Source organism: Salmo trutta, chromosome 4 (genome assembly GCF_901001165.1).
Source record: "Salmo trutta chromosome 4, fSalTru1.1, whole genome shotgun sequence".
NCBI lineage: Eukaryota > Metazoa > Chordata > Actinopteri > Salmoniformes > Salmonidae > Salmo > Salmo trutta.
The window spans coordinates 59,631,760-59,703,848 of NC_042960.1; the positions used below are offsets into that span (position 1 = coordinate 59,631,760).

General features: G+C 43.2%; 2 protein-coding genes and 1 long non-coding RNA gene across 4 annotated transcripts in view; 1 reads left to right on the forward strand and 2 right to left on the reverse strand.

Moving 5' to 3' along the window:
* LOC115193059 (acyl-coenzyme A thioesterase 1-like) overlaps positions 1-1,238 on the reverse strand; it is a 5,038-nt gene extending 3,800 nt beyond the window's left edge. The window contains exons 1-2 of the mRNA XM_029752042.1: positions 1,204-1,238; positions 874-1,064 (exon numbers count right to left, since the gene is read on the reverse strand). Of these exons, the coding sequence (XP_029607902.1) occupies positions 874-1,064; positions 1,204-1,238 (226 nt within the window). The remainder of the gene's footprint in view (positions 1-873; positions 1,065-1,203) is intronic.
* Positions 1,239-3,482: 2,244 nt separating this feature from the next.
* On the reverse strand, positions 3,483-7,967 carry LOC115192745 (bile acid-CoA:amino acid N-acyltransferase). 2 transcript variants are annotated; one of them, XM_029751561.1, is made up of 11 exons: positions 7,592-7,967; positions 7,248-7,444; positions 7,024-7,123; positions 6,733-6,923; positions 6,425-6,594; positions 5,403-5,522; positions 5,204-5,286; positions 5,002-5,095; positions 4,775-4,855; positions 4,501-4,642; positions 3,483-4,070 (listed from the first exon to the last, which is right to left on the reverse strand). In XM_029751561.1, the coding sequence occupies exons 2-11, from the start codon at positions 7,441-7,443 to the stop codon at positions 3,940-3,942; spliced, it is 1,308 nt and encodes a 435-aa protein (XP_029607421.1). In that variant the 5' UTR covers position 7,444; positions 7,592-7,967; the 3' UTR covers positions 3,483-3,939. The 2 variants fall into 2 exon arrangements, with proteins under 2 accessions (XP_029607421.1, XP_029607420.1); XM_029751560.1 differs by lacking the exon at positions 7,592-7,967 and having other exon boundaries at positions 7,248-7,570.
* A 987-nt stretch (positions 7,968-8,954) lies between these two features.
* Positions 8,955-11,739, forward strand: LOC115192748 (uncharacterized). The gene is made up of 3 exons (XR_003877988.1): positions 8,955-9,990; positions 10,267-10,824; positions 11,692-11,739. It is a non-coding gene; the product is annotated as an uncharacterized LOC115192748 (long non-coding RNA).
* Positions 11,740-72,089: the final 60,350 nt, after the last annotated feature.

Below are 72,089 nucleotides of genomic sequence, written 5' to 3' on the forward strand. Positions count from 1 at the left end.
TCGTGAGTAATTTAGTAAATTCACCGGAAGTTTTCGGTGGGTATGCTAGTTCTGAACATCACATGCTAATGTAAAAAGCTGGTTTTTGATATAAATATGAACTTGATTGAACAAAACATGCATGTATTGTATAACATAATGTCCTAGGAGTGTCATCTGATGAAGATCATCAAAGGTTAGTGCTGCATTTAGCTGTGGTTTTGGTTTTTGGAACATTATATGCTAGCTTGAAAAATGGGTGTGTGATTATTTCTGGCTGGGTACTCTCCTGACATAATCTAATGTTTTGCTTTCGTTGTAAAGCCTTTTTGAAATCGGACAATGTGGTTAGATAAAGGAGAGTCTTGTCTTTAAAATGGTGTAAAATAGTCATATGTTTGAAAAATTTAAGTTTTGGGATTTTTGAGGTGTTTGTAATTCGCGCCACGCTCTATCATTGGATATTGGTGAGGCGTTCCGCTAGCGGAACATCTGTCCCTAACAGCTTTTAAGGGAGAAGGAACAGTTTGTTGACATCATCACTTTACATCTTTATTACTAGACAGGAAGATATGTTTAGAGAGGAGGAGAATCCACCTAAATTGTGGTATATATCCTACCACTGGTGGAACCATGTCTTTGTCTTATGTAGCTGTATAACCAAATGGGTGAATAAACATGGTTTAAGCTTTACTAATCATTTTCCAAGGTTAATTTAAAACCTAACAATAGTAAATCCTTGATGTATTGTTGTACGTGTCTAGAACCTAGTTTAAGCATCCAAAACATATATAGTGCACTCCCCTTGTAGTGAGTGCAGTTACAGTGAACAGCCACCTATACAAATTGTCCTGCACGGATGTAATCACTCAGTATACTAGGCATGTAGTTTACCTGGTGGCAGGAACAGGGTACCTGTGACCCCTCCCTCTGTGATGTCGACCCTGCGGACTCCGGGGGCCATGTACCAGCGCTCTGTGACGACACTCACCAGGGCCACCTGCTCTCTGAAACCCTGACTCATGTGTCCGCTGTACACAGAGATGTGCACCACCATGGGAGTGTGGACTTCTTTGATCCTGAATCTAAGGGTCAGAAAGTACCAACAGAACAGCTGGTATCATCATTACATATGGTGGCAGCAGTGGGATACTGAGAGGTTCAAAAGCACACAATCTCCAAAAATGAAACTTTAATAAAATCGGATGGGGTTCAAGTGCTTACCTGAGTCCAGTTCTACTGCCAGGTATTGGTCTCATGCTCGCCAACAAACCCATTGGATCAACACCCTCATATGTGCCCCCAAAACTTTCATCTTTGGCAACTATAAACAAAAAAAACAATGTCCAATGTTTTGGTAACTACATGCACATAAAGTAGCACAGAGATGAATTTGCGATCAAAATGTGTCTACTTTAGCCAAACATTTTTCACTTACACTGAGCAGTCTGTCAAAATCTAAGTAGTCACATACTTTTTTACCTCATTCAAGTACTTGATGATAAGAGATCATTAACCTTGCCATACTATATCAATCTCAGACCAGTGGTGTAAAGTACTTAAGTAAAAATACTTCGTTTTTTGGGGTATCTGTACTTTACCTTTTCAAAAAGAAAATTATGTATTTTTTACTTTTTTTATACATTTTCCAACACCCAAAAGTACTCCTTACATTTTAAATGCTTAGCAGGACAGGAAAATGGTCCAATTCACAAACTAATCAAGAGAACATCCCTGGTCATCCCTACTGCCTCTGATCTGGTGCTCACGAAACACAAATGCTTAGTTTGTAAATTATGTCTGAGCGTTAGAGCGTGCCCCTGGCTATCCGTAAATGTAAAAAAAAATGGTGCCTTCTGGCTTGCTTAATACAAGGAATTTCAAATGATTTATACTTTTACTTTTCATACTTAAGTATATTTTAGCAATTGCATTTACTTAAGTACATTTAAAAGCAAATACTTCTAGACTTTTACTCAAGTAATATTTTACTTAACTGATTTGCCTAGTTAAATAAAAGAAAAAATTAATTACAGACACAAATACATCTCCTACAATGTTTGTTTTTCTATATTGTTAAGTAGATGAATAATGGATAAATTACATTATTACAGAATGTTTCCCATTGGAATTTAGAGGTGTTTCTTTAGAAATTGGTTAAAGATGTGATGAAATAATATTCCTCACCTGTGACCCTTCCCTGAGCATCACTGACATAGTGCCCAAACGCCTCCCAGTAGTCTGTGTCTTCAGACTGATGTAAAGAATGTAGTGTGACCTCCTGTGTTGGTGGTAAGTTCCCCACAACCACATGGAACTTCTCATCAAAGAGGGCTCTCCATGGTTTTACAGTCAACACAGGAACAGAATTCATGTCACAGATTGTTGTAATGGAAATGTCCTCTAAAACAAATGCATTGACCCTCTCGTAATAGAAACTAAGAGAAGATGAACCTTTGTTTGTCTGAACTAGCTGAACCCTATATTACAGAAATGTTCTGGTGATAAGGATAAAAAATTATATTTACAGAAATGTTCTTGGAAGATTTTGCCCTTACAAGGACTGCCCGTGCGTATTAATGAACTATGACTTAATGTATTAGATCACTGTCCTTGATATCCCACATACTTTGTCATCAACAAAGAACCAGATATCACCAGTTTAACATCTAACTCCAGACAAAATATTGCATGAAACAGCCTTTATCATGGGTCTCCTTGACATTGAAATCAATTAATAACATTCAACAATGAACATGTCAGAGCGTACATTTCTCTAAACTTTACAAACAATATTTATCAGACCTCAAAACAAAATTTCAAAAAGTGCTTTAGAGCCTTTAGTCCATACAGCTATGGACATCGAGCAAGAACTGTTTATTGGAAATCGGAGCAAACAGGCTAATGCTAACACATTTCTTAAAGGCCCAGTGAAATTGTGAAAAGGATGATAATGTCCTTTTAGTGTAAGAACGGTATAAAAAGACTGTCTGAAATTTCAGCCTGCTTTGGTGGGTTGGAGTTTTGGCCTCCCTGCTAGGCAGGATGGACAGGTCAAATGGACTTTCCAATTTCAGAATGGAACATGCTGTAAAGCTGTAACTGTAATTTCAAATAAAAGTCTCAAATATTAGGAAAATGTCTATATATTTCAGTTGTTTCAAAAACTTTGCTCTGCTATTACCATTTATTACTGTAGGTGTTGGGCTGAACGAGAATTCTGTTTACAATGCTCTGCTTGGAGGGGGGGCAACTGTAGGGCGAGTGCGTGACCTGAGTTAGTGCCCGAGACATGATCATTTTGTACATTTACATTACAATAGTGTCGCTTGAGAATCGATACCTCTCGAGAACCTCTTGATATTTTGTGAATGAGAATAGCGCCTGTTTCCTTTTGACCATTTTAATATAAAACAATCACAGTAAGGTACTTAACTGTTATCCAGAAATGATTTGATATTCAGATAAAAACTGACCATGAAAAAAAGGAATGGGGTGAGTTCTTACATTTTCAAACGCTTTCCTTTATTCAAGGATAACAATTTGACAGGCATTTTATACAAACTATTAGTAATAGCGCCTTTGTAAAAGTAGAAATACACTGTAGTAAAAGTTATCAGGTTTAGATGCAATATTGCTTGTGACAGCAGTAAAACTGGAAAGAAAGCAGTGATAAGGTCTATTTAATTGAAATGAAAGACTGTATGAAACATTTGTAAGAATGCACTAACTCTGAGAGATCTTCGTAATCCTTGAACGTTATGGCTCGTGTAGATCACCAAAACCAGGAGAAAAGGAATGACACGACATTTGGATTAGGACATCGGCTCGTTGAGTTATGTGGTTTAATCCCACGCACACTTGTGTCAACATAATTATTTTTCCTTACATCTCTGATGAGAATTAAGATAAGTCATAATTACTAAAATTTTAATAAAATGTCTGTCTCTCTGGCAGATTTCACAGATTTAACGGTGAGGTCACATCTGTGCTTCGATATAGGTGCTCCTCCAGAAAAGAAAGGATCTTCTTCCAGGAGTCTTCCTGTGCGTGACCGTGTGGCGCTGTCTCTCCTCCCCAAAGAACCACCACTGCAATCAAATCAGGAGGGGAAGCATCAAACAAAAAGAGAACAAGTGTGATTATTCCACTGCTTCACACAACCCATTTCTATATGTTTGCTAGAAACAGCCATGGAAACAGCCATTACTTTTAAATTGCTATTCAGACTGACAGTATGTAATGTACTTGATTTAAATTGTATTTACTGCCTCAGACAAATTACTCCCCGTTAATGTTTTACATCTCCAGGCAAAACAAACAGAATATGTGACGAGAGTTCTTCACATATTACCAGACAAATGAGTCATTGCAACCATATCACTGTGATAATGTGTGTTGTACTGTCGATTAGCAGTGGAAAATTACACATCCCCAAAACAGCAAATAAGATACTGTCAAACTGTCTCTGATAATAACAAGGACACAAACACACCACACACACAACCAACGTTAAATTACACTTTTGTTTTGTCCCAGCCACAATGAAGTTGCTGGCACGGATATGAGGACTATACGGCAGTTCAATCAGGTGACCAGCTCCAGGGTAGGACAGAGTTGTCAGCAGGTGACTGTTCCCTGCTTTCTCCATCATCTGCTTCATCTGAGGAGGCACAAGAACTCTGTCAGTTCTACATCAGTGTTGGGTGTCAAAAACATAATGTAAAAAATTACAGTAGAACCACTTAATAGATATTTCTGCAGCAATCCAAGCATTGTTAAAACATGTACTCACGTCCTCTGCTGACTCAGTGGCAGGCCAGTTTTGGTCATCTTCACCCACAATCATTAGAACAGGACATTTCAGCTGCCCCACCTAACCAGGACACAACAGTAAACCATGGGGATAGACAATGCTACATTCCTTATAAAGTCAAACAGACAAGGGAGAACAGCTATAAAGTGAGTACAATGAGGGTATAGGTTAAAATCAGGGTAAAATCCAGTTTGAGTTAAACCCACATCCACTTTCTTGGTTGGATCAGTTGGAATGGGTAGGAGCAGATCCCGCCAGATCACTCGATTCTCCTCATCATAGCGAGTGTTACGGACGTTTCTAGGAAATTAAACACATAGACGAGTAAGTTATATTGAATTATTATTAGAGGATCAAAGTGGAAGCACAAATGTATACACATCTTTAAACACGTGATAATACACATACTTCTTAATCTCGCCGAAGACATCAGAGAGTGAGCCTTTCACCGGCTGGACATGACTGCCACTCACACATACCAAACACCTGGGCTGAGAGAGGACCAACAGTTTAAGACACCGAAATACAAACACACACAGACAAAAACACAAATATATACACACATCTCCACTATTATTCTGCCAGTGCGGTATGAGCATTCTCCTACCTGAATCACAGTGGAGTACACGGCCATCCCCAAAGCCACTGAGGTCCCAAAGGACAGGCCCAGTATCGCTATCCTGTCCCCACACACCTGAGGGTGCTGTTTTAGAATGGTGAACGCAGCCTAGAGTGAAAAATAGAACATTTCATTTGAACTACAACTGTGGTTAATGTGTCCGCCCTGAGAATGGAATGTTGGGAGTTCGATCCCCGGCCAAGTCATACCAAAGACTGTAAAAATGGGACCCGATGCGTCCCGGCTTGGCCCTCAGCATTAAGCAGATAGATTGGGGATAAGGCCCTGCGATAGACTAGCGTCCCGTCAAGGGGGTGTATCATGCTACAGAAACAGATGTGGTAGGCTCCTGCCCCATGAGTCATTCCGGCTCACACAAACCAAGGCTCGTGCAAGGCTACTTACTAAGACTGTCGTACAAAACTTGATTTTAAATTGTTACCACAGCAGTCATATTTTGCCACAGGATATTCTGTTTCTTTATTACTGTAGTAATAACTTTATTAAATATTAATGTAAGTACAATAAAAGTGGGAGAAGGTTACATTTTAGTAATTTAGCAGACGCTCTTATCCAGAACGACTTACGAGTGCATACATTTCTCATGCTTTTTTTATTGTAGGAAATAGGTCTAGTTGTCCAGTCACGTTCTCTTTAAGGTTCATACTTCAACATACATAACCCAATGACACATTTTACAACACACTATTAAGATAAGAACAAAATCCAGTGTCAGTTCCTACAAATAACAGTTGAATGTGTAGGTTGCGCAAGGGATTGGTTGCACAGACAAGGTGAACGAACCTTTGGATGAGCTTTGTGGGTTTAATTACCTACAGCTTATAGCTTCCTTCCTGAATAAGAACATATCATATACAGAGCATATCACCTTGTGAAAGTAAAATATATGTTATATATCAGTTGATCACTGTCATTTGAGGCACCTATGACACTAAATATGACAGTGCAGATCAGCCAAAATGCAGTGGTCTAGTAACATATAGTGGTACCTCAAAGTATTCGTTCCCCACATGAGAGGTTGAGCCTCCAGAGGTCCGGGGTGTCATGTACTCCAGGGCCAGAGAGACAAAGCCATGCGACGACAGGAGGGCAGAGCGATACTCCACCAGACCGCCACCCCCACCCCACAGGTCCAACAGGGCAGGGAAGGGCCCGGGTCCTTCCAACACAACATGGTCTGTTCAGACCTGGGCTATATGCACTCCTCCTATAATAATCATATCTAAATCATATCTTTGGATGATTTTAATTGTAATTATTGAAAGTGATGTGTATGTTGCTAATAACTATGACATGCCTGGTGGCAGGAATAGGGTCCCTGTGACCCCTCCCTCTGTGATGTCGACCCTGCGGACTCCGGGGGCCATGTACCAGCGCTCTGTGACAACACTCGCCAGGGCCACCTGCTCTCTGAAGCCCTGACTCATGTGTCCGCTGTACACAGAGATGTGCACTACCATGGGAGTGTGGACCTCCTTCTTCCTCAACCTAAAATTACAAGACATTGTTTATAATTCAACTGGTGACCTTTGATTACAAAATTACAACTTTATCAATGTATTATTTTTAGGGTGGAGTTTAAGTTTACCTGAGTCCAATTCTACTGCCAGGTACTGGTCTCATGCTCCACAACAGTCCCATGGGTTCCACGCCATCATATGTCCCTCCTAAACTTGAATCATTGGCAACTGTAAAGATATTTGGGTAGTTTATGTGAGAGGTTTTTAAATATGAATTGAACTCTTCAAATTATTGATAACTGTACAAACAAACTTCAATGAAAATGTGTGACATTAAATACAAGTAGCCTACCATTTACAAATCCTGTAGCATCACTAACATAGTGGCCAAAGGCCTCCCAGTAGTCGCCATCATCTGAGTGGATCAGCGCATGCAAGGTGATATCTTGAATTTGCGACAAATTTTGGACGATTAAACTGAACTTTTCATCGATTAGTCCCCTGCACGGATGAAGCAAAAGCATGGGCGTCTCTGCTTTTTCCGTCATCCTGTCAAAATTGCATAGAAATTTCCTCTCAACAAAGCGACACCGACATATAACGTTAGTAAATTGCTTAAATTGTGAAATGAGATAACAAAGTTAAGGAGGATCGAAGTTCATGTTGACAGACTGAGCGTCATAGGTTAGTGTTTACCTTACAGTAGGCTACTGTGTAACAACCAATTCAGTAGCATCACACAGCAGTTTTTATCGCCCGCACAAAAGAAAGTGGTCTAGTATACCATATTCTGGAAGTCTTAATTAATAACGTTAATGTCGCCAGCTTCTACAAAACGTAGCATATAACGTTACGCAGTTTTACCAACTTGCCCGTGTTGTTGTCCTAACAACTGCTGTAGGAAACGGCCATTGCAATTAGGTGTCGAGGTCTACTGTATTGGGTTGGCAAATTGTGCCTTACAAGATTTGCATTGCGTTTCTTATGCTTCAAAAATCAAAATTCCTATGGGCTAAGTTTCTCTCATGAGTCAAATTGAAAACAGTGGAAGTCCGGGAGTGACAGGACTGGGGCAGAGCGAGACAACGCAGTGGGGATTTTTTAAAGGTGGAACATGGTTTGCCAAATTAAAGGAGGCTCGACATATTGTAGAGGAAGTTAGGTAGGCTAATATGCTACAGGTTTTTTGGTAGAACACTTTATTTGAACGAAGTTTTGTAACCTATGTCTAATAATTGCTACAAAACATTGTATAGCTTTTTTTATAATATTTTTATAGCAACGAACTGGAGGGCTGAACTATTTAGTTGCATGCCAAAATTACATTCTGAACTGAAGATCATGATTTGGTGATTATCGGAATCAGGTGTGTTAGCTGTGGCTGCGGCAAAACTGTGACACTAATCAGGCCCTCAAGGACTGGAATTGCCCACCCCTATATGTGTTTTTGGCCAGAAGAAAGATGTTTGAAATAATTTGGAAACCTTAATTGTCCATCTTGAGGAGTGGGACATTTCCATGCGAGAGAGATATACAGTACCAATCAAAAGTTTGGCCACACCTACTCATTCCAGGGTTTTTCTTTATTTTGACTATTTTCTACATTGTAGAAGAATAGTGAAGACATCAAAACTATGAAATAACACATATGGAATCATGTAGTAACCCCAAAAAAGTGTTAAACAAATCAACATATATTTGATATTTGAGATTCTTCAATGTAGCCACCCATTGCCTTGATGACAGCTTTGCACACTCTTGGCATTCTCGAAACCAGCTTCATGAGGTTTTCACCTGGAATGCTTTTCCAACAGTCTTGAAGGAGTTCCCACATATGCTGACCACTTGTTTGCTGCTTTTCCTTCACTTTGCGATCCAACTCATCCCAAACCATTTAAATTAGGTTGAGGTCGGGAGATTGTGGAGGCCAGGTCATCTGATGCAATACACCATCACTCTCCTTCCCTTGTCATATCCCCCTGTATGACGCATGACTGGCACAGCGGTCTAAGGCTCTGCATCTCAGTGCTGGAGGCATCACTACAGACCCTGGTTCGATCCTGGCTGTATCACAACCGGCCATGATCGGGAGTCCCATAGAGCGGCGCACAACTGGCCCAGCGTCGTCCATGTTAGTGGAGGGTTTGACCTGGGTAGCCTGTTATTGTAAATAAGAATTTGTTCTTAACTGACTTGCCTAGTTAAATAAAGGTTAAATAAAATAAATAAATGTACCCATAATTCTTGTTTCCATGTAAAGCTTGTTCGCAATAAACACAGCCATTGAAAGAGAGAGGGAGAGGGACAGAGAGAGGAGAGCTCTCATGTAGGCAAATTACATGACATGAGGAGAGATGGAAAAGATGACAATACTGTTTCCTCTATTTTACAGCTTCAAAGGGCTCTCAGTAGTGTGACAATTAACATCTTAAAAATATAGGAAGACGCTAAATAAATAATGCTAAACAAGTAAGATTCATCCCATCAAAACAGAAGGCACAATGTATAGGCTTCAGAGTGAATTGGAGAAGGCCTAAACCACTTAAAACGTAGCTCCACTGTAAACGAGCTAATGGCTCTTTGTACAGTCAACTGGATTCAGTTCATGAGGTTGAGTCAAAGATATTTCAGATAGACATAAAAAAGATGAATGAAAATGCTCTTCAAACCACACATGGTTTACCATGTAACTTTTTAAAGGATACCATGCTGAAAAAGGGAAAACTTGAGAGAGGATGGATTCACCATATCCAATATTGAAGTTTAACAGCCAAGCTGCTTCATGGCCTTTATTTTAGGGTCCATAAGGAGGAAGCAGGAAGGACGGTCAAAAAGAAGATGTGGTAGAAGTGTTGACACAAGTATAGAAATGGAGAACGAGAGAGATGCAGAAGGAGGAAGGTACATAGTTTGTTCGAATGTACCAGTGCAAAGAGAAAAAGAGAGTGCAGATCAAGAGTTGAATACATAGCATTACAGTATATCAGGAACTACATCTCGAGACAGCTGGACCAACCAGACATTACAGAAGCTGAGCCCCAGAATCTACACGATGAGGAACCTACTGATATTCACCATTCTCTACTTCATGACAGGTAATAAGCGTGTTATAGCACTCTATAACAATGTAATAACACCTAGTTAGTCTTATAATAACTTTTACTCTAGAGTATGGACTACCAATTTGTTTTGGATTAATATGATGCCACCTCTGTTTTAAAATGTCTCATCTCAATATTGATATCTGCATTATTGAGGAAAGTGTTTACTTCCTAAGACTGTGATATGGGGTAGTTTTATCTACCTTAGTTGAATGCAGTGACTGTATAAGACCGCTTGCTAAATGACATAAATGTAAATGTCAATCTCAGGTTGTGTGAGCTGCCTTGAAGTGGAAGGATACTCACAACTTGCTGTAGGACTAAGGTGGAGCTAGAAGTAAAGGAAGGTGAGAGACTTTCACTTTAATTTAACAAAATAATTTTGACAGTCTAATTCCCTGTGTGATGAGAATAACTAGTCACGGCGGTCAGTCAACTAAGGGTGAAAGGAAAGACTGAGGTTATTAATAAAGGCTGAGGTTGTTTCCATTGACAAATAACTGCTGTAGGAGATCATTCACAGTGATTGCTTATCTGGGAGGAAACGCTACCATCAGCTGCAGGTATCCAAATGACCATAAGGACAGAATTAAGTATTTCTGCAAACAAGATGGTCACTTCATCTGTAAATACAATATAGATTTACAATCTAGAAAAGAATCGAACGAACAAGGTGATTTTTTTTTGTGTCTGACAAGAGAAGAGAGAGAGTCTTCACTATGACCATCACCAATCTGACTGGGGAGTATACAGGGATATTCTGGTGTGGTGGGAAAACTACTTCCTGCATCGCCCTGTTCACTGAAGTACAACTTAAAGGTATTAATGGTAAGTGTAAGGATTGCAAGTTTTTTTTTCTTCAATTTATTTACATTTTAGTCAACAGAGAAATAAGGCCTACTAGTATATTGGTCACAAAGCTGATATTTTTACTTTGGGTTAGATGGACTGTTTATTTGTGTGTTGCTTTGAATATGCAGAGTATTCTATAGAATAGCCTTCCATAGTACAAATACAGTCAGCACTTCCTGTTTTGTTGCTTACTTTCCTTCTCAAATTGTCTTTCCTTGTGTCCTCTTTCTTTGCCTCCATCTTCAATCGCATTGGAGGAGATTATCCGCCCCTCTGACCTTTTCCTCCAATGTATTTTTAGAAGGAGGCTAAGAGAGAAGACACAAGTAATCAAGGAAAGACACGTTGGGAAAGACCCCTTTATTTTTGACACTTCTTGTGGTGAATCGTTTCTGGGCATGCTCAGTCATGAGATTGTGGTCTATGAAGGGGTTGGGGGTTTTGCCAGTTCCTTTTTACACTTCAATTGTAGTCTTTGCTCTGTGACGTCAACCATAGTCTGTACCATGCCCAGCTGCCTATTGGTAATTTCAACCAATTAACTGTCTTATGTTTTCATAATCAAAGATCTGTGGTGCTACTGTATTGTGCCATAATTTATGTTTTCTTGTCATAAGAGACTGTCTCTGTGAACAGATTATGTTTAATGTTAAGTGGTTAGATCATTTGATCACTGCCGATATGAAACATTTAATCAAGCACAATTTGCATGTGAAGATCATCAACATCATGCATTGCACCTTTATAATAGTAGTCTATTGTATGTGGGCCCACTCTTTGTGTGGCTGTAATTGTGGAATGCAGTTAAAACATGTCCAATCTTTTTGTGCCTCTAACCATTAGCGCCACCCAAGACCACCACCGCAGTGACCACCACCGCAGTGACCACCACACGCAGTGACTACCACCGCAGTGACCACCACCGCAGCAGTGACCACCACCGCAGTGACTACCACCGCAGTGACCACCACCGCAGTGACCACCATACTGAACACCATGTCTCCTGCGTCTTCATACATGTCACCATCAACACTAAATGGTAAAGACAATGTAATTTTGATAAGTTCATTTGGTTCTAGGGCAGGTAGCTTAGCAGTTAAGAGCATTGGGCCAGCATGAATCCCCAAGCCAACCACATGAAAAATCTGCTGATGTGCCCTTGAGCACAGCACTTAACCCTAATTGCTCCTGTAAATTGCTCTGGATTAGAGCGTGCCAAATGACAAAAATGTTAAACAATTTTCTCTTCTTAACAGCTTGCCAATACATACAGTAGGAGTCTTTTGAAGAATAGTTTAACTTTGAGTCTCAAAGTTTGTTCCGCTGCTTACTAAGTTAAACTGAAAGGACTGTACTGTATGTAAGCAGCACAGAAGAGCTGATTTCATGGGGTCTACTATCTCGCTCTGTGTGTGTGTGTGTTCCAGCCAGCTCTGTGGTCATCATTGTGTCTGTGAGTCTTGCTGTGATGGTGTTTGCTGTCATCCTGGTCATCGTCTACATCAGTAAATGCAACAGAGAGAAAGGTGAGAAACAAACTTTTTTTATATATATACACACACACGGTCTCGTACAGCTAACCTTGTGGGGACACACAATTTAGTCCCATTCAAAATCCTATTTTCCCTAACCCTAAACCTAACCCTAACACGTACTCTTACCCTTACCCTAACCTTAACCCTAACCTCAACCCAAAAACCTAACCTTAACCCTAAACCTAACCCAAGCTACTAACTCTAACTCTTAACATAATTCTAACCCTGTCACTAATTCTAACCTTAACCTTAAACCACCTAGAATTAGCATTTGACCTCGTGGGGATAAAGAAAATGTCCACAGGAGCTGTCTCCTCAACACACAGGGTAAGAGCAGAAGGAGGAATAATATAAATGTTAGTGTGTGTGTGTGTGTGTGTGTGTGTGTGTGTGTGTGTGTGTGTGTGTGTGTGTGTGTGTGTGTGTGTGTGTGTGTGTGTGTGTGTGTGTGTGTGTGTGTGTGTGTGTGTGAGAGAGAGAGAGAGTTTATGTAAGTGTGTGTCAAACTATGTTCTCTCTTTCAGCATGTACTCCTCATCATCTTCTTTCTTTCTCTGCTCATCCTCTTCCTCCTTTCCCTCCTCCTCCTCTTCTTCCTTCTCTCCAGGGTGGCCATGGTGATATAAAACTGCACCCCCTATAGCTAGACTCAGGTCCGGTGACCACAACCAACTTACCCACAAACCCATCTGACTCACTCCACTACGCCAGTGTCAACTTCCACAAGAACCCCGGCAGCCCCAACGAAGCCACCGCTGCCATCGCTAAAGAGGGCACTTCTTCCACTGAATACGCCACTGTGAACTTTGGTCGAAGCCTGCCTACTCACCCTGACCAATGAATGACATGACAAAAATAGACCTCTAGCCTACTTCTACTGCTTCTCAATCCTAAGTGAATACAATACAATATAATCAAATACAATACAATAAAATGCAATACAATGGAATAAAATAAAATAAAATACAATAAAAAAATAATACAATATAATACACTACAGTTGTCACGTCCTGACCAGTAAAAGGGGTTGTTTGTTATTGTAGTTTGTTCAGGGCGTGGCAGGGGGTGTTTGTTTAGTGTGTTTCGGGGTTTTTGGTTTATGTTCTATGTTTTCTATTTCTAGGCAGCTGGTTGTCGTTGCCTCTAATTGGAGGCCATATTTAAGTGGGTTAGTTTTCTCTTGTGTTTGTGGGTGGTTGTTTCCTGTTTAGTCTGTGTACCTGATGGGACTGTTTCGTCGTTTGTGTATTTATTTTGTTTATAGTGTCTTTCTTTAAATAAATAAGAAGATGAGCACTTTACCCGCTGCTTTTTGGTCTACCTACAACGACGCTTATGACAGAACCACCCACCATAAGAGGACCAAGCAGCGGAGGAAGGAGCAACAGAGGAGCTATTTAGAGTCGTGGACTTGGGAAGAAATAATGGATGGAAAAGGACCATGGCACCAGGTTGGGGAGTACCGGCGCCCAAAGGAGGAGCTGGAGGCAGCAAAGGCTGAGCGTCGGAGGTACGAGGCATTATATCCTCCATTTCAGGAGGTGAGGAGGCAGCCCCCCAAATTTTTTGGGTGGGGGCACACGGGGAGTTGGAATAAGTCAGGCAATAGGCCTGAACCAACCCCTCGTGCTTATTATGGAGAGCGTTTGGCATTGAGAGCACCGTGCTATACGGAAGTGCGCACGGTCTCGCCCATCCACACGCACAGTCCGGTACGGTTGATTCCAGCCCCCCGCAAGTGCTGTGCTAGAGTGGGCATCCAGCCAGGGAGAAGTGCGCCGGCACAACACATCTGGCCACCAGTGCGTCTCCTAGGCCCAGGCTACCCTGCGCCTGCTCTACGCACGGCAGCCATCATGGCTCAGCACAGCCCAGTTCGCCCTGTGACAGCACTCCACCCGTGCAGGGCTACAGTTACAATCCAGCCAGGACGGGTTGTGCAGGCTGTGCGCTCCAGACCTCCAGTACGTATTCAAGACCCAGTGTATCCTGTTCCTGCTCCTCGCACTAGCCCTGTGGTGCTTGTTACTGTTCTGGCACCTCCAAAGCCAGCCCCACGCATCAGGCCTTTAGTGCACCTGCCCAGTCCAGTACGTCCTGTTCCTGCTCCTTGCACTAGCCCTGTGGTGCGTGTCACTAGTCTGGCATGTCCTGTTCCTGCTCCTAGCACTAGCCCTGAGGTGCGTGTTAATAGTCTGGCGCCTCCAAAGCCAGCCCCACGCACCAGGCCTTTAGTGCACCTGCCCAGTCCAGTACGTCCTGTTCCTGCTCCTTGCACTAGCCCTGTGGTGCGTGTCACTAGTCTGGCATGTCCTGTTCCTGCTCCTAGCACTAGCCCTGTGGTGCGTGTCACTAGTCTGGCGTCTCCAAAGCCAGCCCCACGTATCAGGCCTTCAGTGCGCAGTCCCCGTCCAGAGCTTCCGGCGACCGTTCCCCGTCCAGAGCTTCCGGCGACAGTTCCCCGTCCAGAGCTTCCGGCGACAGTTCCCCGTCCAGAGCTTCTGGCGACAGTTCCCAGTCCAGAGCTTCCGGCGACAGTTCCCCGTCCTGAACTTCCGGCGACAGTTCCCTGTCCAGTGCTTCCGGCGACGAACTACAGTCCGGAACCGACAGAGACGGCCCACAGTCCGGAGCCGGCAGACACGGCCCACAGTCCGGAGCCGGCAGAGACGGCCCACAGTCCGGAGCCGGCAGAGACGGCCCGCAGTCCGGAGCCTGCAGAGACGAACCGTAGTCCGGAGCCCGCAGAGACGGCCCACAGTCCGAAGCCCGCAGAGATGCTCCTCAGCCCTGAGCCCGCAGAGACGCTCCTCAGCCCTGAGCCTGCAGAGACGATCCTCAGCCCTGATCCTGCAGAGACACTCCTCAGCCCTGATCCTGCAGAGACGCTCCTCAGCCCTGATCCTGCAGAGACACTCCTCAGCCCTGAGCCTGCAGAGACGCACCTCAGCCCGAGGTCTCCAGCGACGCACCTTAGCCCAGAGCCTTCAGCAGTGGTCAACAGCCATGAGCCTTCAAGGGGGGTGGGCAGGTTAGGATGGGGACTAAAGCCGGAGCCTGAGCCACCTCCGTAGTTGGAGGATTGGGGAGGGGGGTTGTAGCACGGGAGCCGTCGGTGACGGTAGCCACCCTCCCTCCCTTTAAGTTTGGGGTTATTTTTGTGGGGGTTTTGTGTTTTGGTGCATCCGGGGTCTGCACCTTTGGGGGGGGGGGGTACTGTCACATCCTGACCAGTAAAAGGGGTTGTTTGTTATTGTAGTTTGGCCAGGGCGTGGCAGGGGGTGTTTGTTTAGTGTTTTTCGGGGTTTTTGGTTTATATTCTATGTTTTCTATTTCTATGTGGTTTTTCTAGTTTTTCTATTTCTATGTTGGTGTTTTGAAACAACCTCCAATTATAGACAGCTGGGTGTCGCTGCCTCTAATTGGAGGCCATATTTAAGTGGGTTAGTTTTCTCTTGTGTTTGTGGGTGGTTGTTTCCTGATTAGTCTGTGTACCTGATGGGACTGTTTCGTCGTTTGTTTGTTTATTTTGTTTATAGTGTCTTTCTTTAAATAAATAAGAAGATGAGCACTTTACCCGCTGCATTTTGGTCTACCTACAACGACGCTTATGACAACAATATAATACAATATAACACAATACAATATAATACAAGAAAATATAATTTAATATAATACAATATAATACAATATAATTTTTGCGTTTGTGTTGTGCCGTGAGGTGTTGCTTTATCTGTTTTTTTAAACTAGCGTTGCTGTTTATTTGAGCAATATGAGATGAAATGGAGTTCCATGCAATAATGGCTCTATATAACATTTTACACTTTATTGAATTTGTTCTGGATTTGGGGACTGTGTAAAGACCCCTGTTGGCATGTCTGGTGTGGTAAGTGTGTATGTGTTAGAGCTGTGAGTAAGTATACTATGCAAACAATTTGGGATTTTCAACACATTCATGTTATTTATAAATAGAAGAAGTCATGCAGTCAGTCTCTCATCAACTCTTAGCCAAGAGAGACAAGCATGCATAGTATTTATATCAGCCCTCTGATTACAATGAAGAGCAAGACGTGCCTCTCTGTTCTGGGCCAGCTGCAGCTTAACTAGGTCTTTCCTTGCAGCACTGGACCACATGACTGGACAATAATCAAGATTAGACAAAACTAGAGACTGCAGAACTTGCTTTTTGGAGTGTGGTGTCAAAAAAGCAGAGCATTTCTTTATTACAGACAGACCTCTCCCCATCTTTAGCTGTGATTGCTGATGCATATATGGTTGAATCATCAGCATACATGGACACACATGCTTTGGTTAATGCCAGTGGCAGGTCATTGGTAAATATATAAACGAGTAGAGGGCCTAGAGAGCTGCCCTGTGGTACACCACAATTTACATGTTTGACATTAGAGAAGCTTCCATTAAAGAACCCTTTGAGTTATATTAGATAGATAGCTCTGAATCCATGATATGGCAGTTGAAAATCCATAACACATGCGTTTTTTTAACAACAGGTTATGGTGAATAATATCAAAGGCTGCACTGAAATCTAACAGTACAGCTCCCACAAACTTCTTATTATCAATTTCTTTCAAACAATCATCAGTCATTTGTGTAGGTGCAGTGCATGTTGAGTGCCCTTCTCTATAAGCATGCTGAAAGTCTGTTGTTACTTTGTTTACAGAGAAATAGCATTATATTTGGTTAAATAAATAAAAAATCCAACAATTTTGTAAGAGCTGGCAGCAAGCTTATAGATCTGCTGTTAGAACCAGTAAAGGCCGCTTTGCTACTCTTGGGTAGCGGAATTACTTTGGCTTCCCTCCAGGCCTGAGGACAAAGACTTTCCTCTAGGCTCAGATGAAAGATATGACAGATAGGAGTGGCTATAAAGTCAGCTACCATCCTCAGTAGCTTTCCATCTAAGTTGTCAATGCCAGGAGATTTGTCATTATTGATTGATAACAATAATTTTTCCATCGCTCCGACACTAATTTTACAAAATTAAAACTTGCAATGCTTTTCTTTCATTATTTGTTTTTTTATGCATGAATACGATGGCTCGCTGTTTGTTGTTGGCATTTCCTGTCTGAGTTTGCCCACTTTGCCAATGAAGTAATCATTAAAATAATACAATATAATACAATTAAATAAAATACAATATAATCATTGCACTTCACAGTCATGTTAATGAATAACTTAAATGTGTCTTCTGCCTCTCCAGTCTAATGTCTTGAAATGTAATATTTAAATATTTGAAATATACAAACTTTGTGCTGCACTGAAGTACTCAGACACAATCCCCAGATAAATAACAGTTTGTGCACAAATCACAATGAAACATCATCTTCCCAGCTGTCAGTTTAAAGCACACAGGCTCATTCCTGCTGAAGATTGTTCTATCACCACTGCTGGCAATGGATTCTGCTGTTGAAAGTATTTTTCTGTTTTCAGAGTGGGGTCATATTACTGAATAAACAGCAGAGGGCGGTGTAAGCTCATTTTCTGCTATGGGTTTCTCAGTGGCATGTTTTGGTGTTATTAAATCAGTATTGCTTTAAACTGGGTAAGAAGGGATAGGGAGAGCAGATAATTGTGAGAGCTTCAGCATAATTTTGTGGCATAATTGCTTGTCGGTGGGAATATCCTCTAATAGATACACAGCCTAAAACTCCCACATTTCAATACTATCAGTTTTTGATTGGGACCCTAAAACAGTGATTGTGTGTGTGTGTGTGTGTGTCTGTTTATTTATTTTTGATATTTTTTTATTTAACCTTTATTTAACTAAGCAAGTCAGTTAAGGACTAATTATTTTTACAATGACAGCCTACCCTGTGTCTGTCAAATCAAATCCAATTGTATGTCATATGCTGAATACAACTGGTGTAGACTTTACCGTAAAATGCTTGATTACGAGCTGTTCCCAACAATGCATAGTTTCAAAATAAAATAGTAACACAAGAGGAATACAATTAAACCCACAAGAATGGAGCTATATACAGGGAGTACCAGTATCAGATCTATGTGGAGCTATATACAGGGAGTACCAGTATCAGATCTATGTGGAGCTATATACAGGAAGTACCAGTACCAGATCAATGTGGAGCTATATACAGGAAGTACCAGTACCAGATCAATGTGGAGCTATATACAGGGAGTACCAGTACCAGATCAATGTGGAGCTATATACAGGGAGTACCAGTACTAGATCAACGTGGAGCTATATACAGGGAGTACCTGTACCAGATCAATGTGGAGCTATATACAGGGAGTACCAGTACTAGATCAACATGGAGCTATATACAGGGAGTACCACTACCAGATCAATGTGGAGCTATATACAGGGAATACGAGTACCAGATCAATGTGGAGCTATATACAGGGAGTACCAGTACCAGATCAATGTGGAGCTATATACAGGGAGTACCTGTACCAGATCAATGTGGCGCTATATACAGGGAGTACCAGTACCAGATCACTGTAGAGCTATATACAGGGAGTATCTGTACCAGATCAATGTGGAGCTATATACAGGGAGTACCAGTACCAGATCCCTGTGGAGCTATATACAGGGAGTACCAGTACCAGATCAATGTGGAGCTATATACACAGAGTACCAGTACCAGATCACTGTGGAGCTCTATACAGGGAGTACCAGCACCAGATCTATGTGGAGCTATATACAGGGAGTACCAATACCATATCAATATGGAGCTATATACAGGGAGTACCAGTACCTTATCAATGTGGAGCTATATACAGGGAGAACCAGTACCAGATCAATGTGGAGCTATATACAGGGAGAACCAGTACCAGAACAATGTGGAGCAATATACAGGGAGTACCAGTACCAGATCAACGTGGAGCTATATACAGGGAGTACCAGTACCAGATCAATGTGGAGCTATATACAGGGAGTACCTGTACCAGATCAATGTGGAGCTATATACAGGGATTACCAGTACCAGATCAATGTGGAGCTATATACAGCGAGTACCAGTACCAGATCAATGTGGAGCTATATACAGGGAGTACCAGTACCAGATCAATGTGGAGCTATATACAGCGAGTACCAGTACCAGATCAATGTGGAGCTATATACAGGGAGTACCAGTACCAGATCAATGTGGAGCTATATACAGGGAGTACCAGTACCAGATCAATGAGGAGCTATATATAAGGAGTACCAGTACTAAATCAATGTGGAGCTATGTACAGGGAGTACCAGTACCAGATCAATGTGGAGCTATATACAGGGTGTACCAGTACCAGATCAATGTGGAGCTATATACAGGGAGTACCAGTACCAGATCAATGAGCAGCTATATACAGGGAATACCAGTACCAGATCAATGTGGAGCTAAATACAGGGAATACGAGTACCAGATCAATGTGGAGCTATATACAGGGAGTACCAGTACTAGATCAATGTGGAGCTATACACAGGGAGTACCAGTACCAGATCAATGTGGAGCTATATACAGGGAGTACCAGTACCAGATCAATGTGGAGCTATATACAGGGAGTACCAGTACCAGATCAATGTGGAGCTATATACAGGGAGTACCTGTACCAGATCAATGTGGAGCAATATACAGGGCGTACCAGTACCAGATCAATGTAGAGCTATATACAGGGAGTACCAGTACCAGATCAATGTGGAGCTATACACAGGGAGTACCTGTACCAGATCAATGTGGAGCTATATACAGGGACTACCAGTACCAGATCAATGTAGAGCAGGGAGTATCAGTACCAGATCAATGTGGAGCTATATACAGGGAGTACCAGTACCAGATCAATGTTGAGCTATATATATTGAGTACCTGTACCAGATCAATGTGGAGCTATATACAGGGAGTACCAGTACCAGATGAATGTGGAGCTATATAGAGGGAGTATCAGTACCAGATCAATGTGGAGCTATATACAGGGAGTACCAGTACCAGATCTATGTGGAGCTATATACAGGGAGTACCAGTACCAGATCAATGTAGAGCTATATAGAGGGAGTATCAGTACCAGATCAATGTGGAGCTATATACAGGGAGTACCAGTACCAGATCTATGTGGAGCTATATACAGGGAGTACCAGTACCAGATCTATGTGGAGCTATATACAGGGAGTACCAGTACCAGATCAATGTGGAGCTATAGACAGGGAATACGAGTACCAGATCTATGTGGAGCTATATAGAGGGATTACCAGTACCAGATCTATGTGGAGCTATATACAGGGAGTACCAGTACCAGATCTATGTGGAGCTATATACAGGGAGTACCAGTACCAGACCAATGTGGAGCTATATACAGGGAGTACCAGTACCAGATCTATGTGGAGCTATATACAGGGAGTACCAGTACCAGATCAATGTGGAGCTATATACAGGGAGTACCAGTACCAGATCAATGTGGAACTATATACAGGGAGTACCAGCACCAGATCTATGTGGAGCTATATACAGGGAGTACCAGTACTAGATCAATGTGGAGCTATATACAGGGAGTACCAATACCAGATCAATGTGGAGCTATATACAGGGAGTACCAGTACCAGATCAATGTGGAGCTATATACAGGGAGTACCAGTACTAGATCTATGTGGAGCTATATACAGGGAGTACTTCCGGTCTGGTCCGGAGCGAGCAGTCGCACTTCGCTTCGCTCCACAAGTAATATTACACTTCTTTACATTACAACGGTTTGGTTTGTTTGATCTGAGCAATTTTTTTCTTAGCTATCAAAGATAATTGTGTAGTTTAGAGTAATTAGAGTAATTATTGAGGCCAGCTAATTTTTCGTCCTCCTAACGTAGTCAACACTGCTAGCTGCTAGCTGCTAGCTAGTCAACACCGCTAGCTAGCCAACCGTTACCGACTAGCAGCGCTGTAGATACTAATACATTACAATGGAACGATTTGACTAGTGCAGTGTTAGCTAGCTAGCTACATAGCTGTCTTTGTCATAGCTTGATAATTGTGTAGTTTAGTAATTATCGAGGTTAGCTAGGTTAGCTAGCCAGCTATTTCCGTCCCCCGTGACGCCATTGTTCCATACCTAGCCAACTATTACCGACGAGCAGCATTGTAGAAACTAAATACATTACAAAGGAACGTCTTGATTAGTGTTATGTTATGTTAGCTAGCTACAAAGTTGCTTTTGTATAATAGCCAACCTCTACCGACTAGCAGCACTGTAGAAACTATTACATTACAACGGAACGACTTGATTAGTGTAGTGTTGTGTTAGTTAGCTAGCATTTTCGTCATTTTAGTCAATAAGATTTTCGCAACGTAAGCTTAACTTTCTGAACATTCGAGACGTGTAGTCCTCTTGTCATCTGGATTACTGCAACTCGCTGTTGGCTGGGCTCCCTGCTTGTGCCATTAAACCACTACAACTCATCCAGAACGCCGCAGCCCGTCTGGTGTTCAACCTTCCCAAGTTCTCTCACGTCACCCCGCTCCTCCGCTCTCTCCACTGGCTTCCAGTTGAAGCTCGCATCCGCTACAAGTCCATGGTGCTTGCCTACGGAGCTGTGAGGGGAACGGCACCTCTGTACCTTCAGGCTCTGATCAGGCCCTACACCCAAACAAGGGCACTGCGTTCATCCACCTCTGGCCTGCTCGCCTCCCTACCTCTGAGGAAGCACAGTTCCCGCTCAGCCCAGTCAAAACTGTTCGCTGCTCTGGCACCCCAATGGTGGAACAAGCTCCCTCACGACGCCAGGACAGCGGAGTCAATCACCACCTTCCGGAGACACCTGAAACCCCACCTCTTTAAGGAATACCTGGGATAGGATAAAGTAATCCTTCTAACCCCCCCCCCAAAAGATTTAGATGCACTATTGTAAAGTGGTTGTTCCACTGGATATCATAAGGTGAATGCACCAATTTGTAAGTCGCTCTGGATAAGAGCGTCTGCTAAATGACTTAAATGTAAATGTAAATGAGTACCAGTACCAGATCAATGTGGAGCTATATACAGGGAGTACCAGTACTAGTTCAATGGGGAACTATATACAGGGAGTACCAGTACCAGATCTATGTGGAGCTATATACAGGGAGTACCAGTATCAGATCACTGTGGAGCTATATACAGGGAGTACCAGTACTAGATCAATGTGCAGAGGTACGAGGTATTTGAGGTAGATACTGTATGCATATGAAGGCAGAGTAAAGTGACTAGGCATCAGAAGAGATAATAATAAGAGTAAAATAAGGACAGAGTAGCAGCAGCATATGATGACTGTGAAAGTGGGTGTGCATGTGTAATGTGTATGTATGTGTGTTTGTGTTGTGTCGGTATGCGTGTGTGTGTTATGTGTGTTTGTGCGTATGTAGTGAATGTGTGTGGGTTTTGTGTGGGAGTGTCAATGTAGTGTGTGCGGGTGAGTGTGTACATGGTGTGTATATATAGTCTAGTGAGTGTGTATATGGTGTGTATATATAGTCTTGTGAGTGTGTATATGGTGTGTATATATAGTCTTGTGAGTGTGAGTAGGGTCAGTGCAAGATAGCGATAGTTCGGCTACCATTAATTGACTATTTAGCAGTCTTATCGCTTGGGGGTAGAAGCTGTCTCAGAGCCTGTTGGTCCGAGAGCCGATGCTCCGGTACCGTTTGCCTGTTGGTAGCAGAGTGAACAGTCTATTGGTCAAGGGCTGTTCATTTGTCATACCAAACGTCGATGCATCCAGTCAAGATGCTCTCGATGGTTTAATTGTATAACTTTTTGAGGATCCGAGAGCCCATGCCAAATATTTTCAGCCTCCTGAGTGGGAAGATGCGCTGCCATACCCTCTTTAGGACTGTACAGATGTGTGTAGACCATGTTAAGTCCTTAGTGATGTAGACACCAAGAAACCTGAAGTTCTCAAACCGCTCCACAACAGCCTTGTTGATGGGGGCGTGCTCTCCCCTCTTTTTCCTACAGTCCATGATCTGCTCCTTGGTCTTAATGAAGTTGAGGGAGAAGTTGTTATCCTGGCACCACACTGCTAAATCTTTGACCTCATCCCTGTAAGCTGACTCGTTGCCGTTGGTGATCAGGCTTACCATCGTTGTGTTGTCAGCAAACTTGATGATGGTGTTGGAGTCGTGCGTGGCTACGCATCCGTGGGTAAAACAAAGACATTCTGAATAGTGGGGACATTAGGGATAATGTTAGGGTTAAGGATAGGATAAGGTTAAGGGTTAGAATTAGGGTTAGGGGTTAGGGGTTAACTTTAAGGTTAGGAGTTAGGGTTAGGGGTTTGGGTTAGGGTTAAGTTAAAGGTTAGGGGTTAGGGAAAATAGGAGTTTGAAAGGGAATCAACTGTTTGGTCCCCACAAGGATAGTAAAACAAATGTGTGTGTGTGTGCGTGCGTGCGTGTGTGCTCATTGCTGTAAAGTGTGTTGTTATTGCTTGGGTGTCCAATTAGGGCTTGTGTGCACAAACAAGCGTAAGACATAAGATCATCTATTTGTTCTCTTTTGCTTTGAAATTATATCAATAATCCATTGAGCTCAATTCCTAATCTAATCTCAGAACAAAACACTGGCATTTAAAAAGTTAATCTCTTTACCAGAGAAATCCATACATATCCTGCTGTACACTGTCTGTACAGAAAAGACACTTGGAGGGGCTGGAGATATTCCACACAGAATGCCAATATGTGGAGGGGCTGGAGTCCATACATTATCCTTCTGTACACTGTCTGTAAAGCACATACAATTGGAGGGTCTGGAGACAGTCCACACAGAATGCCAATATACAGCCTATGTTGCTGATGTGGACATTCCAGGTGATAGGGTAAGCTAGCACAATGGAAAAGAATCACAAATATGGAGCAGAGACAACAAGGGATGAGATAATCCACGTTTCGGGAGGGCGCCCCCCTCCTCGCATCTGACATTCCGATGCAAAGCACACTGTTATTCCAGGCTGGTAGACAGGGCGAGAAAAGTGACGCCAACGGGAAGAGCTCTGGACTGGATCAACCAGATGGGCGCGTGTGGAGCCGGTGATGTCATTATGGATGGGGTTGAAGGTGGGAGGCACATTGACGGTGTGTGTGGATATAAGACCATAGTTATGTCTTGCACTCGAGTGCCATGCAAATGGAGACTAGTACTACTTTTGCCTCAAGGGGATTCTGTACTGTGTGGATGTGTTAATCATTTCTTATACATCATCCCCTTGCTTGTGCCCTGTGTTTTGTGCCAACTGACTGGGAAGTGGACGGCACAGCAGATGTCAACATGCCCAAAGCAGTGTCACCAAGTTTTGTGTCCAGTGGTCCGTTCTATGGGCTTGAACATGAACAGTTCCATAGACCTACAGTATTTTCTCAAGATGTTCCCGACATCTCAACAACCCCATGTCCCTCAGGGTGCTCTCCATGTGTATGCATTCCCCAGCATATATGCCCTTAACATTTGGGTCAAAGTCAGCAGGACTCCGAATGAGCTAAGCGTCGTTAAACCAGAACCATGTGAGGTCTGTCAATGGAGTGGAATCAGACACGGTGATCTCAGCGTCTATACCCTGATGCCTAGACCCAGACCCAGTCAGTCAGTCTCCACCTGCAGTTTCTGGAAGTCTTTATCGCTTAAGAAGACGTCCTCCCCCTGATCCTTTCCATACGCCTGACTCCTGTAAAACCCATGTGCATACCTTAAACAACAGACGCAAATTCCTCCACAGGCTTGGTTGCTTAGAGAGAGACCGAGAGAGAGGGTCTTCATTCTCTCCTGTTTTTAAACTGTTCTGAATTCGAAAGTTCTGACATATTTTTTCTTCGACTTCGTTTGATTTGCTTTATTGTATTAAGAGTTGGAAGGGTTGGTTGATGACTTTATGATCACATATTATGAAAGAGCTGGCCTTCCTCAATCACTTAAAAAGGCTTTATTTTTTATTTATTTTTTATTTCACCTTTATTTAACCAGGTAGGCCAGTTGAGAACAAGTACTCATTTACAACTGCGACCTGGCCAAGATAAAGCAAAGCAGTGCGACAAAAACAACAACACAGAGTTACACATGGGATAAACAAAAGTAGAGTCAATAACACCATAGAACAATCTATATACAGTGTGTGCAAATGGCATGAGGAGGTAAGGCAATAAATAGGCCATAGTAGCGAAGTAATTACAATTTAGCAAATGAACACTGGAGTGATAGATGTGCAGATGATGATGTGCAAGTAGAAATACTGGTGTGCAAAAGAGCAAAAAAAAGTAAATTAAAAACAATATGGGGATGAGGTAGGTAGTTGGATGGGCTATTTACAGATGGGCTGTGTACAGCTGCAGCTTTCGGTAAGCTGCTCAGATAGCTGATGCTTAAAGTTAGTGAAGGAGATATGTCTCCAACTTCAGCGATTTTTGCAATTCGTTCCAGTCATTGGCAGCAGAGAACTGGAAGGAAAGGCGGCCAAAGGAGGTCTTGGCTTTGGGGATGACCAATGAAATATACCTGCTGGAGCGCGTGCTTCGGGTGGGTGTTGTTATGGTGACCAGTAAGCTGAGATAAGGCGGAGCTTTACCTAGCAAATACTTATAGATGACCTGGAGCCAGTGGGTCTGGCTACGAATATGTAGCGAATGCCAGCCGACGAGAGCATACAGCTCGCAGTGGTGGGTGGTATATGGGGCTTTGGTGACAAAATTGATTGCACTGTGATAGACTGCATCCAGTTTGCTGAGTAGAGTGTTGGAGGCTATTTTGTAAATGACATCGCCGAAATCGAGGATTGGTAGGATAGTCAGTTTTACGAGGGTATGTTTGGCAGCATGAGTGAAGAAGGCTTTGTTGCGAAATAGGTAGCCGATTCTAGATTTAATTTTGGATTGAAGATGCTTAATATGAGTCTGGAAGGAGAGTTTACAGTCTAGCCAGACACCTAGGTTTTTGTAGTTGTCCACATATTCTAAGTCAGAACCATCCAGAGTAGTGATGCTACTCCGGTGGGCGGATGCGGGCAGCGATCAGTTGAAAAGCATGCATTTAGTTTTACTAGCATTTAAGAGCAGTTGGAGGCCACGGAAGGAGTGTTGTATGGCATTGAAGCTCATTTGGAGGTTTGTTAACACAGTGTCCAAAGAAGGGCCAGATGTATACAGAATGGTGTCATCTGCGTAGAGGTGGATCAAGGAATCACCCGCAGCAAGAGCGACGTTGTTGATATATATAGAGAAAAGAGTTGGCCCGAGTATTGAACCCTGTGTTACCCCCATAGAGACTACCAGAGTTCCGGACAACAGGTCCTCCGATTTGACACACTGAACTCTATCTGAGAAGTACTTGGTGAACCAGGCGAGGCAGTTATTTGAGAAACCAAGGCTGTTGAGTCTGCCGATAAGAATACAGGGATTGACAGAGTCAAAAGTCTTGGCCAGGTTGATGAAGACAGCTGCACAGTACTGTCTTTTATCGATGGAGGTTATGATATCGTTTAGTACCTTGAGCGTGGCTGAGGTGCACCCGTGACCAGCTCGGATACCGGATTGCACAGCGGAGAAGGTACGGTGGGACTCGAAATGGTCAGTGATCTGTTTGTTAACTTGGCTTTCGAAGACCTTAAAAAGGCAAGGCAGGATGGATATAGGTATGTAACAGTTTGGGTCTAGAGTGTCACCCCCCTTGAAGAGGGAATGACCGCGGCAGCTTTCCAATCTTTAGGAATCTCTGACGATACAAAACAGAGGTTGAACAGACTAGTAATAGGGGTTGCAACAATGGCGGCGGATAATTTCAGAAAGAGAGGGTCCAGATTGGCTAGCCCTGCTGATTTGTACGGGTCCAGGTTTTGCAGCTCTTTCAGAACATCTGCTATCCTGATTTGGGTGAAGGAGAAGCAGGAGGGGCTTAGTGCAAGTAGACGCGGGGGGTGTGGAGCTGTTGGCCAGGGTTGAGGTAGCCAGGAAGAAAGCATGGCCTCGATTATTGTGGATTTATCGGTGGTGACAGTGTTTCTTAGCCTCAGTGCAATGGGCAGCTAGGAGGAGGTGCTCTTATTCTCCATGGACTTTACAGTGTCCCGAAACCTTTTGGAGTTAGAGCTACAGGATGCAAATTTCTGTTTGAAAAAGCTAGCTTTTAAATAAAGAATGAGATAAAAACTGTTCAAATGTATTATATATATATATATATATATACACTGCTCAAAAAAATAAAGGGAACACTTAAACAACACAATGTAACTCCAAGTCAATCACACTTCTGTGAAATCAAACTGTCCACTTAGGAAGCAACACTGTTGACAATAAATTTAACATGCTGTTGTGCAAATGGAATAGACAACAGGTGTAAATTATAGGCAATTAGCAAGACACCCCCAATAAAGGATTGGTTCTGCAGGTGGGGACCACAGACCACTTCTCAGTTCCTATGCTTCCTGGCTGATGTTTTGGTCACTTTTGAATGCTGGCAGTGCTTTCACTCTAGTGGTAGCATGCGACGGAGTCTACAACCCACACAAGTGGCTCAAGTAGTGCAGCTCATCCAGGATGGCACATCAATGCGAGCTGTGGCAAGAAGGTTTGCTGTGTCTGTCAGCGTAGTGTCCAGAGCATGGAGGCGCTACCAGGAGACAGGCCAGTACATCAGGAGACGTGGAGGAGGCCGTAGGAAGGCAACAACCCAGCAGCAGTACCGCTACCTCCGCCTTTGTGCAAGGAGGAGCAGGAGAAGCACTGCCAGAGCCCTGCAAAATGACCTCCAGCAGGCCACAAATGTACATGTGTCTGCTCAAACGGTCAGAAACAGACTCCATGAGGGTAGTATGAGGGCCCGACATCCACAGGTGGGGGTTGTGCTTACAGCCCAACACCGTGCAGGACGTTTGGCATTTGCCAGAGAACACCAAGATTGGCAAATTTGCCACTGGCGCCCTATGCTCTTCACAGATGAAAGCAGGTTCACACTGAGCACGTGACAGACGTGACAGAGTCTGGAGACGCCATGGAGAACGTTCTGCTGCCTGCAACATCCTCCAGCATGACCGGTTTGGCGGTGGGTCAGTCATGGTGTGGGGTGGCATTTCTTTGGGGGGCCGCACAGCCCTCCATGTGCTCGCCAGAGGTAGCCTGACTGCCATTAGGTACCGAGATGAGATCCTCAGACCCCTTGTGAGACCATATGCTGGTGCGGTTGGCCCTGGGTTCCTCCTAATGCAAGACAATGCTAGACCTCATGTGTCTGGAGTGTGTCAGCAGTTCCTGCAAGAGGAAGGCATTGATGCTATGGACTGGCCCGCCCGTTCCCCAGACCTGAATCCAATTGAGCACATCTGGGACATCATGTCTTGCTCCTTCCACCAACGCCACGTTGCACCACAGACTGTCCAGGAGTTGGCGGATGCTTTAGTCCAGGTCTGGGAGGAGATCCCTCAGGAGACCATCCGCCACCTCATCAGGAGCATGCCCACGCATTGTTGGGAGGTCATACAGGCACGTGGAGGCCACACACACTACTGAGCCTCATTTTGACTTGTTTTAAGGACATTACATCAAATTTGGATCAGCCTGTAGTGTGGTTTTCCACTTTAATTTTGAGTGAGACTCCAAATCCAGACCTCCATGGGTTGATAAATTGGATTTCCATTGTTTATTTTTGTGTGATTTTGTTGTCAGCACATTCAACTATGTAAAGAAAAAAGTATTTAATAAGATTATTTCAGTCATTCAGATCTAGGATGTGTTATTTTAGTGTTCCCTTTATTTTTTTGAGCAGTATATATTTTAAACTGCATTTCCAGAGCAAGTTAAAACCATAAATATATTGACAGCTTAAAACCGACGCTCATCTAGCGTAACAGACATTGCCCTGACAAACATTTGGGCACACCTATTTAAAATGGGAGGTGACCTAATGCTGTAGAGGTCTGAGCACAGGAGGTTGGTGGCACCTTAACTGGGGAGGACGGGCTCGTGGTAATGGCTGGCTCGGAATAGGTGGAATGGTATCAAATACATCCAACACATGGTTTCCATGTGTTCTCTCTGTTCTCCCCTTATTAACAGCCTCCTGTGGGTCTGAGGTGGTGGACAAGTTAACTTAGAACTGTTGAAGTTTGCAAGTGACTGAAGGAATAAATACATACACAAAGTAAGTGATACATGCCATCAGCATACAAACCTATAGAAATGAGATAGCTAGTCTATATGGTGCCATAGAGAGCCCTCTATTTTACAAAATCAGAAGGCTCTTGTGCCATACACTTGTAGAATAATGGAAAATGGGATGCTAGTTTCATGGTGTCACACCCCTGCAAACCAATGGAAAAAGCAGGCAGGTCAAAACTACCCCCAGTCCGGGCTGTGTAAACTCAATGACCCCTCTTTGTTTAATGGCCCCCCACCCACCACGCAACACACCCACTCACCTTTGACCCCTAAAGAGGCCCCATTTGTTGTGGCATTAGCCGAGTGAGCGCACAACGACAAACTGGCCTGTCTCAGTGTCCTCCGGTGATGTGACACACCATCTGTCCCCGGAGGGCCGTTTGACCCTTTAGGAGGACACCACTGTCTGTGGCCCACTGTTCTCAGGTCAGTTTTAGGGACAGTATCAACAGGGTCTTGATAGATCACTGTGGACAGGGGGATCAGGTGAGAGGGAGGGTACACCTCTGACTGAGAGAGGGATTAGAGCGAGAGAGTGAGAGAAAGAGAGAGAAAGAGAGAGAGAAGACAAATTTAGTCAGAGCAAGATATATTGTTATATATTATTTCTCATACGCGCCGCCACACACTGTTTTCCTATGCCGATAAAAAAGGAAAACAAGTATAAAAAATATATCCACTCACTACTTACTGTAAGTCGCTCTGGAAAAGAGCATCTGCTAAATGACGCAAATGTAAATGTAAAGCATTCCTGGATTGAAATATAAACTGAAATACGTGTGGGATGGATGAGATATAGAGAGAAAAAAGCTGCAGAAGGTTGACTGAAAGAAAATAGAAAGACGGAAATGAAGTGGAATGAAAAAACCTGAGGAAAACACCCCCTCACAGCATAGCCCAGTGGACTCTGGGTAAGAGTCTGAGGGCGATAATGGATGCCTGGCACTTGGCAGGGCATCAGATGCCCATTAGCGCTCGATCCACACTGGCATACTGGCATTCCTTGGCAGGGATGGTCCGTATCTGGACCCTGTTGTACTGACTAAGAGAAGAGAGGGTTGAGGCATTTGGCCATAGTTCTCTTAGCTGTAATGAAATAGGCTCAATCATATTAAACATTAAAGGGACAGTTCACCCAAATTTCTAGATGACATATTGGTTTCTTTACCCTATAAGCAGTCTACGAACAAGGTATGACAGCAATCTATGCTTTGGTTTTATTTAGCTAACATTTTAGCATTCAAGTCATGGAACCGATATTAGCATTTTTTGTGCATCATGTTCAAATAATCTATAAGTGATGATTTGAACACGAAGTATGGAAAATGCTAATATTGGTCCAATGACTTGAATGGGATTTGAGCCACAATTGCTAAAATGTTAGCATGTGGAAACAGTGCCAGGGAAACTAAACCAAAGAATGGATTTTTGTCGTACCTTGTCTATAGACTGCTTAGAGGGTAAGGAAACCAATGTGTCATTTTATAATTTGTCCTAATTTATTTATTTAAATTTTAAATTGACTGTAACTCAGTAAAATCATTGAAATTGTTGCTTATTGCGTTTATATTTTTGTTCAGTAGAATACTTCTTATGCCATCATTACTGCCTCCACACCATCTATTTGTCAATGCCACCACAACTTCTGGCTGCACATAAAGACAATCTACATTATAAAGAATATATCTTACTCCCTATCATAACCCCAAATATAAGGTTGTATTACTCTTTGCTCTGTCACATTCGACAAACGCCTCAAACCTCGCCCTCTTTAGTCTGGATATTTACAACCATGATAAATTAGCTAATGCTAATAATGCTAATAACGGTGACCGGTGTAAAGCATATAGAAACGAGTTGAGTAGACAAAGCTGAGCTGTCCTTGGCCTGATGAAAAACGTTTGACACCACTGCCCTCAGCCCAAAAAACATATGCTACAATGCTAACAATGGTGACTGGTGAAGAAAAAAAAAAACATATTGAAATGAATGTTAAACACATGCAGGCCAATTTAAGATATTCACTATTTAAGAATTCATGCTTCTTGCAAATCATTGTCTACTTATTCACAGGGGGAGGGAAGACTGTCTTAATTCTGGACAATAGAGAAGACACCTGTTACCAGAGAGGCCATGACCATTCAATCAGGGACCCCCACTGTGTATGTGTGTGTGTACACATTCAATTAATGGATGGATTAACATGGATGTATAAATAAGACAATAAAGAGACTGAGTTTGCATTCATGTAACCGCCAAGCCTAAATGACAACTCAGATGCTAAAATGACTTAAATTGTTGAACTTATTGATTGTTCATGTGTGTGAATTCTATTATACATATAGCGTCTTATAAATGGCATATACTACATAATAATGTCTTTAAGTTCATTGAGTTCATTTGTGTGTGTGTGTGTGTTTGCGTCGATATGTGTATGTGTTTATGTGCGTGTGTGTGTTTGGGGTGAAACCAGACACACCCATGTCTGCAGACCTGTCCAGCAAGGCGATAAAGACACTTGGGAGTGTTCTACAAGAGTTGAAACAGATGGTACACTGACTGTCTCTCTCCCCCTCTCTCCTCTCTACCACACCCACCCATAGACCCCTGTATACCTCCCACCAAACCACCCCCACTCCAAACCTTCATCACACCCGGACACCACCCCGAAACCACTACCCCAATCCACCCCCATTCCAAACCATCCCATCCTCAAACCACAACACTATGAGATTATCTATCACATCCTCAAACCACAACACTATGAGATTATGTATCACATCCTCAAACCACAACACTATGAGATTATCTATCACATCATCAAACCACAACACTATGAGATTATCTATCACATCCTCAAACCACAACACTATGAGATTATGTATCACATCCTCAAACCACAACACTATGAGATTATGTATCACATCATCGAACCACAACACTATGAGATGATCTATCACATCCTCAAACCACAACACTATGAGATTATGTATCACATCCTCAAACCACAACACTATGAGATTATGTATCACATCCTCAAACCACAACACTATGAGATTATCTATCACATCCTCAAACCACAACACTATGAGATTATCTATCACATCATCAAACCACAACACTATGTCCTCTGAAAAAAGGCACGGCAGTAGTTCTATGGCCATCCCACTGCTGTCAATTTTGGAGCCTCTTGAAACCTCAGATTATTAAGCTTTTGTAGTACCATACTGTACCCCCTAGCTGGGTCTCTCAGCCTGGAGACAGGACCCCCGGGGTGGGGTAATTAGTGTGCAACAGAAGGGGTGAGTCAAAGAGCTCCATACCACACAAGCACATGTTCACATTCACAAAGACACAGACAAGGGTTGGGCTGTATCCAGATTTTCATACCTTCATACTGTTCCTGTACCATACTGGGGTATATGGTATTACTGGCAGTGCATACAAGTAGCACTATTTCTTTCCCAAAGTAAAAAAAATTTTTTACACACAAAACAAATGTAGGCAACAGGGATCTTGATCCAAGAGGGGATTGATTGTCTCTGCTTCAACCAAGAAGCTTGATCTTGCAAGCTAGCCACTCAGCTAGCAAGTTAGCAAAGCAAATGCATAGCTGGGGCCCTGAGTAGTATTGAAAATCATACTGTCTAAATTTCAAAATACCCCAGTATATGGTTTATACAAAATACTGCCAAAGCTTAACACAAACATTCACACATGAAGATACAGTGAGGGAAAAAAGTATGTGATCCCCTGCTGATTTTGTACATTTGCCCACTGACAAAAAAATGATCAGTCTACAATTTTAATGGTAGGTTTATTTGAACAGTGAGAGACAGAATAACAACAAAAGAATCCAGAAAAACGCATGTCAAAAATGTTATAAAATCATTTGCATTTTAATGAGGGAAATAAGTATTTGACCGCCTCTCAATCAGAAAGATTTCTGGCTCCCAGGTGTCTTTTATACAGGTAACGAGCTGAGATTAGGAGCACATTCTTAAAGGGAGTGCTCCTAATCTCAGTTTGTTACCTGTATAAAAGACACCTGTCCACAGAAGCAATCAATCAATCAGATTCCAAACTCTCCACCATGGCCAAGACCAAAGAGCTCTCCAATGATGTCAGGGACAAGATTGTAGACCAACACAAGGCTGGAATGGACTACAAGACCGTCGCCAAGCAGCTTGGTGAGAAGGTGACAACAGTTGGTGCGATTATTCGCAAATGGAAGAAACACAAAAGAACTGTCGATCTCCCTCGGCCTGGGGCTCCATGCAAGATCTCACCTTGTGGAGTTGCAATGATCATGAGAACGGTGAGGAATCAGCCCAGAACTACACGGGAGGATCTTGTCATTGATCTCAAGGCAGCTGGGACCATAGTCACCAAGAAAACAATTGGTAACACACTACGCCGTGAAGGACTGAAATCCTGCAGCGCCCGCAAGGTCCCCCTGCTCAAGAAAGCACATATACATGCCAGTCTGAAGTTTGCCAATGAACATCTGAATGATTCAGAGGACAACTGGGTGAAAGTGTTGTGGTCAGATGAGACCAAAATGGAGCTCTTTGGCATCAACTCAACTGGCCGTGTTTGGAGGAGGAGGAATGCTGCCTATGACCCCAAGAACACCATCTCCACCGCCAAACATGGAGGTGGAAACATTATGCTTTGGGGGTGTTTTTCTGCTAAGGGGACAGGACAACTTCACCTCATCAAAGGGACGATGGACGGGGCCATGTACCGTCAAATCTTGGGTGAGAACCTCCTTCCCTCAGCCAGGGCATTGAAAATGGGTCGTGGATGGGAAATCCAGCATGACAATGACCCAAAACACACAGCCAAGGCAACAAAGGAGTGGCTCAAGAAGAAGCACATTAAGGTCCTGGAGTGGCCTCCTGGAGTGGCCTCCAGACCTTAATCCCATAGAAAATCTGTGGAGGGAGCTGAAGTTTCGAGTTGCCAAACGTCAGCCTCGAAACCTTAATGACTTGGAGAAGATCTGCAAAGAGGAGTGGGACAAAATCCCTCCTGAGATGTGTGCAAACCTGGTGGCCAACTACAAGAAACGTCTGACCTCTGTGATTGCCAACAAGGGTTTTGCCACCAAGTACTAAGACATGTTTTGCACAGGGGTCAAATACTTATTTCCCTCATTAAATTGCAAATAATTTTATAACATTTTTGACATGCGTTTTTCTGGATTTTTTTGTTGTTATTCTGTCTCTCACTGTTCAAATAAACCTACCATTAAAATTATATACTGATCATTTCTTTGTCAGTGGGCAAATGTACAAAATCAGCAGGGGATCAAGTACTTTTTTCCCTCACTGTATACAGTGCATTCGGAAAGTATTCAGACCCCTTGACTTTTCCACATTTTGTTCCGTTACAGCCTTTATTCTAAAATGTATTCAATTACAAATTTTCCTCATCAATCTACACACAATACCCCATAATGACAATGTGAAAACAGGTTTTAATAAATGTTTGCACATTGATTAGATATAAAAAAAGAACAGAAATACCTTTTTTACATAAGTATTCAGACCCATTGCTATAAGACTTGAAATTTAGCTCAGGGGCATCCAGTTTCCATTGATCATCATTTATATGTTTTTACAACTTGATTGTCCACCTGTGGTACATTCAATTGATTGGACATGATTTGGAAAGGCACACACCTGTCTATATAATGTCCCACAGTTGACAGTGCATGTCAGAGCAAAAACCAAGCCCTGAGGTCAAAGGAATTATCCGTAGAGCTCAGAGACAGGATTGTGTCGAGGCACAGATCTGAGGAAGGGTACAAAAACATTTCTGCAGCATTGAAGGTCCCCAAGAACACAATGGCTTCCATCATTCTTAAATGGAAGAAGTTTGGAACCACCAAGACTCTTCCTAGAGCTGGCCACCCGGTCAAACTGAGCAATCGGGGGAGAAGAGCCTTGGACAGGGAGATGACCAAGAACCAGATTGTCACTCTAACAGAGCTCCAGATTTCCTCTGTGAAGATGGGAGAACCTTCCAGAAGGACAACCATCTCTGCAGCACTCCACAAATTAGGCCTTTACGGTAGAGTGCCCAGACGGAAACCATTCCTCAGTAAAATGCACATGACAGCCCGCTTGGAGTTTGCCAAAAGGCACCTAAAGGACTCACAGACCATGAAAAACAATATTCTCTGGCCTGATGAAACACTTTGGCCTGAATGCTCAGTGTCACGTCTGGAGAAACCTGACACCATCCCTAAGGTGAAGCATGGTGGTGGCAGCATCATGCTGTGGGGATGTTTTTCAGCGGCAGGGACTGGGAGACTATTCAGGATCGAGTGAAAGATGAACAGTGAGATCCTTGATGAAAACCTGCTCCGGAGCATTCAGGACCTCAGACTGGGGGGGAAGGTTGACCTTCCAACAGGACAATAACCCTAAGCACACAGCCAAGACAACGCAGGACTGGCTTCGGGACAAGTCTCTGAATGTCCTTGAGTGGCCCAGGCAGAACCCGGACTTGAACCCGATCGAACATCACTGGAGAGCCTGAAAATAGCTGTGCAGCGACACTCCCCATTCAATCTGACAGAGTTTGAGAGGATGTACAGAGTAGAATGGGAGAAACTCCCCAAATAAAGGTCTGCCAAAGTTGTAGCGTCATACCCAGAAGGCTCGAGGCTGTAATTGCTGCCAAAGGTGCTTCAAGAAAGTATTGAGTAAACGGTCTGTTGCAACAACCACACTAGAAGACACACACATATCACACATACACACACACACACACACATACACATCACAAACATCACACACATCACACACACATAACACACACAAACATCACACATACACACACACACACATATCACACATAAACACACATCACACACACTTATCACACATACACACACATCACACACACTTATCACACACACACACACACACACACACACACACACACACACACACACACACACACACACACACACACACACACACACACACACACACACACACACATCACACACACATACACATAACACACACACATACACACTCTCCTCCTTGCCCTCCTCCCTCTCTCTATCTCCTCTTCCTCACTGTCTCGCTCCCCTCTATCTCCTCTTCCTCACTGTCTCGCTCCCCTCTATCTCCTCTTCCTCACTGTCTTGCTCCCATGCGTTCTTGCTGTAATGCAATTATAAGACTAATGGGGTTCAGATCTCTAAAAGACAAAAGGGGCATATGAGGACACAGTGGATGGATGTTACTGCTTCAGTTAGGAGGCCAAGAGATAGAGAGAGAGATAGAAGACGTTGAATCAAAAACAAATTTAGTCAGAGCAAGATATATTGTTATACATTATTTCCCATATGCGCCGCCACACACACGAGCCCACACACACACACACACACACACACACACACACACACACACACACACACGCGCACGCACGCACGCACACACACACACACACACACACACACACACACACACACACACACACCACAACCACCAACACCAGTTTCAGACAGCCTGTCTCCTTGTCAACCCCACAGTGGCTTAGCCAGGATGCTGGCGGTTAGTCCCATCACCAAAAGCCTTTTTCGCCCTCTCTTTGGGCTGCAGTGAAACCACAAGTTGACATCCATCACATTGACAATTTTGTCTTTGGATTCATCCACAAGAGGAATGTGATTGTGTGTTTTGCTGTCTGAGATTGCTATCTAAACATCTGTGTTCAATATGTGATGATGACGTTTGTATGTGTGTGTGTGTGTGTGTGTGTGTGTCTGGGGGGGGTGACATTAAAACATTCCTTTGCTAACAGTCCTCTGCAGTGCACTACACAGACACCCTATTTCGCTAGAATGTTTTAACTTTATTTATTTTGACGTTTCAATGCGTTCACTGTAAAGCAGATGAAAACTGCTTCACAAAATAAGTACATCACCTAGCAACCTCAACAAGATGTTCAACCCTCTTGGTGTAAGAGTTAAGCCATCATCAGTCACTCCTCTTGCTTAATACCAGTTCTGTTGCAATCAAATGCTGTCTGGTGTTGTTGCTACGGGCTACAGTTTGCAAATAGACAATTTCCCATTTCATCATCCCTTTTAATCGTTGTCTTTAAGCTTTCACCAGACGAGTCACCAGACAATTGGGTAAACTCAGAGTCTATGAATCAAAGGAGAGACTGTCATTTAAAGGGGATGTGGCCAACTTATAAATCAATAGCCAGCTCAATGGGAGGAGAGACACAGTGATGGTGTTAGTGAATGATAAATGCTCTGGTTGAGCTGAGACACAGTGATGGTGTTAGTGAATGATAAATGCTCTGGTTGAGTTGAGACACGGTGATGGTGTTAGTGAATGATAAATGCTCTGGTTGAGCTGAGACACAGTGATGGTGTTAGTGAATGATAAATGCTCTGGTTGAGCTGAGACACAGTTATGGTGTTAGTGAATGATAAATGCTCTGGTTGAGCTGAGACACAGTGATGGTGTTAGTGAATGATAAATGCTCTGGTTGAGCTGAGACACAGTGATGGTGTTAGTGAATGATAAATGCTCTGGTTGAGCTGAGACACAGTTATGGTGTTAGTGAATGATAAATGCTCTGGTTTAGCTGAGACACAGTGATGGTGTTAGTGAATGATAAATGCTCTGGTTGAGCTGAGACACAGTTATGGTGTTAGTGAATGATAAATGCTCTGGTTTAGCTTGGGCGTAGGGCTGATTAGAGATCATTTGGGGATTGGAAATGTGAAAATAATGCTTGGCCGCTCCAGAGATTGCCATCCATCTCTGATAGGTGTTGGGGTGGAGCCTGTTACTTTATGGAATGTTGTGTGTGGTTTTGTGTGTCTGTGTATATGTATATTTATATAAATCTGTATTAACCGTATACTGGGGTATTTTGAAATACAGACGGTATGATTTTCAATACTACTCAGGGCACCAACTACGCATTTGCTTTGCTTTATCGTTAGATGATAGACAGAGACCCTTGAGAATTTTCATTACGCATAAGAGCATACTGTGTTCTACCTATTTTAGAATGCCTCTATTGGGGGAAAACACTGGCAATTTACATTGGAGACATTTTGAAAGCAATGACAGAGAGACTGCAATTACAGACATTGGTTGAATAACTCTTGAGACATTGACGTCAGCTCCCCTGGTATTTCCAACACAATACACACAGTATTTGCTCATGTTTTTCGTCTGACTCTACAGAACTGGAGGAAACTGATAAGGCAATTGATACTTTAATAGGTGCAGTGTTCCAATTATTGTGCCAATATTTTTGTCCCAAAAGCAAAATTGACTTGAGAGTAGAGCTTATTCTGGTACAGCCTGACCTATTTTTAGGCTGATATGGACTTTGGGTGAGCTGTTGTCCTCAAAGCTAGCGTGACACAAAATAACTAGCACAATATGGAACTAGTAGGTATTCCCCCGCCTCCTTTGTGTACAACCACTTTTCCTGGCTTTATCGTCTTAGTCGACATCACGGAAGATGGGAAACTTCACTTGTAACCTCCTTTATAAGGTCTAAAGCATACAGCTAAATGAGCTTCACACCTTCATTTCCATAAGTTAGATACTGTAGGTACATGCTACTCTACCTGACTGACTGACAATCAGTCAAAGTGGTCGCCTGTGGATAAACAGAGGACAGGCCCTGAGTGCTAATTAGCTCTAACTGCTGTAACAAGCAAGGGTATGTCAGAGCTGTCAATCAACTCCCTGCGGCTTTGTGTATGATTGAACTCCCCGATTACCATTTTCCACTAGCTACCACAGCCACAAAGTCAAAATGGCCTATATCGTAAAATAGCATTCATTATTTATATATATTTTTGTTAGCTTTTTGGTCTTAATTTCAGGTTAGTTTTAGGCATAACGTTAGCAGTGTGGTTAAGACTAGGGTGAAGGTTAGGGTTAGGTTTCAAATCACCTTTTAAGAAGATAAAGATAAAGAAGATAAAGATAAAAAGATAAAAGAAGATAAGAAGTTAAATTGTAGAAATAGGCAAGTCAGCATGCTTGCCCACATGTACAGCCTCTTAAAGGGAATGTTGAAAATGGCTTGAATTTCATGTACTTTAACACTTTTGGGCTAAAGTTAGCCATTTTGGCAACATAAGGAATGCATTAAAGACACATACCAATGGAGGAGTGAATATATTATCACAGTAGGAGTATTTCTGAGTGAAAGAAACTTTAGTAATATCCCCCTAGAGTGTATTGATGTAAGTGTCACAGTATGTCTGAGGGTAACCGGTTTAAAACATTTATGGAAGTATGGAGGTAGTTGTGTGCCTAAAACTACAATATTTCCTGAGCTTTCTTATATCTCTTAGATGTAGGACAGACACTTCAAACCCTTATTCCTCAACTGCTTAGACTTTTAATTAAACACTAAAAGTTCTCCCTTACAAAGATTAAGGGCAAAATTTCATAGTCCTGCTGAGCTCTCACAACTCTCACCCTTCCATAACCTTTGAACCTTATCTACCCAAGCAAACTCATTCCTTTAATATGTGCAGCAAGAGCTGTGTCCCTAAAGCTGCATAAAAGGTCAGATTATAGTTTTTTTAAACAATAGACCATATTAAAGTCATCCCTTGGGAAAGGGGCAAAAAATACCTAGCTGAACACTGCTCTGCCTGAAATAACCCAACAGGGTATTAGGAATACACAGTTGTTTCTAGCTAGAAATAAATAATAACTGGAAAGCTTCAACTCTGTCTAACCTTTAACCTTAAAGGGCCAATCAGCAGTTGAAACAATAACAACAGCCCCCACCACTGTTTTGGTAAAAAGCTGATGGATGGTGCTGGAGAAATGTAATCACTTTCAAATTCATAGACATTGCTCTGGATGCAAGGACTGACCAATCATGCTATCAAAAGTATAATTTTAACAATGTTTTCAGGCTATACAGTGTTTGTTTACATTAACTTTGTTTACAAACATTGGACTAAAACAAGCTTATATTTGGGTTCTGAAGGGGCACGACAGTTGAACTGAGGCGTTTATATTCTTTAAGAATCAATGGGTATATATAATTCATTTATAAAATGGATTTAGCAACTACTTTAAAAAGGCCTTCCTTGTGTCATTCTTTGGTCAGGTCTGCTTTGGCCTCTGCATTTAGTTTGCTGTACAAAGGAAGTATTTTCATGAACCCAGACTGATTAATGACTGATACTATGGCATAGATTTATGAGTTGTATTCAGGGCCTTAAAATAGCCCACATGTTTTAGAAGGGCATGACGCTTCCAAGACTACAGTTTTTTGTTAGAATGGGAGAGGCACGTGGATGGCCATGACTGTGTATCTCCTGTGTGTGTGTGTGTGTGTGTGTGTGTGTGTGTGTGTGTGTGTGTGTGTGTGTGTGTGTGTGTGCGTGCGTGCGTGTGTGTGTATTTGACTGTGTGTGTGTGTCTGTGTGTGATGAATGAATGTTCCTCCATGTGTGTGCCCACACGTGAGGTCTGTTGTGCTGGGTGGTCCACGTGATGTTCCAGAATGCTCGGCCTGGTAACCATAGCAATTCTCTCATCCCCAGGCCTACATATTCAGCTGGTGGTTTGTTTTGAAGATGCTGAGTTTTGTCTGTCTCTGTTGTGAAGAGTACCAAACAGTGTCATTGGCACATTGACTGGATGGGTATTCTACAAAGCAGAATCAATGAGTTAGCCAGCTAATTTGCCAAAATATTCAGAATATTTTTTCAACATTTGTATAAGACGAGCTTGAAATGAGCATGGTCTAATTGACTCAACAACCAAAAACACATATCTAAATTAAGATTTCTTAATTCATCAGAAAATCAATAGTTATTATTTTATTTTTGTATCCAAGTTAGCAGTTTTTTTTAATCAAAGTTAGCTGGCTAACTCATTGATCCTGCTTTGTAGTAAACCCCTCTGGTCCTTTGGAACAAATGCCATGAACACAAACACAAAGAGGATGAGGAACTGAAACTATTCAACAGCATTGGATCATGAACATAGTCTCCATACAGACCCTGAATTCAGATGAAGACAATATTTCCTCTCTAATAGTCCATCTCCTTTTCTATTAGCTCTCTAGCATGTGTTGTAATGGGGTTCTGATCATTGACCTTTTAGTCTGCTTCACAACATGGTCTTGCTTTCAAATTGTTATCTTAAAGAGCTGACAGCCAGCACTGCGCCCCACATGAAACTCCATGCAACTAGAAATCATTTGTTTCTGTCTCTCTGGGATATCTTTCCCTATTACCAAAAAACGATGTGATTTATTACCTCTGTGTGTGTGTGTGTGTGTGTGCGTGCGTGCGTGTGCGTGTGCGCACGTCTGTGTGTGTGTGTGGTCATACAGAGGACTATTGGAATGTCTAGGTTCCAAAGGAAGCGTAATAAGTTCCAGCTGTTTTGTCTTGCAGTGGTGGGTGGGCAACCTGACCTCATAGCTCTGTGTATACTTTATACGTGTGTGTGTACCTTACTTGGTCAACTGTTCCTCAAAAGTGCTCCAGCTGCACGGGACGAGAGATTAAAAAGTAAAGGGTGGATGGGGGGGTGAGGGAAACGAGGGAGCATGGCCTTTCTTGGTCACGAGATGGGGAATGGAAACGTGAGTCCAGAGTCAGACTGTCACACAAACCTGCATGCTGCGGGCTGAGACGTGTCCAACAGGATAATTTCCAGGCTCCGTGAGTCAAGCTGTTGTTATGCTGCAAGATGAGGAATCGAAGGAGGAGCAGGAGACGGTGGAGGGGAATTCCAAATGTGGAGACCACTCCCTTCTACCCTTGTCTGCTTTGTTCCTTTTCTCTTTTGAGCAGCTTTTCTCTACTGTATGTGACATGTACAGCACACACACATGATCAACACTGCCCAGGTCTAAATGATATGACTAGGGCCAGGTCCATATGATATGTCTAGGGCCAGGTCTGTATGATATGACTAGGGTCAGGTCTATATGATATGACTAGGGCCAGGTCTACGATATGACTAGGGCCAGGTCTACGATATGAATAGGGCCAGGTCTACATGATATGACCAGGGTCAGGTCTATATGATATAACTAGGGACAGGTCTATATGATATGTCCAGGGTCAGGTCTATATGATATGAATAGGGCCAGGTCCGTATGATATGACTAGGGCCAGGTCTATATGATATGACTAGGGTCAGGTCTATATGATATGACTAGGTACAGGTCTATATGATATGTCCAGGGTCAGGTCTATATGATATGAATAGGGCCAGGTCCGTATGATATGACCAGGGCCAGGTCTATATGATATGACTAGGGCCAGGTCTATATGACATGACTAGGGCCAGGTCTATATGATATGACTAGGGCCAGGTCTATATGATATGACTAGGGCCATGTCTATATGATAGGCCAGGTCTATATGATATAACTAAGGCCAGGTCCATACGTTATGACTAGGGCCTAGTCTATATGATATGACTACGGCCAGGTCCATACGTTATGACCAGGGTCAGGTCTATATGATATGACTAAGGCCAGGTCCATACGTTATGACCAGGGTCAGGTCTATATGATATGACTAAGGCCAGGTCCATACGTTATGACCAGGGTCAGGTCTATATGATATGACTAGGGCCAGGTCTATATGATATGACTAGGGCCAGGTCTATATGATATGACTAGGGCCAGGTCTATATGATATGACTAGGGCCATGTCTGTATGATAGGCCAGGTCTATATGATATGACTACGGCCAGGTCCATACGTTATGACTAGGGCCTAGTCTATATGATATGACTACGGCCAGGTCCATACGTTATGACCAGGGTCAGGTCTTTAAGATATGACTAAGGCCAGGTCCATACGTTATGACCAGGGTCAGGTCTATATGATATGACTAAGGCCAGGTCCATACGTTATGACTAGGGCCAGGTCTATATGATATGACTAAGGCCAGGTCCATACGTTATGACTAGGGCCAGGTCTATATGATATGACCAGGGTCAGGTCTATATGATATGACTAGGGCCAGGTCCATACGTTATGACCAGGGTCAGGTCTATATGATATGACTAAGGCCAGGTCCATACGTTATGACCAGGGTCAGGTCTATATGATATGACTAAGGCCAGGTCCATACGTTATGACTAGGGCCAGGTCTCTAGCATCCTTCACTCATGCTGCCAAACATACCCTCGTAAAACTGACCATCCTACCAATCCTCGACTTCGGCGATGTCATTTACAAAATAGCTTCCAATACCCTACTCAACAAGCTGGATGCAGTCTATCACAGTGCCATCCGTTTTGGCACCAAAGCCCCATATACAACCCACCACTGCGACCTGTATGCTCTCGTTGGCTGGCCTTCACTTCATAATCGTCGCCAAACACATTGGCTCCAGGTCATCTACAAGACCCTGCTAGGTAAAGTCCCCCCTTATCTCCGCTCACTGGTCACCATAGCAGCACCCACCTGTAGCACGCGCTCCAGCAGGTATATCTCTCTGGTCACCCCTAAAGCCAACTCCTCCTTTGGTCGTCTCTCCTTCCAGTTCTCTGCTGCCAATGACTGGAACGAACTACAAAAATCTTTGAAACTGGAAACACTTATCTCCCTCACTAGCTTTAAGCACCAGCTGTCAGAGCAGCTCACAGATCACTGCACCTGTACATAGCCCATCTATAATTTAGCCCAAACTACTACCTCTTCCCCTACTGTATTTATTTATTTTATTTATTTTGCTCCTTTGCACCATATTATTTATATTTGAACTTTGAACTTTGTTCAAACTACAAATCTACCATTCCAGTGTTTTTCTTGCTATACTTTATTTACTTTGCCACCATGGCATTTTTTTGCCTTTACCTCCCTTATCTCACAGCATTTGCTCACATTGTATATAGTCTTATTTTTTTCTACTGTATTATTGACTGTATGTTGTTTACTCCATGTGTAACTCTGTGTTGTTGTATGTTGTCGAACTGCTTTGCTTTATCTTGGCCAGGTCGCAATTGTAAATGAGAACTTGTACTCAACTTGCCTACCTGGTTAAATAAAGGTGAAATAAATAAATAAATAAAAAATGATATGACTAGGGACAGGTCTGTATTATATGAATAGGGCCAAGTCTATATGATATGACTAGGGCCAGGTCTATATGATATGACTAGGGCCATGTCTATATGATATGACTAGGGTCAGGTCTATATGATATGAATAGGGCCAGGTCTATATGATATGACCAGGGTCAGGTCCATATGACATGACTAGGGTCAGGTCTATATGATATGAATAGGGCCAGGTCTATATGATATGACTAGGGTCAGGTCTATATGACATGACTAGGGTCAGGTCTATATGATATGACTAGGGTCAGGTCTATATGACATGACTAGGGTCAGGTCTATATGATATGACCAGGGTCAGGTCTATATGACATGACTAGGGCCAGGTCTATATGATATGACTAGGGCCAGGTCTATTTGATAGGCCAGGTCTATATAGTATGACTAGGGACAGGTCTGTATGATATGACTAGGGCCAGGTCTACTTGGACGATGTAATGTTGGGTGCCTAACCATGATACTTTTAAAGCACTGTCATGTGAATGACACAAGTCATACAGTAATATCATAAAAAACGAAATGCAGTCAAATATACTGCTACCAAGTAGTATATTTTCAATTGGATTTGAAAGCCCCTTGAGACTTGAGAGGCACGTTTCCAAATGAGGTCATGGGAACGGTTCAGAGCAGTCGCTCAGGAGGAAAGGTCTGTTGTGACCACTGTGGATTGTGGTTTGCTTCACTAAGCTTTTCCATGCTGCCCGTACAGTAGCTTTATTGTTTTCACTGTTTAGAAAGTCTTGGGGGGGGGGTAAATACATGAGTCTTTAAACATATGTGTACTGTATACTACACATTTGAGTGTATGTGCGAGTGCGTACATGCGTGGTTGGGTGAATTAGTTGTGTGTATGGGTGACTGGGTGGATTCGTTGTATGTATGTGGGTGGCTGGGTGGTTGGGTGGGTAGATTAGTTGTATGTATGTGGGTGGCTGGGCGGGTGGGTGGGTGGGTGGATTAGTTGTATGTATGTGGGTGGATGGCTGGGTGGGTGGATTAGTTGTATGTATGTGGGTGGCTGGGTGGGTGGATTAGTTGTGTGTATGGGTGGCTGGGTGGATTAGTTGTATGTATGTGGGCGGATGAGTGGATTAGTTGTATGTATGTGGGTGGCTGGGTGGGTGGATTAGTTGTATGTATGTGGGTGGCTGGGTGGGTGGATTAGTTGTGTGTATGGGTGGCTGGGTGGATTAGTTGTATGAATGTGGGCGGATGAGTGGATTAGTTGTATGTATGTGGGTGGCTGGCTGGCTGGCTGGGTGGATTAGTTATGTGTATGTGGGTGGCTGGGTGGCTGAATTAGTTGTATGTATGTGGGTGTCTGGGTGGGTGGGCGTGTGGATTAGTTTTGTGTAGATGCGTGGTTGGATGGATTAGTTGTGTTTACGTGGGTGGCTGGGTGAATTAGTTGTGTGTACGTGGCTGGGTGGGTGGATTAATTGTATGTATGTAGGTGGCTGGGTGGGTGGGTGTGTTAGTTGTGTGTACTTGGGTGGCTGGGTGGATTAGTTGTGTGTATGTGGGTGGCCGGTGGGTGGTTAACCAACTATGCTATTTTGTTTGTTTTTCACATTGTTTGTAACTAATTTTGTACATAATGTTGCTGCTTCTGTCTCTTATGACCGAAAAGAGCTTCTGAAAATCAGAACAGCGATTATTCACCTCAAACTGGACAAAGATTTTTTATTTAATGAGTATGACGCGAAGGATATACTGCTTTGTCAAGACAATGCCCAAATCCCCGTCATCAGCATGGAGAAAATACAAAGAAAAAGGGGAAGGAGGGCAGGGTGCCTTGTAAGAATTTGCAGACGAGTAGGTAAACCACCACTACCCTCCATATGGATGATATACGATTAAGACTATATATATATATAAGACTATATATATATATATATATATATATATATATATATATATATACATATATTAAACTGTAATATCTTATGTTTCACTGAACGACGACACAAATAGTATAGAGCTGGCTTGCTTCTCCGTGCATCAGCAGGACAGAGCAGCTACTTCTGGTAAGACGAGGGGCGGGGATGTGTCTATTTGTCAATAACTGCTGGTGCGCGATGTTCTTTATTAAACAATATTACTTGCCTGAGGTAGAATATCTCATGATAAGCTGAAGACCACACTATCTACCAAGAGAGTTCTCATCTATATTATGCGTAGTCGTCTATTTACCACCTCAAACCGATGCTGGCACTGAGACCGCACTCAACGAGCTTTATTAGGCCATAAGAAAACAAGAAAATGCTCATCCAGAAGCGGCGCTCCTAGTGGCCGGGGACTTTAATGCAGGTAAACTTAAATCCGTTTTACCTACATTTCTACCAACATGTCACATGTGCAACAAGAGGGAAAAAAACTGTAGACCACCTTTACTCTACACACAGAGACACATACAAAGCTCTCCCTTGTCCTCCATTATGCAAATCTGACCGTAGTTCTATCCTCCTCATTCCTGCTTACAAGCAAAAACTAAAGCAGGAAGTACCAGTGGCTCGCTCAATACGGAAGTGGTCAGATGACGCATATGCTACGCTACAGGACTGTTTTCCTAGCACAGACTTTAATATGTTCCGGAATTCATCCAATGGCATTGAGGAGTATACCACCTCAGTCACTGGCTTCATCAATAGGTACATTTCCCAACCAGAAGCCATGGATTACAGGCAACATCTGCACCGAGCTAAAGGCTAAAGCTGCCGCTTTCAAGGAGTGGGACACTAATCCGGACTCTTATAAGAAATCCCGCTATGCCCTTAGATGAACCATCAAACAGGCAAAGAATCAATACAGGACTAAGATTGAATCCTTCTACACTGGCTCTGACGTTCGTCAGATGTGGCAGGGTTTGAAAATATTACAAAGGGTACCCTTTGTAGTCTTTGTACAAAGGGTACAAAGACTACAAAGGGAAACCCAGCTGCGAGCTGCCCAGTGATGCAAGCCTACCAGACGAAATAAATGCCTTTTATGCTCTCTTCGAGGCAAGAAATTCTGAAGCATGCATGAGAGCACCAGCTGTTCCGGATGACTGTGTGATCACGCTCTCCATAGCTGATGTGAGCAAGACCTTTAAACAGGTCAAAATTCAAGAAGCTCAGGGGCCAGACGGATTACCAGGACGTGTACACAAAGCATGCACGGACCAACTGGCAAGTGTCTTCACTGTTCAAACTCTGCCTGACCGAGTCTGTAATACCTACATGTTTCAAACAGAACACCATAGTCCCTGTGCCCAAGAAAGCGAAGGTAACCTGCCTAAATGATTACCGCCCCGTAGCACTCACATCGGTAGCCATGAAATGCTTTGAAAGGCTGGTCATAGCTCACATCAATACCGGAAATGCCGGAAACCCTAGACCCACTCCAATTTGCATACTGCCCCAACAGATCCACAGACAACTCAATCTCAATCGCACTCCTCACTGCCCTTTCCCACCTGGACAAAAGGAACACCTATATGAGTATGCTGTTCATTGACTACAGCTCAGCGTTCAAAACCAGAGAGCCAACAAAGTTCATCACTAAGCTAAGGACCTTGCGACTAAACACCTTCCTCTGCAACTGGATCCTGGACTCTCTGACGGGCTGCCCCCAGGTGGTAAAGGTAGGCAACGACACATACGGCACGCTGATCCTCAACACTGCGGCCCCTCAGGGGTGCATGCTTAGTCCCCTCCTGTACTCACTGTTCACCCACGACTGCCTTGCCAAACATGACTCCAATTCCATCATTAAGTTTTCTGATGACACAACAGTTGTAGGCCTGATCACCGACAACGATGAGACAGCCTTTAGGGAGGAGGTCAGAGACCTGGCAGTGTGGTGCCAGGACAACAATCTCTCCCTCAATGTGAGAAAGACAAAGGAGATGACTGTGGACAATAAAAAAGGAGGGCTACAAACAGGCCCCCATGAACATCGACGAGGCTGAAGTGGAGCAGGTCAAGAGTTTCAAGTTCTTTGTTGTCCACATCACCAATGAACTATCATGGTCCAAACACATCAAGACAGTTGTGAAGAGGGCACGACAACAGCTTTTCCCCCTCAGGAGACTGAAAAGATTCGGCATGGGTCCCCAGATCCTCAAAATGTTATACAACTGCACCATCGAGAGAATCCTGACCGGTTTCATCACTGCCTGGTATGGCAACTTCTTGGCATCTGACCGTAAGGCGCTACAGAGGGTAGTGCGTATGGCCCAGTACATCACTGGGCCAAGCTTTCTGACATCCAAGACTTATATACTTGGCGGTGTCAGAGGAAGGCCAAAAAAATTGTCAAAGACTCCAGTCACCCAAGTCATAGACTGTTCTCTCTGCTACCGCATGGCAAGCGTTACCCAAGCCATAAGAAGGCTGAAAAATGAATGAAATGGCCACCCGGACTATTTATATTGACACCCCCACCCCTCCCCCCGTTTGTTTTTATACTGCTGCTACTCACTGTTTACTATCTGTGCATAGTGACTTTAGACATTACCTCGACTAACATGTACCCCCGCACATTGACTCCGTACCGGTACCCCCAGTATATATCCTCGTAATTCTTATGTCATTTTGTTGTGTCACTTTTCGATTTGATTTCATATTTTTTACTTTATTTTATTTTATAAATATTTTTTTAGCTCTATTTCTTGAACTGCATTATTGTTAAGGGCTTGTAAGTAAGCATTTCACGGTAAGGTCTACACCTGTTGTATTCAGCGCTATTTGATTTGATTTTATATGGGTGGCTGGGTGGATTAGTTGTATGTATGTGGGTGGCTGGGTGGATTAGTTGTATGTATGTGGGTGGCTGGGTGGATTAGTTGTATGTATGAGCTCCTGAGTGGCGCAGCGGTCTAAGGCACTGCATCTCAGTGCTAAAGGTGTCACTACAGACACCCTGGTTCCATTCCAGGCTGTATCACAACTGGCTGGGGTTGGGAGTCCCATAGGGCGGAGCAAATTGCCCCAGCATCTTCTGGGTTTGGCCAGTGTAGGTTAAATAAAATTAAAAGGTGTAGGTGGCTGGGTGGGTGGGTTAGTTCTGTGTACGTGAGTGGATTAGTTGTATGCATGTGATTCAAAAGGTGTGTGGACGCAAGGTCTTTCTCACAGATACACAACCTCGTTAAACTTTCATGTTGGGGGGAGCGCACGCACGCACGCACGCACACACACTTTTTATATACAGTCTGCTTTCCACCTCTACCTTCTTCCCATCTCTGTTCCTTCACACATTGAAGAAGGAAGACAGTCAATGCATTTCTACCTGTTAAAGACTCTAGATCTATAGCCATTTTCAACCAGAAACACACCAAGATGAGTGTTCACAAGAGACAATCGAACATGCATGATACTCCACATTAGTGTGTAGCCTGATGCAATGTGTATCCAAGGAAACCAGTGTAATGCAAACCCACTGGTGGTATGAAAGACCACATTCATCAGACGATCTCTCTATGACAACGGGTCATCTTTTTGTTCAAATGGGATGCATCAACAGCATGTTTGGCCAGGAGGTGTGCCCTGTCCCTCAGCGTGGGAAGATTCCAGATCCAACTGAAATTCCGGTAGAGCATTGTCACAGCGGAGTGGGCCGTTGCTATGGCGACTCCCGGTGCATATCTGTGTGTGTGTTTGTGTATGAAAGTGTGCCCCTTGTGTTGAAATGAGTTCTGGAGGAGGGAGTGCTAGACGAGATCCAATCAGATCAGAGTGTGAGGTTTTTAGTGAATGCTCCCCCCCCCAACATGATAGTGTTAACGACGTTGCACAACACTTTCCCAAACCTGCTGCCAAAACACCATGTAGGCCTACATTTCCAGTCGCTGTCACCCCCACCCCTTTAAAGCCCAAACCTTCTTACAGAAGAGGACCAGTATGGGCTTTCCTCATAGGATGCAGGGTTAAGAGGGGAGTTTAATACTAAGCTGTTAATACTAAGCTTAATATTAAGAGTCCACACTGACACCATCTTTTTAAAACGAGCTTGAGAATTCAACAGCATTCACCTCCTTGGTTACATAATGAGAGATGTCGAGAGTCTTCACATACCCCTTCCCACCCCTCATCCCCCACCCCTCATCCCCCAATCCACCTCCACTTCCTCCCACCCCTCGTCCCCCCCCCGCCTCCCTCTGTCCTCCCACCCCTCATCCCCCAATCCACCTCCACTTCCTCCCACCCCTCATCCCCCAATCCACCTCCACTTCCTCCCACCCCTCATCCCCCCACCCGCCTCCCCCTGTCCTCCCACCCCTCGTCCCCCCACCCGCCTCCCCCTGTCCTCCCACCCCTCATCCCCCCACCCACCTCCCCCTGTCCTCCCACCCCTCATCCCCCCACCCACCTCCCCCTGTCCTCCCACCCCTCATCCCCCCACCCACCTCCCCCTGTCCTCCCACCCCTCATCCCCCCCACCCACCTCCCCCTGTCCTCCCACCATTCATACCCCCACCCACCTCCTCCCGTCCTCCCACCCCTCATCCCCCCGTATGGGGACACTGTAGTCAAACCAGCTCGAATATCGATCTACACAGCCCTCTCATACTTCAAATCAAAAATCTCTTGTGAGAATAGACATTCATTGTACACGTGGATACACTGGACGTCTGTCTGCAGGGAAAATGTTATTCTTTTTCTTTCCTGGAGATGGATGGGTAGGTCTGAATGTGTTTGTGTATGAGTCAGTGTGTGAGCGTTAGAGGGGAGGCTGAGTAATCGAGTGCCTCTTGTTTTTTTTCCGGCAAATTGTTCTTGACTCTCAGGCACTAGAGAAACGGTTACTCTCACACTGGGCCCTCTGTGTTCTTTCACTCTGCATCTCACTAACTGTGGTTTCTGAGTAGACTGGCTGGCAGAGTAAGGAGAGTGGGGAGAAGGAGACAGACATGCTCTTATTGTGTGCTTCTGGGTTCCTATATAGTTTTATAATATTTATTGTGAAGGAAGGAGAGAAAGGGAGGAGCAAGATGTAGGGAAAAAGAGAGAAAATGTGAGAGACAATAAAAGAGTTAGAGAGAGAGAGAAAGAGAGACAAGGCGAGCTGTGCAGACGTACAAGGGTGGTGACGTGGACAGATAGATCAGGAGAGAGAGAGAAACAGACTGAGAGGAGAAAAGGAGGAGCTGGGCACAGACAGAAACAGAACCAGGCAGAACCCTCCACAAAAAAGAAACCAAGATAAAAGGAATATTCAAGAAATACAACATTCAACTGCATAAAACAACCATACTTTCTGACAGACCACAAATGATAAAAGAGAAGGGCCTCACAAGAGGTGTAAAAGATGCAAGAGAAAAACCAGTTAATAAAAAAAAGAAAACATTTGCATTTCCATCCCTGTCCAGCAGGTGGCCTATGTGGTTCTGCGTCAGGGCTGTGGAGGGCGTGTCTCGCTGAGTATTCGGGTCAGGGGGTTCGTTGTCGTGTTGAAGAACGCAGCTCACATCGGAGCCACAGTGGCGCTCTGTGAATCCCCCCCCTCTCTTCTCTCTCTCTCTCTCTCTCTCCCTCTCTCCGTCCCCCCTCGCTACGAGATGAGCACGCACTGCGCTTCCTCTGCAGCCCGCAAGCCCCCACTGAGGCTTGCAGGGCATGGATGGAGGGAGGCAGAAAGGGAGGGGGGATGAGAGAGGTGAAGAGGGAGAAGGGGAGGGAATGAGTGAGAGAAAGGGGAAGAATGAGAGAATTTGAGAAGGAGACGGAGTAAGAGAGGTAAGGGAGAGTGGGGTAAGTTTAGAATTTTTATACAGTCAGCATCACTCGGTCAGGGGCAATATAGTATTCTTTCTAACAAAGATATGTTCATATATTTCAGAATGTTGCGTATCCCTGGAAAACATTTGAATTCATGTAAACATTACAGTTTTACAAAAAAACTGGTCCCTTGGCACAATTTAGCCCAGGTATTGGGGTAAGTTGAGACGCAGGACAGGGTAAGTTAAGTCATCTACAAATGTCTGTACTTAATTAAATATTTTTTTTATTTAACATTTATTTAACTAGGCAAGTCATTTAAGAACAAATTCTTATTTACAATGATGGCCTACCAAAAGGCAAAAGACCTCATGCGGGGACAGTGGCTGCAATTACCACTACCTTTTAAAACCATGTCTATCTTTATATCCCAAACATAATTCAACACAATCAAGATCGCTTTTTTGTCTTTTAATTATTTTAATCATATTTTTAAGGTCCACTGCACTTCCTGATTTGGCCTTGTTTTTCATCAATGCTCATTAAGAAAGGCTAGTGGCCGTGACAGAAGTCACAGGAGAGTTGTCTTGGGGGTGTGGTTTGATGTGTTTCATGGGCGTGTCTTTGCCCTTCAATGACAACAAACAAGGACAGTAGCGAGCCAGTTTGAGTTAAAACTTTATTGAAAGAAAGCTGGTAACATGCATCAAACATGTCGTCAGGGTTGCTTGATTATGAGCTAGCTAGCTACAGTGCCTTCAGAAAGTATTCACACCCCTTGATTTTTCCCACATTTTGTTGTCTTACAAAGTGGGATTAACATGGTTTAAATTGGTTTAAATTATCATTGTTTGTCAACGATCGAAACAAAGTACTCTGTAACGTCAAAGTAGAAGAAAATGTTTAACATTTGTAAAAAAAATCATGAAAAATAAAACACTTAAGTATTCAACCCCCTGAGTCAATACAAATTAGAATCGCCTTTGGCAGTGATTACAGCTGTGTGTCTCTGGGTGAATCTCTAAGAGCTTTCCCCACCTGAATTGTGCAACATTTGCCCATTATTCTTAAAGAAATTATTCAAGCTCTGTCAAATTAGTTGTCTGGGAGTGCCAGACGAGATCCAATCAGATCAGAGTGTGAGGTTTTTAGTGAATGCTCCCCCCCCAACATGATAGTGTTAACGACGTTGCACAACACTTTCCCAAACCTGCTGCCAAAACACCATGTAGGCCTACATTTCCAGTCGCTGTCACCCCCACCCCTTTAAAGCCCAAACCTTCTTACAGAAGAGGACCAGTATGGGCTTTCCTCATAGGATGCAGGGATAAGAGGGGAGTTTAATACTAAGCTGTCAAGAGTCCACAATGACACCATCTTTTTAAACCGAATTTAAGAATTTAACAGCATTCACCTCCTTGGTTACACAATGACAGATGTCGAGAGTCTTCACAACTATACCCCTTCCCATCCCTCATCCTCCCACCCCTTGCCCCTGACCCGCCTCCCCCGTCCTCCACCCTTCATCCCCAAAATTCCTCCAGGATTTTGCCTGTGCTTAGCTCCATTCTGCTTTTTTTCATCCTGAAAAACTCCTCAGTCCTTAACAATTACAAGCATACCCATAACATGATGCAGCAACCACTATACTTGAAAGTATGAAGAGTGGTACTTAGTAATGTGTTGTATTGGATTTGCCCCAATCATACTGTAACACTTTGTATTCAGTACAAAAATGTAATTGCTTTGACACGTTTTTTTTTGCAGTTTTACTTTAGTGCCTTGTGGCAAACAGGATGCATATTTTGGAATAGTTTTATTCTGTACAGGCTTCCTTCAGTTTTCTCCTTTCACAGCCATTAAACTCTGTGACTGTTTTAAAGTCACCATTGGCCTCATGGTGAAATCCCTGAGTAGTTTCCTTCCTCTCCGGCAACTGAGTTCGGAAGGACACCTATGTCTTTGTAATGACTGGGTGTATTGATACACCATCCAACGTGTAATTAATAACTTCACCATGCTCAAAGGGATATTAAACGTCTGCTTTTCTTATCCATCTACCAATAGGTGCTCTTCTTTGTGAAGCATTGGAAAACCTCTCTGGTCTTTTTGGTTGAATCTGTGTTTGAAATGTACTCCTCGACACAAGGATCTTACAGGTAATTGTTTGTGTGGGGTACAGAGATGAGGTAGTAATTAAAAAATCATGTTAAACACTATTAATGCACACAGAGTGAGTCCATGCAACTTAGTATGTGACTTGTTAAGCAAATTTGTACTCATTAACTTGTTTAGGTTTGCCACAACAAAGGGGTCAAATACTTATTTTTTTATTTTATTTTGTATTTTATTTCACCTTTATTTAACCAGGTAGGCAAGTTGAGAACAAGTTCTCATTTACAATTGCGACCTGGCCAAGATAAAGCAAAGCAGTTCGACAACATACAAAAACACAGAGTTACACATGGAGTAAAACAACATACAATCAATGATGCAGTAGAAAAAAATTATTTCCTCAAGACATTTCAGCTTTTCACATTTAATTAATTTGTAACATTTTCTAAAAACATAATTCTACTTTGACATTATGGGGTATTGTGTGCAGGCCAGTGACATTTTCTCTCCAATTTAATCCATTTTGAATTCAGGCTGTAACACAACAAGATTTGGGAAAAAGTCAAGGGGTGTGAATACTTTCTGAAGGCACTGTAGCTAGCTAGCTAACATTAGCTAGCAGGGATCGAACCTGTCTTCAAGTACAACGTTAGCTATGCAAATCTTCCTCTCACATTACATGTTAAGGAGAAGCTATGCATTTAGCTAGTAACATCACGGTATCATAGCGGCATAGCCTACCAAACAATGACAAGTAGCTAGGTAGCTAGCTAGCTATAAACAAAATGTAGCTACTTACCAACAACACGCCAATCTCAGGTTTGACGGTTGACAGCCCAAGTAGAAGCCAGTCGGATTTCATCCATATCCTGCCCATCTTTACAAGATTGCTGAATAATTTTTTTGAAGCCCATTTTCACTAGCGTAGCTACTTCCCAAGCAAGGGTAAGTACTAACCACTGTCTGGGGAAGACGTTCCAGTGGGCGAGTTTGTTTTGCATGACCCATTTCCTGGTTGCTAAAATTCTAAATGTTCACCTAATTTCAGTTTATGTGACAAAACAAGCAAGTATAGTGTAGAGAGTCATGGTAACTTCTAAACCGTTGTGAAATATATTTTCCATACCCAAACGTATTGGTGTACAAAACCGAAAGTAAAAGTTGCAAAACTTAAGAACGGGAAGCATAGAAATAGCTCTCATAGAACAGATCTCACAATTCTTAGACTTGCGTTCATTGAGAATGAAAGATCTACAACACACATTTCTATGTTCATTTGGTCAGGTTGCCCACAAAGTTACATATTGCAGCTGTAGCATAGGCCAGGCCCTGATGTTACTTCATATCCCAGTGATAACACCTTGCATTACACCTGGGAAGAAAACACTTCAATTTGCTCAACTTGCCATTGGCTCAACCATAGGCTCATCTTACCCCAAGGCAAACATCTTGACTATATCAGCCCACACAGCTACAAGGATGCACTTTTATGCTAGGTTTAGGACCTCATATTGAAGTGTATAGAGACACCAACAGATGTATACAACATTTTTACATTTTACATTTTACAACAATCTTAAAAGTATCTACTTTCATTTGGATACAAGCATCATGAAACCTCTAACACAATAAATTATTTGGACTTGGTGAAGATCATTTTCGTGGACTTAAGTTGTTTATCACTTTTTCCATGTGGTGTCTTCCTTCACAGACTCCATAAAATACCTCTTCCGAAATATTTGGTAAAATTATTCATTTTGTGTATGGTTTCATAGAAACAAGAGTGGCTCAATTTACCCCTTTGGCTCAACTTACCCCACTCTCCCCTATAGAGAGAAGGGCAGGGATAAAGAGAGCTGATGTGGGAAAGAGAATGTGATTTTGAGAGAAAGAGACGTCTTATCTCCCTGTTTCATTCATCTTACATACCCAAGTGAGGATACAGAACCAAACACAATCACAGTCGAGAAGTCACACACATGCAGATCTAATGCAATTTGGTATACTACTCCTCAAAATTGAAGTCACTCATATAAAGTACCCCCCCCCCCCACACACACACACACACACACTCGCGCACACACATACACACATAAAGTACAATACAATGATAACACAATATGATGATTTGGTGTCCCTCTTGCAGTTGACGCACATCACGGGGGAGGGTGGGGCTCTTTAATACTGCTTCTGCAGCGCGGCAGACAGGTGAACTGGGGACATGCTGGCTCCAACTCAGCATTCAGGACACAGCTACTGTACACACACTGCAGAGAGAGGAAGAGAGCGAGGGAGGGAAAAAAGTAGGGAGAGAGAGCAGAAATAGAGACAGATGAGGAATTTCAGCGTAGTAGCGTCTAGAGCGTTTAGACTCATAATATTCCACCTCGTAACCAAAATACACTCTCAGGCTTACCACAGAGAGAGGATGGGGGAGGGAGAGAGAGAAGGAGGGAGCAGGGAGACAGAGAAAAGAGGGATGTCAGTGCAGTCTACTGTATTTAGTGTCATAACAGAGCAGAGGTGGGAGAAAGATGGAGAGAGGGATAAGGAGACAGAGAGAGAGTGGGATAAGGAGACAGAGAGAGCGGGATACGGAGACAGGAGGAGAGATAGACGGAGAGGGATAAGGGATAAGGAGCCAGAGAGAGGGATAATGGATGAGGAGCCAGAGAGAGTGACAAGGGATAAGGAGCCAGAGAGAGAGGGATAATGAGACAGAGAGAGAGGGAAAACGGGAGGGAGAGAGAGAGAGAGATAAGGAGACAGAGAGAGAGTTAAGGAGACAGAGAGAGGGATAAGGAGGCAGACAGATAGAGATAAGGAGCCAGAGAGAGAGAGGGATAAGGGATAAGGAGACAGATAGAGAGAGGGATAAGGAGAGAGCGAGAGAGGGATAAGGAGACAGACCGAGAGGAATAAGGAGACAGACAGAGGGAAATGAGAGAAAAAGAGATAAGGAAAAAGAGAGTGGGATAAGGAGAGAGAGAGAGCTAGTATCCTTGTTTTCTTTCGTTCATTCGTCCTTTCCTGCCTGCCTTTCTTTCTCTCTTTCTCTCTTTCTTTCTCTCTTTCTTTCTCTCTTTCTTTCTTTCTTTCTTTCTTTCTTTCTTTCACCCAAATGGCCCGAGTGGCACTGCGTTCTAAGGCACTGCATCTCAGTGCTAGAGGTGTCACTACAGACCCTGGTTCGATTCCAGGCTGTATCACAACTCCCATGATTGGGAGTCCCATAGGGCGGCACACAATTGGCCCGGGTTTGGCCGGGGTAGGTCGTCATTGTGAATAAGAATTTGTTCTTAACTGACTTGCCTAGTTAAATAAAAACATTATTTCTTTCTTACTGCAACAAGTGCTCACATATCTGAAACAACTTGTCTATTTCAGAACATGCAGAGATACTATTGTAGGGATAATGATACTGTTGTGTGTTTTTCTAAGTTTGCATAACAAAAGCCGTGTAACAAGAACCTCGTTGAGCTAACGTGTAATCAGGGCCAGGCAACAACATAGCCACATTTTCCAATTACAATTTTTGTTGCAGATACTAAAGAAGTCTTCTCAAACCACCACAGCTTACCTGTTACATAAACATTCTGTATTAGTGTATGTCAAAACATGATCCTGTTCTTGACATACAGCCTACCTGGGCACCCGGTGTTGTTTTGAATTATAATTATTGTCATAAACTAAGGTTAAGATGACATTCCTACTGCTCAGCACATGAGAAAGAAGGGCGGCGTTGTTTTGTTCATAATCCATTGTAGGGAGGAGAAAAAGAGCAGTGCTACTGTTATGCAAACTCAATGGATTAGTGGGCAATTGTTGCTCACTTCTTTAATCCACTATACTAACGTGCTGAATGACGTACGGTGGAAGAACTAGGACAGGACACAAACCAACGTTTAGATACCGGCTAGACAAATTAACCTTTGGGTCAAACCATTTTTGCATGATTCTAACCCATGATTTGACCTATGTTAATTACATTTTAACCCCTTTTAATTCAGAGCTCACATCTTTCCTTTCTTGTGTGTGTTTCATGTGTGTTGACACTAAAAATCAGGCTTCTGACATCTCAAGCTTATTTTGACATTGGGTGGAAGTGTGCCAAAGGCCACCATCGGTTAGTAGAACTCAGCTACCTACTGAGAATTCTTTATTTACATGTTTTATTTAACCTTTATTTAACTAGGCAAGTCAGTTAAGAACAAATTCTTATTTACAGTGATGGCCTACACCGGCCAAACCCGGACGACTGGCCGCCCTATGGGACTACCCAATCAAGGCTGGTTGTGATACAGCCTGGAGAAAGACGTGTGTTAACGTTAAGTGTGTGTGTGGGCGGAAGGGGGGTGTCTACACACTTCCACCACTTAAACTACACTTAGCTACATTCACTTGAGCACAAGGGTTAGGTTGTCTGTTGGACATGGGAAACTATCAACATGCTGTTGTTTGTTTCTAGTTGACATGGCTTGCAGTTATCCAATGGATAATCAAAGCAGCAGTCTGTTGGGAAGACAGTAGACACACGTCAACATTTTTATGAATGGTATAACTGTGTATTAAGTTACATACTGCCACTGTCATGGGGACAAAGCTGGTATTAAACATATAAGATAAAAAATACCCACTGATTTTGAGACGCTTTAGAAGTATAAAAACCTTCATTATAGGAACAAGAACAAGCTGTCTGCATTCTAAAGGCCAAGCTGTAAGTCCCAATCCAAGGATTTAGGACACATTCAAAAGTCTAGGCCTGCATTCTACGATTAAGTGTGCTTTCATTAGTTGGCCAGTTGAAGGCAAGGATGACCTGTATGGCCTAGGTTGCTGGGTTGGACTCTTGCAGGAGCCCAACCTCCTGAGGGAGTAATGAGAGTACTTCAACAGTGTGTCGGCCATAGAGCTCCGAAAAACTATCCACTTTCAAAAGCTGCTCTATGAGTGCATCTCCACAACATGGCCAGGGATGAGACAGACCAAACAAAAATGCCACAGTGCCGTTTTATTGCTACATTTGTTTAATCAGGCCCAACATTCTATTACCTCACGGAGACCCTATAATTAGACCCTTTTCTTTCAAAGAAGAAGACATTTAGGGCCCAGCTGAAAATGAACACTTTGTACATTGTTGACATGGGCGATTGTGAACAACACACGTCCTTGTGTGGAAGGGGCGACTCAAGACTGAGGGAATCTCTTGATGAATGAGGGTCTCATTTCGGCGCCCGCCAGGACCTGTCGAGCGAGAATCGCTTCTTGTTCCATTGGAGGCGCTCGCTAGACATCTTGGCTCCGCGGTGGTGGCTTTGCGCCTGGCTGCGTCTGAGGAGATTTGCTCTTTTAAGAAAACACACCGTGTGAAAACGGCAGCTTGAAAAAGGGGCTCCGCTTCTCCCAAACGGGGAGGGGGTGAGGTCATAGAGGTGGTACCTCAGTGGAGTCTTTGTTTAGGTTGTGGCTGGAACGTCTGAGGCATTTCTGGAAATCTCTGAAAACTGTGCCATAGCGCCTCTCTCTCTCTCTCTCTCTCTCTCTCTCTCTCTCTCTCTCTCTCTCCTTTTCTGCAGTTCCTTGGCTGCCCCAGCTGATTGTGAGGGTTTGGGTTGATTGTGAGGGGGCCCTCTGTTGCTCAGACAAAAGGCCTTCTTTCTGCTGAAGAAAGCAGAGTTTCCGGCGTGAGTTTGCTGATGGCCCATATAAGGGGATGGGGCCAGAGGGGCATGGGTTGGAAGGGGGAGTGGTGATGGGGGGAGGGGGGGTGAGTTAGTCGCAGGCTGGGGCGGTCCGAACAGAGCCACAGCTGCATCCTAACACAAAGACGAGAGAGAAACACTGACCACTGTCTTCAGCCTGAAAAAAACAACAACCATTTCTTGAAAATAATGGGACACAGTTTGGCTAACTTGACAGGGCTGACACTTTATTAGCTTAGCCTTTTCAGATCCAGATCCCACCAGTTTCACCTGATTTAATCAACTCTGCAACTGTTGCCAGAACGGGGTGACGAATCAGACCGCAAATAACCCTAATATACAGTATCTTTCAAAGAAAGACAACAGAATAAGAATAACCCTGTCATGCACACACTTACATACATATTCCCTTGACGCACACTTAATGCACATTACCCTACTACACAAAGACTGGCTCATTCTCTTTACCCTACTACACAAGACTGGCTCATTCTCTTTACCTTACTACACAAAAGACTGGCTCATTCTCTTTACCCTACTACACAAAGACTGGCTCATTCTCTTTACCCTACTACACAAAGACTGGCTCATTCTCTTTACCCTACTACACAAAGACTGGCTCATTCTCTTTACCCTACTACACAAAGACTGGCTCATTCTCTTTACCCTACTACACAAAGACTGGCTCATTCTCTTTCATCCTGTGGAAGTTGGAGCCTTCCTTGATATAAGACTACTGATGCTGCGTCTGCAAGGAGGCAGGGCGTAAATCTCCTTCCTGGTGCAAATAGACAGATTTATATGCCTTTCCCCAGAAAACAGATCGATGACTGGCTGCGGCACAGACGGGTGAAGGGGTTCAAATCACTCTGTCACTGTCACAGTGCCCGCTGCAGCGGCCGGCTTTTACAGCTGGGAAGCCAGACAGACATGGAGAGACAGATCACTTACTGTAAAATGAAAACAAATATGGTTATGCTTAGGTCATACAGAGGGAAAAGGGATGCTTCGTAAGCCAGGTCACCTCACTTAAAGCCTCATAAGTCACGATGGCAACAAGTCAAAATACTTCCACTCAAGCTAAGGGACCTGCAGTAATACTATGCCTGTCCCTACCACTTGAGGGAGAAGCTATCCCTAACCAGAGCCTTATACATGTATATTGTTCTAATTCTACACATTCAGTTACACAACATTGTTTAAATATTCCCCATGTAATGTTAATGGGGAATAACATGGCTGCCATAGAATGTTGAAGTGTTATGTAAATGTATCATAATGCAGAAATCTGCATTGGCCCAACTCTCTAAATATATGGCTCTGCTCCTAACCACAGATAGTAGATCAGATGACCCTACCCCAATCCTAACCCTGGACCAGAGGTCAGGGGCGACTACTTCCTACTCTCTTAGACAAAAGCTGGATACACATCACAGCTGTGCTGACCCACCTCAGATCAAATATATATTTATTTTTCATCCTCTCCCTTCTATAGTCTTGCTGGAAGATCCACTTGCGGATAAGTTTCAGCCTCCTGGCAGAGGCAACCAGGTTTTTGGATAAAATGTCCCAATACTGGGTAAAGTTCATGATGCCGTTGACTTTAACAAGGGCCCCAGGACCAGTGGAAGCAAACTAGCCATATAACATCAAACATCCGCCACTGTATTTTGCAATAGCTATGAGATTCCTTTCTGCATATTCATTTTTCTTTCGTTGCCAAACCCACCACTGGTGTGTGTGGCCAACGAGCTGCATTATCAAGCCATCTGACCATAGCTCCAGTTCTAATCCAAGTGCCATTTTGTAAACTCCAGATCACATTTGTTGGATGACATGAACATAGAGCTCTTTGCGTGACACACCAGTGGTGGGTTTTACATCGAAAGAAAAACAAATATTACTTGTTAAACAAAATCTCTTTCTCTGAGAAATTATATTAGTATAAAAATAGATAATTTCCTAAATGTTTTGAGAATATAATACATCTCCATATTTGTATAAATATTTTATAGTCTTTTCTGCTTGTCTTTATCACTGGAGCCAATCATTTTAGCATACAGTGCATTCATAAAGTATTCAGACCGTTTCACTTTTTCCACATTTTGTTACATTACAGCCTTATTCTAAAATGGATTAAATAAAATTAAAATCCTCATCAATCTACACACAATACCCTATAGTTAGTGATTTTTTTTCTGGTCGGGGCATCACTGGCTGAGGGCAGGTTTTCATCAAGGAGCTGATCGCTCGGCAGGTACAGAGCTGGCCGCCCGGCCAAACTGAGCAATCGGGGGAGAAGGGCCCTGGTCAAGGAGGTGACCAAGAACCCGATGGCCACTCTGACAGAGCTCCAGAGTTCCTCTGTGGAGATGGAAGAACCTTCCAGAAGGACAACCATCTCTGCAGCACTCCACCAGTCAGGCCTTTATGGTAGTCAGGCCTTTATGGTAGAGTGGCCAGACAGAAGCCACTCCTCGGTAAAAGGCACATGACAGCCTGCCTGGAGTTTGCCAAAAGGCACCTAAAGATTCTCAGACCATGAGAAACAATACTCTCTGGTCTGATGAAACCAATATTGAACTCTTTGGCATGAATGTCAAGTGTCACGTCTCGAGGATACCTGGCACAATCCTTACGGTGAAGCATGGTGGTAGCAGCATCATGCTGTGGGGATGTTTTTCAGCCTCAGGGACTGGGAAACTAGTCAGGATCAAAGGAAAGATGAACGGAGCAAAGTACAGATAGATCCTTGATGAAAACCTGCTCGAGTGCTCAGGACCTGAGACTGAGGCGAAGGTGAACCTTCCAACAGGACAATAACCCTAAGCACACAGCCAAGACAACGCAGGAGTGGCTTCGGGACAAGTCTCTGAATGTCCATCTCACTCATACAAGCATGCATACATGCACTGACATACACACACACACACACACACACACACACACACACACACACACACACACACACACACACACACACACACACACACACACACACACACACTGTAACAGGCAGTAGGCAGTCCCATGGCACCACCACCTTAAACACTCTTCTCCTTGAATGGCTTCTAATGGGGCAATTTGCCACAACTTTTCCCCATCCTCCCCTCCTCCATCTGACGCCTCACAAATTGCCTATCTATTAAAAAGCCCTGGATATGACATGTGGTGCACAGGGACCCAACCTCATTACATGCCTTGTGGGAGATTATTAAAATGTCTCCTCTGATTTCAGAGTGCTTTTACTCATGACAGGATGAGGAGGAGGACGGATACAATAACCAACACATCTACACACTTGACTTGGCCAAGCATGAAAAAGGAACGCAAATAAAGTGTTGGTTATTCAGGTTATAACAGGTTATTCATTAGCAGTACAATGACAGAAAAATAGATGATCGATGTCAAGGAGATAGTATAACTGAAGCAGGAGATAGAATAACTGAAGCAATAGGTAGGATAACTAAAGCAGGAGATAGGATAACTGAAGCAGGATATAGGATAACTAAAGCAGGAGATCGTATAACTGAAGCAGGAGGTAGGATAACTGAAGCAATACTTATACTAGTGCTTTTACGAGGCTAATAGACATCATTCATCAGACACAATGGGGACTCAGTGATTTGCACTTCAGTCGACTGCAAGGGACCGAATCGTTTGCTAATGTGTCTTTTTATGGGCCACATTTAGTACAAATCTTTGGCTGGCTGGTTTCCCAATATAGATGTTTTAAAGCAACACAACCCACATTAGGCTTTGACCTTTACCAGTGTTGAGAGAATATGGAACTGAACTTCATGCGGGACAGTGCCCTTATCCATTCAATTTCCATTTCGGATTAGTTGCTTGGCCAAAGGGGAGTCGGATAATTGCCATCTGATGGAACTGAGAGATTTGATGGAAAGTTGCACATCAAGTTAATGCTCCATGCTAAAGGGACAATGTCCTCTTTTGATACTCAATAGACATGGTATTGCTTCCAGATTTATAGACACTATACATTCTGAGCTGAAACAAAGAAAACAGTGGTTCCATATCAGTTTTGATAGATGTTCTTAAATTATGTTTTCCTCTCAAGATCAAGCACTCCAAGAGATTCAGACCTAAAATACCCCATAGACTCATTGACGTATTCCCATTAATCGCCCCTTTAAAAATTGATTAGAGGTGGGGAAATGCTCCCAAAGGAAGGGAAATGGGAAGCTCTTTCATTACCGTAGCTACCTCCCAAGACTGTAATCCTCAGAGAGATGGTATTCCATAGAAATATGGAGAAAACCATGCTAAAATGTTAGCATCAAATTAATTCTTATTTTTCTTTCAAACACTTGATAATCAAGGAAAAGCAGGTGTTGCTGTTCTCTTTGTGTTGTTGATAGGAGGCTACACGATCGCCTATCTTCCGACATTGATAGACTAGCAATAACTAAAGCTGTAATAAATAATATATGCCATTCAGCTGACACTTTTATCCAAAGCGACTTATAGTCATGCCTGCATACATTTCACGAATGGGTAGCCCGGGGATTCAAACCCACAACCCAGGCAGTGCAAGCACCATGCTCTACCAACTGAGCTACAGAAGACCACACAAATTGCTTAAAGACGTCTCTCAACAATGGTATGTTTCTATACGGGGCAATTGACGTGACATGTTTTAGGGAAGGCCCTAATATGGTGTCAGAGGTATCGCACAAAACAAGTGTTGACCCATTTTCTCCAAGTCGCCCTGGAGGTGACATTCCGCCTCAGAGATCAAGAGTAAGATAGGACTTCATTATCCTTTAGGATGTATTGAAGGATATCCGTTTCAGAGCAGTTCCACAGTGTAGGTTTGATTAAATTACTGTACTTCCAGGATTTCATTTTTTTACATCAAGAAAGGAATGGACTGTGTAGAAGTATGCAGAAATACATGGTCAATATTTATGAGCTATTTGGTGCATTGCAACAATAATTTCTATGATATTTGCTGTAAATGTGGCATCATGGCTGTTGATCAAGGCTGTACCATTCTGAGTTCCTCTGTTGTCAGGGTGGGATCAGGATAAGGTGCCCAGGGTCAAAAGGCACCACAGGAGCCATGATATCACTGCTAGCCTAGCATGACCCAGTGCCTGTGTCACAGAGCAACGCTTTATTTAGAATGACCTAATTCTTCCTCTAGCTTACAGTGGGCGGTTGGACCGATAACACACAACTCTCTGGCTTCCCTTCTCTGTCATGTAAACACAGAGAGAAAACGTAAACCTTCATCGACTTGTTGACCCCAAACGACAGTTAATAGCTAGACATAACACATTCCCAACACAGACAAAACACATTGAGTGTTTTCAACGAAGTTTAATGTTTTCAATTGTATGTTTTTATCTGGTGTTATCCAGCCATAAACAGTTGGATACAACAGACAGCTCTAACAGTCATTGTCTGGAAAAAGGGGTTGAACTGAACCCAGTGAACTAACATAACCATCCTCTCTGACAATACAATCAACTTCCCCCTACACTTCCTGTTATGAGACTGACCCCTCAATCTCAGCAATACCTGATGGGACAGAGGCACATGTCCAGAGTAACAAAACCCAGTCTCCATTTTCCTGTTTTGAGCCGCTCTTGAGGAGGTTTATTTTTGACGTTTGCTGCTGCTGGACTTGAGCCGGATATGGTTGCTGGATGGAAACCCACATAACCCCCTTAAACATACCCTCAGACACCTCCACATCCTACTATATCAGGAAGGATATACACTCCAGTTCTAAAGTAAACCATTACTTGCTTGGGCAACGGCAAAGTTGTAACACCATGACATGCGCTCTGTTCCTCCCACTTACTATATAGCAAAACGGCTTCAAAAGAAGAATAGGATGGATCATGTTTTGTGAAGAGGGGGTGGGAACGGAGGTCATTGGTTCACTTGTGGAAAAGCTCATCAAAATATTGGCTAATATTCAAATCAATAAAGTATTATTATAGCCAAAAAGGTCCACAGAAGCTGTATGTCTGTTCATAAATACCTTCTTCTGTCACATGACCATGTCCCCTGACCTTCCAACACACACTTCCTTCCTTCTGTTAGCCTGTCAGCATTCATCCTGCACAGCTACTTCCTGGGCAGTCGTCGCCAATCATTACAATACCTCTCTGAGCTGGTAGCCTAATGCAAGCACCATCAGTGCTTTAGAAATACAGGTTGGGATATGGACATACTGCAAATGGACAAAGAATGTTAATCATAAAACATGACCAATGTGGAATTAGGACCGAACAGTTTCAGAAATACATTTTTTGGGATCTTGGACAGTAAGTTAAATGAATGAGAACGAGGCCAATGCTATTTTGTGTTAGGTGACTATTCATCCATAAATGGCTGAAATGACGTCACAACCTCTATCACGAATCTCTCTTGACTGCATGTTTTCCCTATAGTTTTTTTCTCTTCAGCAGAACGGCCTTGATCTTCAAGTGATTTGAGTGACTGAAGGATTCTCACATCGTTTGTTTCCTTGGACTGCATCGCTCACAGGGCCAAACAATAAAAACAATCAAGACTGTCAAATTGTATTAAAAGTTCCTTTCAATGGGAAGTAATTATAGCTTTCTAGCAAATATAATTAGCATTGTGTGATGTAACTAAAGGGACCAGAGTTGCCGGTGAAATGTCCATCTGTCACTTTTTTATCACATCTCCTGGCATCTACCGGAAGCAAAAAGGTGTTCAGTGTTGTTTCATGTACAGTGAGGGAAAAAAGTGTTTGATCCCCTGCTGATTTTGTATGTTTGCCCACTGACGAAGAAATTATCAGTCTATAATTTTAATGGTAGGTTTATTTGAACAGTGAGAGACAGAATAACAACAAAAAAATCCAGAAAAACACATGTCAAATATGTTATAAATTGATTTGCATTTTAATGAGGGAAATAAGTATTTGACCGCTATGCAAAACATGACTTAGTACTTGGTGGCAAAACCCTTGTTGGCAATCACAGAGGTCAGACGTTTCTTGTAGTTGGCCACCAGGTTTGCACACATCTCAGGAGGGATTTTGTCCCACTCCTCTTTGCAGATCTTCTCCAAGTCATTAAAGTTTCGAGGCTGACGTTTGGCAACTGGAACCTTCAGCTCCCTCCACATATTTTCTATGGGATTAAGGTCTGGAGACTGGCTAGGCCACTCCAGGACCTTAATGTGCTTCTTCTTGAGCCACTCCTTTGTTGCCTTGGCTGTGTGTTTTGGGTCATTGTCATGCTGGAATACCCATCCACGACCCATTTTCAATGCCCTGGCTGAGGGAAGGAGGTTCTCACCCAAGATTTGACGGTACATGGCCCCGTCCATCGTCCCTTTGATGCGGTGAAGTTGTCCTGTCCCCTTAGCAGAAAAACACCCCCAAAGCATAATGTTTCCACCTCCATGTTTGACGGTGGGGATGGTGTTCTTGGGGTCATAGGCAGCATTCCTCCTCCTCCAAACATGGCGAGTTGAGTTGATGCCAAAGAGCTCCATTTTGGTCTCATCTGACAACAACACTTTCACCCAGTTGTCCTCTGAATCATTCAGATGTTCATTGGCAAACTTCAGACGGGCATGTATATGTGCTTTCTTGAGCAGGGGGACCTTGCGGGCGCTGCAGGATTTCAGTCCTTCACGGCGTAGTGTGTTACCAATTGTTTTCTTGGTGACTATGGTCCCAGCTGCCTTGAGATCATTGACAAGATCCTCCCGTGTTGTTCTGGGCTGATTCCTCACCGTTCTCATGATCATTGCAACTCCACGAGGTGAGATCTTGCATGGAGCCCCAGGCCGAGGGAGATTGACAGTTCTTTTGTGTTTCTTCCATTTGCGAATAATCGCACCAAATGTTGTCACCTCCTCACCAAGCTGCTTGGCGATGGTCTTGTAGCCCATTCCAGCCTTGTGTAGGTCTACAATCTTGTCCCTGACATCCTTGGAGAGCTCTTTGGTCTTGGCCATGGTAGATAGTTTGGAATCGGATTGATTGCTTCTGTGGACAGGTGTCTTTTATATAGGTAACAAACTGAGATTAGGAGCACTCCCTTTAAGAGTGTGCTCCTAATCTCAGGTCATTACGTGTATAAAAGACACCAGGGAGCCAGAAATCTTTCTGATTGAGAGGGGGTCAAATACTTATTTCCCTCATTAAAATGCAAATCAATTTATAACATTTTTGACATGCGTTTTTCTGGATTTTTTTGTCTCTCACTGTTCAAATAAACCTACCATTAAAATTATAGACTGATAATTTCTTTGTCAGTGGGCAAACGTACAAAATCAGCAGGGGATCAAATACTTTTTTCCCTCACTGTATAGTGTATCTTCCAAATGTGTAAATGTGCTTGTTAGCCCGTTTGTGCTCAAAGCTACTGTAGGTAATTCAATAAAAAACACAAACCTACATTCTGGTTCATTACAAACCTTTCACTATCATAATGTATTTTACATGTTCCATTCCATGAGATGCTTTGGATGCTAAAAATATTCTCTCTAAGGTCCCCACACAACCTCAAAACTCACTCTAAAGAGATTTCGATCTAATACATTTTTTACATTCCAATAAGTTACAGCTGAGAGCAGCTTATTTAAGACTTCACCTATAACGTTTGACAAGTACTGCTATGGTGCGAACCTATTGATGTCACTCTGATTTTGCAGGGGTGTTTGCATGTTTTGCAGAGGCGGCTGTGGGAGCGAGATGAGCTGTGTCTCGAGACGGGTGAAACAGGGTCCCATCTGTGGAGCACAGTGGACATACACAGTGGGGTGGTAACATGCCCTGGAGCCAGGATAACCTCAGATGGCTGACTGCATAACCAACACAATCTCCATGTTGACCTTGGTTGAACTGCATGCATGTTGGAATAATGACCGCATCACCAGCACAGTCCCCATGTTGACATTGGTTGAATTGGGTGCATGTTGGAATAATGACATGAGCTATGGGACCATAATAGAGAAACTCTAGCCATTGTGCTCTCTGATATTGTATTTCTCTAATCTGGATTTGCTCAACTCTTGTGTCTTCTCTCCGTCCTCTTTCGCCTCCTTTTAAAAAAGGTAATCAAAGAGAGGCGCCAAGGAGAAGGAACATGGACGAAAATGCGCTTGTATGAAACGAGACTCACCTTTCCACTCGCTCCTAATCAGGCAAATTACGTTTACAGGGATGGAATCCCAAAATAACTGTGTAAAGTAATCAAAACAAATTTTGCGAGTTCTGCAAGACAGTTTATATACTGAACAAAAATATAAATGCAACATGTAAAGTGTTAGTCCCATGTTTCATGAGCTGAAAGGTTCCATATACACAAAAAGCTTATTTCTCTCAAATTTGGTGCACAAATTTGTTTACATCCCTGTTAGTGAACATTTCTCCTTTGCCAAGATAATCCATCGACTTGACAGGTGTGACATATCAAGAAGATGATTAAACAGCATGATCATTACACAGGTGCACCTTGTGCTGAGGACAATAAAAGGCCACTTTAACATGAGTAGTTTGGTCACACAACACAATGCCACAGATGTCTCAAGTTTTGAGGGAGTGTGGAGTTGTCATGCTGACTGCAGGAATGTCCACCAGAGCTGCTGCCAGAGAAATTCATGTTCATTTCTCTACCATAAGCCACCCCCAACATTGTTTTAGAGAATTTGGCAGTACGTCCAACCGGCCTCACAACCACAGACCATGTGTAACCACGCCCGCCCAGGACCTCCACATCTGGCTTCTTCACCTGCAGGATTGTCTGAGACCAGCCACCCGGACAGCTGATGAAACTGAGGAGTTTTTCTTTCTGTAATAAAGCACTTTTGTGCCTCCCAAGTGGGTGGGCCTATGTCCTCCCAGGCCCACCCATGGCTGCACCCCTGCCCAGTCATGTGAAATCCATAGATTAGGGCCCAATTCATTCATTTCAATTGACTGATTTCCTTATATGTCACATGTTGCATTTATATTTTAGTTCAGTAAATATAAAAGGACAAGTACTATATCATAATGTAAATGTAAATCATTTTAAACATCTGCATGCTTTTCTCCCTCGAGAAAACAAGCGCTTCAAAGTGGATGTGACAGATATAAAAACTCTTCCGTGAAGGACTCAGGTAGGATACACATGACTATCTTCAATGAAAGGTGGTTATTGAAGAGAGGAGGTCACACTTCCATTTGCCGATTAACAAAGTGACACTCTCCTCGACCATTCAACTAGTTATCGGTTTCCGGGTCATTGAGAGGACGGAGGACAGAGGACAGACTTTTCTCCAAATGAGAAAAGGTCATTGTGTTTGCATAGACTACCGGCATGATTACTGAATGTACAACTGATGCCACCATTCTGATTATGTCCATCGGCCAATGGGGCATGGAGAGTTATCATAGACGGGATAACTCCTTGGATGGGTCTTGAGTATGAAATTCTGCATTTAGTAACAAAAAAAACAATTAGAAATCAACATCATCAACATGAGTAAGAGTTTAGTCATGATCACAGGTGACTGGCCTAAAATAAAACAGGTATTTTTATCCTTCTAGTCTTTCTTTGGAGTTATTCCTCTTCGGGGTTCTAGGCTGGGTAAGGTTATTGTAAATTGTACGTTATCATAAAAAGGTCTATGCCTACAGTGGGGGAAAAAAGTATTTGATCCCCTGCTGATTTTGTACGTTTGCCCACGTACAACGAAATGATCAGTCTATAATTTTAATAGTAGGTTTATTTCAACAGTGAGAGACAGAATAACAACAAAAAAATCGAGAAAAACACATGTCAAAAATTTTATAAAATGATTTGCATTTTAATGAGGGAAATAAGTATTTGACCCCTCTTCAAAACATGACTTAGTACTTGGTGGCAAAACCCTTGTTGGCAATCACAGAGGTCAGACGTTTCTTGTAGTTGGCCACCAGGTTTGCACACATCTCAGGAGGGATTTTGTCCCACTCCTCTTTGCAGATCTTCTCCAAGTCATTAAGGTTTTGAGGCTGACATTTGGCAACTCGAACTTTCAGCTCCCTCCACAGATTTTCTATGGGATTAAGGTCTGGAGACTGGCTAGGCCACTCCAGGACCTTAATGTGCTTCTTCTTGAGCCACTCCTTTGTTGCCTTGGCCGTGTGTTTTGGGTCATTGTCATGCTGGAATACCCATCCACGACCCATTTTCAATGCCCTGGCTGAGGGAAGGAGGTTCTCACCCAAGATTTGACGGTACATGGCCCCGTCCATCGTCCCTTTGATGCGGTGAAGTTGTCCTGTCCCCTTAGCAGAAAAACACCCCCAAAACATAATGTTTCCACCTCCATGTTTGACGGTGGAGATGGTGTTCTTGGGGTCATAGGCAGCATTCCTCCTCCTCCAAACACGGCGAGGTGAGTTGATGTCAAAGAGCTCCATTTTGGTCTCATCTGACAACAACACTTTCACCAGTTGTCCTCTGAGTCATTCAGATGTTCATTGGCAAACTTCAGACGGGCATGTATATGTATTCTTGAGCAGGGGGACCTTGCGGGCGCTGCAGGATTTCAGTCCTTCATGGTGTAGTGTGTTACCAATTGTTTTCTTGGTGACTATGGTCCCAGCTGCCTTGAGATCATTGACAAGATCCTCCCGTGTAGTTCTGGGCTGATTCCTCACCGTTCTCATGATCATTGCAACTCCACGAGGTGAGATCTTGCATGGAGCCCCAGGCCGAGGGATATTGACAGTTCTTTTGTGTTTCTTCCATTTGCAAATAATCGCACCAAATGTTGTCACCTTCTCGCCAAGCAGCTTGGTGATGGTCTTGTAGCCCATTCCAGCCTTGTGTAGGTCTACAATCTTGTCCCTGACATCCTTGGAGAGCTCTTTGGTCTTGGCCATGGTGGAGAGTTTGGAATCTGATTGATTGATTGCTTCTGTGGACAGGTGTCTTTTTTACAGGTAACAAGCTGCGGT

Coding starts and splice junctions, on each gene's coding strand:
- LOC115192745 (XM_029751561.1), bottom strand. CDS start 7,443: ATGACGGAAAAAGCAGAGACGCCCATGCTTTTGCTTCATCCGTGCAGG. Junction 6,595..6,732: donor GACCCTATTCCTGCCACCAG/GCATGTCATAGT, acceptor TTGTGTTGGAAG/GACCCGGGCCCTTCCCTGCC. Junction 4,643..4,774: donor CCACTGAGTCAGCAGAGGAC/GTGAGTACATGT, acceptor GTGCCTCCTCAG/ATGAAGCAGATGATGGAGAA.